General features: G+C 41.1%; 1 protein-coding gene across 1 annotated transcript; it reads right to left on the bottom strand.

The window, feature by feature from the left end:
- Positions 1-22440: 22440 nt before the first annotated feature.
- On the bottom strand, positions 22441-55408 carry LOC149462984 (uncharacterized). Its single transcript, XM_089676046.1, has 5 exons — positions 55311-55408; positions 45837-45962; positions 41084-41230; positions 26839-26988; positions 22441-22764 (listed from the first exon to the last, which is right to left on the bottom strand). The coding sequence occupies exons 1-5, from the start codon at positions 55363-55365 to the stop codon at positions 22619-22621; spliced, it is 624 nt and encodes a 207-aa protein (XP_089532172.1). The 5' UTR covers positions 55366-55408; the 3' UTR covers positions 22441-22618.
- Between the last annotated feature and the right edge of the window lie 16643 nt (positions 55409-72051).

Here is a 72051-nt window from a genome sequence, read left to right as displayed (position 1 = left end):
GGTGCTCCTGGTGACTGCCACTTCAGTGAAGTTGGAGGGAAAGTCCACCTGGATACACGCCTCACATTGCAAGAAGGTTCCAGCTCCAGAGGACGAAGCCCTGTCCGTGTCACCCACACCACAATGATTGTGTTGCATATCCTTTTTTGGTGGAAATGGGAGAGGGCCAACAGGTGGCCATCACTCACAAGGGTGACTCCACCCAGGTTTGGTATAATTCATCCAACACACAAGTAGCAACATTTTTCTTCAATCATAGCCTGTGCAAGAACACACCTGTCCCCACTGCCTCCACAATATATATATGTGTTACAGATAATTCTTGGGGAGCAGATTGTGGCTACTGGGGATCAGTGGGATGGAACACGGGACCGGTTTGGGGGTATAAGCCACAAAGTGCAGTAGAGCGGAAAGACTGGTATGGAAAATCTCTAATTTCCCGAATGACACTCACTTACCGCCCCTAAGGTAGATAGGTGATCCACAAAAATGAACAAGCAATTCACTGTAGCCATCCCCCTTACTCTGACCATAGAGAGTCCGGGAGATCAGGGAACTTACCTTCTAGGGGTGTTATACCCCAGAGGTGGCACAATCCACCATTGTGAGTTCCAACTGAAAGATATATACCTTTCAAAAGAGTGGTTGGCCCCCATTAATCATTCTCTCCCTTCTCCCAATCCCCACGCCTCCATGCCATAATGCCTTTGCACATCCTCTCAGATCCATTACTTAAGGTGCCTCCCAAAACCCCCCATGCAACCAAGCACAAACGAAGTGCCCCGCAAGGGAGTTTTGACCCCCATGTCTATATAGATACGATAGGAGTCCCAAGGGGGGTACCCGATGAATTCAAGGCCAGAGACCAGGTGGCCGCGGGATTTGAATCCCTATTCCTCTTCATCACTGAGAACAAGAATGTAGATTGGATAAACTACATCTACTATAATCAACAACGATTTGTAAACTACACACGAGATGCCTTAAAGGGGATAGCAGAGCAGTTGGAGGCTACTTCTAACATGGTCTTTCAAAATCGTATGACACTCGATATGTTATTAGCTGAAAAAGGGGGGGTCTGTAAAATGATACCAAAGACCATGACCTGCTGTACGTATATCCCAGATAACACAGGCCCAAATGGGAAGGTGACACTGGCCATCAAGAGGTTGGAGGACCCGTCAAATGAGCTTAAGGAAAACTCAGGTATTACACATCCCTGGGATCAGTGGTTTGGATGGCTGAGTGGCTGGCAGAAAGCCCTCGGCCAAGCAGGGGTGGTTATCCTGGGTATTATCATTCTAATGGCAATAGTCGCCTGCTGTGTGATCCCTTGCATTAAGAGGCTAATAGGGAAAGCTGTGAACGAGATCTCCCCTACATTCCTGAACTATAACAATGTTGAATTCCCCCGTGAAGAAAGGGAATCCTATACTCCCTTACAGACTATGGCCCCTGATCATCATATTTCAGACTTATAAAAAAAAAAAAAAGGGGAATGCTACAAATTTTCCCCCCCTAACAGACAACTATAAGCAGGGAAAGACAGTGCCTGACTGTGGCCTTCTCAGGACGTATCGAGACTCTAGGAATGGATTAGCCACTCAGGGGCTCTATATGCGTCTTAAAAGAGTTCCAGAGGGAGGGCCACCAGGCAGTTAGGACATCAGAAGACATAGGGACAGTCAGGAATAAAATAGCCATTTTAAGGGGGGATTGTAGTGGATTGTGATTGACAGTCCACGTTTTATTAGATGATCAGTAAAATGACAATTTTATAGTCTTGCTACTGTCTGTATCTTGCTCTTTAAATTCCTTACTCTCTTAAGTAAACAATCAGATATAGGTTGACAGAACAATGATGATAATTAAGATGGCGCCTTCATCCGGAGTCTCGCCCTTGGTGACTCATTAGGAGAAAAGTATCTTTTAATGTAAACAACCCCCATAAAAGGGAATGAGTCGTTTTGGGGACAATGATTGGAAGATATCAACACGGATGGACGAACACGCAGAAACCAGTGGACTTTTCACCCAATCAATGTATATGCTTCGCCTGCATCATATGCCCTATAAATGATACTGTTAGTTCCTCAATAAAACAGAATTTTAGGAAGTTGGCAAACTGCGAAGTGTCAGTGTCTTACTTCCACGTGCACGTATTCTCATATTAATTTGGCTCACTGGTAGATCACGATAAATGGTCTGTAAGTGACCTAGTCCAAGACAGTGGTAATATATAAAGGGAGGATTTTTCAAAGAAAAGATTACTACATTACTCCCATTAGGAGGGGAGATGCCCTATTGACCTGTTTCTCATACGGGTCCATATATGAAGGTGAGGGTCTATCCTTACCATATGCTCACCGTGGCGGTGTATTCCTCTTAAAGATTTACAGCACCGGGATTGCAGGCTCACTCTCCAGTAGATATATTGTCCTTTCCACCAAGATTCTCTGAAGAGTTGCTTATTTTTATTCTTTTGGACTTTCGCGTTTAATTCATACAGGAGTTTTTGGACTTTGTGTTTTTTATTTGTGTTATTTGAGCAGCGCAACACTATACACATATTTATAATTTTTTTATGATGAGCACACATTTCACATGTTTGCAGGAGCTTATTTATATCTGAGTTAGTTTATTGTAACATTTTTGGCAGCGCACAATTGTTATATATTCCCTTTTTTGTAACATGTTATGAATAGACTGTCTCCCGCTCCCCTGCTTTGACAGCTAGTAGAGGATCTTCTTCTCCCTCTAGATGTCAAACTTTTTAGCCGTAGCAGTTGTTGGCTTGTAGTTCTCAATGAACTACCAAAGATCTGTGGAGCGCTGTGGTAGTTAATTGGTTCTTCCTGTCAGTATATCTGCTTGCTCATACATCCCATATGGGCAAGCACATATACTGACAGGCAGGGGCATATCTACCGGAAGGCAAGCATGGCATTTGCCTAGGGTGGCACTGGAGGGGGAAGCAGGGATGTAAAAGGGTATATAAAAGTGTAAGTAGTGGGGGTGCAAGATGTCTGTGAATGATATACAAAGTGAGTGTAGGCACTGGGAGGATGGGGGGGTGTACAAGGTGCATGTGAGTGTGAACACCTTAGGGTCAGGGGGTTAAAAGGCGCATTTGACCATGGGGACACTGGGGAGGTCAATGTACAAGATGCATGTGAGTGTGGTCATGGGGGAGGGAGCCGCAAAATATACAAGGTGTATGTGAATGTGGGCATAGTTGTACAAGTTAAATGTGAGTATGGGAACTAGGGGCATGCACAGGGTGTGTGGGAGGCAGAGGATGTGCTATGGCATGTTACAAGTCTTGCGACAAATTTAGATGGTGGGGGGGGGCGATTATTAGTCTTGCCTAGGGCATCACAAAACCAAAATACACCACTACTGACGGGTATGCAGGAGACCTGCATAGTACCAGTGATCTACTGATTGCTGGTGCAATGGTTTATAGGCTCCTACAAAAAAAAATAAATGCACATTTTTTTTACCTGCAAAAAATGTGCATTTGTTATTTTTTTAGCAAAAGGTGAACTGTAATATCTGTAATATCTCAAAGTATTCTTTATTAGCACTGTCTCCAAGGCCCCAGGATCATCTAGAACTGTTTATGCATCAGGCCCACTCCCCGTGAACACTATTTATAAGTTGCAGCACAATGGACACTATATCCGTCTCCGTAATTGTGTGCAGATAAAACTGTTCTATAAAAAAACAGACCTATTCAAGAGTATGTCTTATGTAGTCCTAATGAGAAGCACCAGCACTCCACCAAATGACTGCATGGCCTTGCAATAATGCTTTAAGGCCACAAAAGACAAGCAGTATCCCATTTTGGGTCCAAGCTCAAATTAAAATCACCACCTAATACCTATTACTAATACCTAATATCTATTAATAATAAAGAATCCATCAGTTTGTTCAAGATCCCATCAATAAATGAAATTAAACAAGTATTGCGCATACAAACAGATGCAAAAGTATACATTTGTCCCTGAAGGTGACCTTTGACAAAAACATAATAGGCCTTAGTGTCTGCTTGAGACTCCAACACCAGAAAAGGGCAATATTTATGAATCCCCATAGCTACCCCATGGGACTCGGAGACCTGTGATGTACTAATATACCATTGATTATATGTATGTATAGGGAGTTCAGGCGTTGATTTAGGTGTAACGTGGGTCTCTTGTAACATAGCAATCTGTGGATTTAATCATTTTAATTCCCATCAAATTGTATTACTCTTATTTGTAGAGAGCATACCCCTTATGTTACAGGACACCACTTTTATGCTTCTCATGCAACAACCAAGAATAATATGTATACATCTTTTATCTTTAGTTCCTCTTGAGCTCTAACTCTCTCAAAACACAAATATATACACAAACCCAAGAAAATATATTTATATGATGAAAGATAATAAAATACTCTCCTACAATCTCATGCAAAGTCAGGTATGAGAGACCTGCTATCCAGCCTCCTGGCCTTCCATGAGAGTCCACCCTAGACAATACTTTATTAACTGGAGCCAACCCTGTTGGGGGTACGAGTATGACTATAAAGGGAGAGTACTCCTCCCTCTACCCAACCCAGTACTTTCCTGAGGAGGTCAGTCTCCCCTTCTCCCACCCAACTTAGAAGAACAAACTCTCCATAGATTAAGAGTGGAGTAATCATAACAGGGTCCAAAGCCAAGTCCTCTGGTAGTTTCACCTCTGGCAGGTCTAAGGCCTCTAAAAATCCTGAAAGTCCTTGTGTTCTCTATAAACAAATGTAATAACTTCCTTCCATGGAAACAGACCAAACGGAAAAAAGGTATTTATAATGTTTTTATATGTATTGTTCAGTTCAACATTGTACAAATGTTTTGCCCTTCATTTCTACACTGCTCAAAAATTAAAGGAACACTTTTTAATCACAGTATAGCATCAAGTCAATTAAACTGCTGGGATATTGATCTGGTCAGTTAATTAGCAGAGGGGGTTGTTAATCAGTTTCAGCTGCTTTTAATGAAATGAACAATGTGTGCACTATATGGGCAACAATGAGACAACCCCCAAAATAGGAATGGTTTTACAGGTGGAGGCCACTGAAATGTTTTTCCCTACTCATCTTTTCTGACTGTTTTTCACTCGTTTTGAATTTGGCTAGGGTCAGTGTCACTACTGGTAGCATGAGGTGATACCTGAACCCTACAGAGGTTGCACAGGCAGTCCAACTCTTCCAGGATGGCACATAGCACATTCTCAATAGCATGGAAGAGATTCCAGGAGACAGGCAGTTACTCTAGGAGAGCTGGACAGGGCCATAAAAGATCCTTAACCCATCAGCAGGACCGGTATCTGTTCCTTTGTGCAAGGAGGAACAGGATGAGCACTGCCAGTGCCCTACAAAATGACTTCCAGCAGGCCACTGGTGTGAATGTCTCTGACCAAACAATCAGAAACAGACTTCATGAGGGCCCAATGTCCTCTAATGGGCCCTGTGCTCACTGCACCATAGAGCTTGATTGGTATATACCATTGAACACCAGAATTGACAGGTCCGCCGTTGGTGCCTTGTGCATTTCACAGATGAGAGCAGCTTCACCCTGAGCACATGTGACAGACCTGAAAGGGTCTGGAGAAGCCACGTTCAGCATGATCATTTTGGTGGTGGATCAGTCGAGGAGCTTGGCACTTCCATGAGGATCATTTAACAAAGCAGAAAATAATTTCACAATATACCATACAGAAAGGGGAGGGACCTTTTGATGCATCTTTGAGACAACATGGAAAAAAAAACACTAGCTGTCCAAGCAATTTCTGACATTTCTCACATACATGTAAAAATCAGCATTTGTTTGCCAGAAAATTATGTAGAACCCCCAACCATTATTTATTTTTATAAGCAGAGGCCCTGGAGAATAAAATGGTGGTGTTGCAATTTCTTATGTTGTATAATATTTGTGAAGTGGGTTTTCAAATAAAAATGTTTTAGGAAAATACACTTTAATTAATTTTAATGCACAAAAACATAATCTAAGACCCATTTGTTTGGTAAAATATAAGAAATGATGTTACTCAGAATAAATTGCATATGCCCGTGGAATAGGGACAAACTACGGTACTTAAAAATCCCCATAGGAGACACCTTAAAGGTCTTTACAGGTTACCAATCTAGAGTTACACATAAGATGTCATGCTAGAATTGTTGCGCTCACTATGACGTTCACGATGACATCTTACATGTGTGATATGAACACCTTTTACATATGAGTGCGGAACCTATGTAGGTGTTTGTCTTTGCACATGAAATTATTTTCTATTTTAACATTTATTTTATATAAACCTTTTTTACACTGTCTCTTTATTTTTTTCTCACTTCTATTACTATCACTAGGGATGAACAACATCCCTTGTGATAGCATGGGCAATGACTTGTTCTCTTTACTGAGAGATCTGGGACCCCAATTTACTCCTTTGCCCTTAAAAGTAGCTGATCAAACCAAGATTGGGCTGACCAGATGCTGTTACAATCTGGTAATGGTTTGTATGCAACAAACTGAATCCAGAAGTGATAAACTCCTCATTGCTTAGACCATAGAGATGATCAAGGAAGTTCTGTTCCTCCTTCAACTCTATAGTCAGCCAACAGAACCATTGGCTTCAGTTCTCATCTCCCCGATGGAAAGGGAAAGCCAAGAAGGCAGCGGAAGGTGGCAGAAGGGGGACCACTTTCCACCACATGAAAAAGCAGTCAAGTGGCTATTTAGCCACTCAGATCACTTTTCCATTATTCAGCATTGCTGGCTGAAAAAAAGAATATTGGGGTCATGACTGCAGTTGCAGTCATGAGCCTGGTATAACCACTTCAACCTGAAGACATACGGGTACGCTTGCTACAAGCCGGTAATGGCTTGTAAACAACATACTAAATCCAAAAGTGATAAACTTCTCATTGCTTCCAGTTTAATAGACCATAGAGATGATCAAGGAAGTTCTGTTCCTCCTTCAGCTCTATGGTCAGCTAACAGAACCATTGGCTTCAGTCCTGGTCTCCCCAATGGAAAGGGAAAGTCAGGAAGGCCATGGAAGGAGGCAGAAGGGGGGCCACTTTCCACCACATGAAAAAGTGGTCCAAGGCTATTTAGCCACTCAGATCACTTTTCCATTATTCAGCATTGCTGAAAGAAAAAATATTGGTGCCATGACTGCAGTTGCAGTCATGAGCCTGGTATAACCACTTCAACCTGAGGAAGTACAGGTACATCCTAAGGGCAGCAAGTGGATAAAGTACATGCTTTGGAGATGAGGATGTACATAATGTTGCAAACAGTACAATTTTCAAAGGCGGTATTAGCAGCATCATATTCAGGCATCATATATTTTGCATGTGCATGGACTTTTTAACTTTTACATTTAGCTGTGTTTTAACACAGAAGCAGCACCCCAATTTGAATAATTTCAACTTGACAAAAAGGCTTTATAGGTAATTTTAGCTCCAACACCTGATATTACAGTAATACCTCTGTTTAAAAACGCCTCGGTTAACGTAATTTTCGGTTTACAAATGAAAATTCATTGAAAATAATGCCTCGGTTTACAAATTTTTTACACATTTTTTCACAATACGAAGTGTATGTCACATGGGGCGGGGCAGGCAGACTACTGGCAGCCATTGTCGGGAGCTGAGTCTTTTTCTTTTAATTCTTTGTACAGGGCAGCAGCGGCAGCGGTAGTGATGGCGGGCATCATGATTGACATGGGATCCTGCCCGACAGCACCCCCCCATGTTGAGGGAATGTGGCCTGGTATGGTTCAGGAGGGGGGGCTCGCTCATCCCCCCCTTTCCTGACCTGCATGCTCGGATACGAGTCTGGTATGGATTTTGGCGGGACCCCCACAACATTTTTTTTTAAATTTTGGCATGGGAGTTCCCCTCAAAATCCATCCAAAAAAGACCACAAGAGATTGGTAAGGATGGGAGGGGGACCCCATGCTGTTTTTTAAATTATCTTTTTAATTGTCCGCCATTCTTTTACATTCAGCTGTCAGTGGGGAACCCCGCTGACAGCTGAAACATTAACACATGGTTGTCACTACAACTAGCACATGACTTAATAAAATAACTCATGCAGTATTTTAGTAGCGTTTACTTTTTTCTGACCTCCGGAACGGATTAATTGGTTTTCAATGCATTCCTATGGAAAATGGCGTTTCGGTTTATGAATATTTTCCTATACGAAAAGTCCTGCAGAACTAATTAAATTCGTAAACCGAGGTATTACTGTACTAATAAATCAATAATAGGTCTGAATTGACCAGTGGAAGTAGCAAGGGTTCTAAAAGCTGGACTTGGAAAATGAATTAAGCTTAATGTAAATTGGTCAGTGGCACAACTGTTTTATTAGTTTAGTTTGTGAGGTTTTTTTTTTTCTTGCAGTGAAACACTGCATTGGCTAATAAAAAAGTGTAATAAAGTGTAAAAGCAGAGTGCACAAACACACTTGAAAACCACAAACTCACATTCCAATATTTAAAATACTGAAAAAACATAGACTTCAGGTATGTGTTTGGTAAAAATTTACTACCTTTAGGACAGTATAAAAGAATGAATAGGTAGCAAATAGAAATAGAGAAGGCAGGTGCTATCTTGAAATCAATATTAGAGTATATTGACTGAGAGACAATAGCCACAGATATTTTTGAGTGCAAGAGCATTGGAAAAGGCCATTAACATTTTGATAGAAAGCAGGATTTACCCCGTAGAAGTGGTCACACTTTTACAGTACCTGGGTGTCGCAATCGTACACCCAGAGATGGACGCGGTTCAACCATTTTGGCTTCAAACTCCATCTTGGCAAAGGGGTTAACATATTTCTCCCTCATTCTCCCCCTTTCCTCTCTGTTAAGTCTCAGGGACATATGTGTGTTGGAAGTGTCACAGGAGGCCAGAGCCCAGCAAGGGGCTATGAGCTATAAGACCCCCAAGGGAGCTGGGGCCTAGCTGTCCAAAGAACCTGTGCAACCTAGCACCTCGTAAAAAGATAACGCAAGCCTTCCCAGGAGTTCAAGGCATTCCAGAGAAGCAGGAAACCAGATAACACTTTTAAAATCCATTTTTCCCCTATGTCTCATATCTTGGAATATGAGAGACTTACATAAAAACCAGGCATATCATCCAATTGGCCAAGAGGAGACAAACAATTTGATAGGTCACTCTCCTTGGTTGGAATACATAGGAAAGCAGAAAAGTAGATCTCGTGAACCATTCATTGTAGAATTTCATATGTCATGTCTAATCAATCCTCAGACATGTCTGCATAATAATCTACCCTCGGGTGGAGTGTCACTTGTGCAGATGGAAAGTTATGAGCCAAAATATGAACTAAAAGAGATTTTGGCTCTAGTTTAGGTCTACGCCCAGACCTTCATGCCCTAAACGGGGTATTGGTCCTTGACTTCAGAAACATCCCCTGCTGGGGAACTACAAATTGGGTTGTCAGGCCTAAGAAAAGTTAAGTTGAAGAATTCTCCCATCTAACATCAGGACCACCTGAGGAGACCCGTACCCTTTTGCTCTGAAACTTGATCTGCTAGCCCAGGACTTTGGCAAGTACCTTAACCCTTTAACCTCCTTTCTGTTACCTCTTTGCTGTGCTGTTGTTCTCTGTATATATATATATATATATATATATATATATATATATATATTGGTTAAATCTTTTTTCTGTAAATATTTTTATTGCACCCTTTTCATTGCCACCTCCCCCTCTCTCCCCCTCTCTGTCGGAATCTCCCAGGGCTCTGTCCTCAGACCCCTCCTCTTCTCCATCTATACCTCCTCCCTTGACAAACTAATACACTCCCACGGCTTCAATTACCACCTCTATGCCGACGACACAAATTTACCTCTCCACCCCTCACTCTCCGCCCGCATCGCCCACCTCCTGAACGACATATCAGACTGGATGTCGCTCCATTTCCTCAAATTAAACCTGTCCAAAACTGAGCTCCTGGTCTTCCCCCTAGCCCGCGCCCCCCCCCCATCCTCTCCATCACTACTAACAACGCCACCATCACTCCCACCCCACATGCCAAAGTCCTGGGTGTCACCCTGGACTCAAACCTTTCCTTTCAACCTCACGTCCAATTACTATCAAGGTCATGGAGGCTCCACCTCCGCAACATCTCCAAGATACGTACATTCTTCTCCCCAGACACTACTAAACAACTCGTACACGCCCTCATTATCTCACGCCTGGACTACTGCAACTCCCTTCTCACTGGCCTACCCAAACAAACGCTATCCCCACTCCAGTTGATCCTGAACTCAGCGGCGAGACTCATCCACCTCACCAACCACTCCACATCTGCCACCCCCCTCTGCCAATCCCTTCACTGGCTCCCGATTGCCCAGCGCATCAAATTCAATCTGCTAACTCTGACCTACAAAGCCATTCACAATGCTGCCCCAAACTACCTAACTGACCTGATACCCAAATACCACCCTACCCATGCCCTTCACTCCTCACAGGACCTCCTACTCTCTAACTCCCTGGTCTCCTCCTCCCACACTCGATTGCAGGACTTCTCCAGGACTTCCCCCATCCACTGGAACTCCTTACCCCAATCCAGCAGACTGTCACCTACCCTCCTCACCTTCAGGCGCACCCTGAAAACCCACCTCTTCAGGGAAGCCTGCCCCACCCTCACCTAACAACTGACCTCCTCCACTCCTCCCACCACTCCATCCCCCACAGCCATTTCCTCCTGTACCACTTTCCCCTGCCTCCTAGATTGTAAGCTTGAAAGAGCAGGGCCCTCGAACCCCTTGTGTATTGTATTGTTACTGTCTTGTCTCATGTTCTGTCCCCCTTGCTATTGTACAGCGCTGAGTAAACCCTTTGGCGCTATATAAATACTGTATAATAATAATAATAATAATGGGCAGACCTCCTCTTGGGGTTACTGTATTAGTTTTACATCATTCCACCTTTTCCTTGGGCCACCAAGAAAATAGTGTCTTTCCCACCAATTAGATGTCTATTAAGTCATACTGGGGACCCTCCAGGCAGCCCTTTGCATGTATCCCCTCCCTTCCTGGATGGATCCTGCAGGAGAGTTTGACAGTGTGTGGTTTTAATAAACAGTAAATGGCCGACTGAGTTTGCAATATGTATTCCTCATATATCCACTCTATCTCCTTGAAAAGCTTGTCAAAATGCATTGGGTCATCCACACGATTAACAACATATACATTGCAAGATCTGCTGGCATTCATGATGTTTTGTGGAATAGAGTGTGGAAATATGTATCTACTATGAGGAGCAAGCACCTTTTTGTCAGTCTTTATTATTCTTCTTTATGTGTCTTTTTATGAATTCATTGTATAATAACAGCTGGCTAATTATATATACATATACATTTTGTCACATTAGTCTGTATATGGTTGTACTTTAAAAATGCCTCCAAACATAGAATAATTTTGTTAGTTATTAAACTATCTTGGATGTTGGCGCATCCCTCCCTAGTTATGATGTTTGAATTTCACATCAAAGGGTGGTGAGTGACAGATACTTTGCTAAAAGTAACAAGTAGCCAGGACCCAGTCAAGTGTGCCAGGGTTTTGCTTCCTGTCCTATAGAGTGGTCATTGTTTTGTCGTAGTCAGTTTCTAGAATATCTCTTCTATTGCAATGTATTGCAGTTATTAGACTTTTGCTAACACGCTTTGCACAGGTACCAGAACATTTTCCAAATCTCCTAATTTGTCTTCAAGAGTTGTGCTCCTCTCCCTTATTGTTTAAAAGTCAAGGTACATTATTATTATTATACATGATTTATATAGTGCCAACAGCGCTTTACAAAATGAAGGCAGACATTACAGTTGTAAGCCGTGTACCGGGGTGGACTCCCCAGGATACAGTGAAGTCACGAACGAGGAAAGCAACCCCATCATCAGCTTTTGCCACAACAGAATTTTACTTAGATGTGGCAAATAAACACGACCACAAATGCTGGAAACATACAATAAATTTACATACACTCAGCCAAAAAGCTGAGACCCTTGTGCTGCACAGCACGGTGCCTTCTGATGGATGAAGGTAGAAAGTGTAGTAATTTACCTACTGGCGGGCACAACTAAGCTGCCACACCTTACCCGTTATTACCCTAAAAGAGCAGGAATCAGTATATGGGTGTATGGTATGGGCTAGCCGGCGGTGCAGCACGACAGCTTACAATCTTACACAAATCTATAGTATTACCCCTCCCATAACTGGTCCTGTAGCATGTGCCTGAGTATTCCTTCTGAGCAAAACACCAGTCTGTCTGAGTTTGTAGGATTTTATCAGCTCTCCATTGTGAAATGTCACTTTAAGTTGTGGACTCCTTCCAATAATCAGTAACAACACTTGTGGCCTGACACAAACAGAGACCCTAACTAACTAACTATAGGCCTGGACTAAGTCTCAAGGCGCCAACACTGAAATGAGGTGTGTGCACGATTTTACCGACCCGGGTCTGCTTTTCATCCGCTGGTGACTCTGGACAGAACACATGTCTCTCCAACAAGCATGCGGTCTCGCCGTATATGTTGCTTAGTTCCTCTGCTCTCATCAGCATTCCTGGCAGCAATCTCATCAGCTTCTTGCTAGCAATCTCATCAGCATTCCTGGCAGCAATCTCTGGTTACTGAGGGATGCTTTCACACCTGGATGTCATCAGATTTTCAGCTCACATGGCCCCTTATTCACCATGCTCCAAAACATGGCTTCTCACTCTCCTTCCTGTTCTCTCCAACTCTGTGTGAAAACTCCACCTCTTCATGAATATACAAATATCTATGCAGTCTGAGGCTGTGTTAGAAAAACAGTGACATCTTGTGGCTAAACTGTAGAATGTCAGTCAAAACATTTAATTTACCCCACACAAACAGTGTTCAAACAATGAGAGCTGTTTCCCCATCTCACACAGTTACAATACAATTTGGTACAAGAGGAAACAGAGGGCCCTGCTCATTAGAGCTTACAATCTAGGAGATTAGGAACATACCCTTCTTTATGCCATGATTTGCACCTTTAAGAGAAAAATGGATCTTTCCCCCTTATTTACCACAGCCAGTACATCAGTCTAGGTTGTTCTTGTGTCCCCATTTTGCCAAAAAGACGTACTGGCCTGTGCAGTGGTCTTTTTGGAACATGGGGTTTGGGTGGGTGTGTCCAGGTTTTCCCATTCATACACGGAGGATAAAAGTGTCATCTTGGGCCTTGCGACTGGACTTAGCAAGAGATGTGGTAATATGCAAGGTCCTGAATCCAAGCAGTACTGATGATCCCAAAAACTTGTCCTCAAAATTTTAATTTCAGTGAAAATAAAAAAGTATCACAGACTAGACATGTTCATGCTGGAAAATTTTGTTTAGTTTTCAGATCCATTCAGTAATTGAAGAATTCATTTTTGGATGCATTAGTTAATGGACCTATTCGTTTTCAGAATTTTTTAGTATCTTCGGCATTAATTTTATTTGGAACAGCCCACTTGCCTACCGGACACTTATACCCCCTTCCTGCCCAGACCAATTTTCAGCTTTCAGCGCTGTCGCACTGTGAATGACAATTGCGCGGTCATGCAACACTGTACCCATATGAAATTTGTATCATTTTTTTCACACAAATAGAGCTTTCTTTTGGTAGTATTTAATCGCCGCTGGGTGTTTTATATTTTTGCGCTATAAACAACAAAACAGCAAAAAATTGGGGGGAAAAACGTTTTTCTTTTTCTTCTGTTGTTAAAGCGGGCCAAGGATCCTTTCCCCACACCCACTGTCAAACTTTAAAAAAAAAAAATGGCCGTGCGGGGCTTCGCCACCCAGTCATGTCATTCATTCACAGAATGACAGAACTGCAACTACCGTCATCCATTGCGGTTCAATGAACTACCAGGGTGCTGAGTTCTCTAGCTAGTTCATTGATGCTCCTTGTCATTCAGTAACTGCCTGCCCATATCAGGTATGGGAAAATATCTACACTGACAGTATACAGGAGCCTAAAATTGCACCTGTGATCAGCAAGCTCCTAATAAAAAAAAATATAAATGCACATTGTTTTACCTGCAAAAAGATATGCATTTTTTTTTTCTTAAAGTAGAACCTTTAAAGCCAAGCTGAATGTAAAAGGTAAAAAGTCAATTACACATACAAAATATGTGATGCCTGAACACGGTGTCGCTGATGCTGTTCTTGAAACCTGTACTGTTCTTGTAACACCACCTATAGCTCAAGGCATAAGCTTTCCATGTTTTTCCATGTTGTATTGTAGATGCATTAAAAGGACCCTTTCTCTGCTGTATGGCATATTTTCAAATTATTTTTGCTTTAAGTGTTCCTCATGGAAGTGCCCAGGTCCCCAATGCTCTTTTTGACAATAGGTTGTCTATTAGCCTTGAAAATGGCAAACATTTTGTATCAAGGTTCACCTTATAGATTTCAGTGGGGTTCAAAGCTTAGTTTAGATTTTGTACATTTTAAACATGATTTGTAAAACTCAGGTAGATTTGCTCCTCCCTACTCTACACTTGTTATAATTTATAACTACTGTATTGTCATATAATATATACACTATATTGACAAAGGTATTGGGATACCCCTCAAAATCATTGGATTCAGGTGTTCCAATCACCTCCATGGCCACAGGCATATAAAATCAAGCACCTAGGCAAGCAGACTGCTTCTGCAAACATATATGAAAGAATGGGTCACTTTCAGGAGCTCAGTGAATTCAAGCATGGTACTGTGATAGGTTGCCATCTGTGCATTAAGTGCATCAGTGACTTTTCCTTGCTACTAAATATTCCACGGTCAACTGTTAGTGGTATTATAACAAAGTGGAAGCAGCTGAGCACAGCAGCAACTCAGTCACGAAGTGGTAGGCCACGTAAAATGACAGAGCAGGGTCAGTGCATGCTGAAGGGCACAGTGTGTAGAAGTCGCCAACTGTCTGCAGAGTCAATACCTAAAGACCTCCAAACATGGTGTAACCTTCAGGTTAGCACAACAGTGTGTAGAGAGTTTTATCCAGCTGTATCCAAGCTTTACATCACCAAGTGCAATGTAAAGGAAACGTGTTCTCTGGAGTGACGAATCACGCTTCTCTGTCTGGCAATCCAATGGACGTGTCTCAGTTTGGTGCCTGCCAGGAGAACGGTACTTACCTGACTGCACTGTGCCAAGTATAAAGTTTGGTGAAGGGGGAATTATGGTGTGGAGTTGTTTTTCAGGGGTTGGGCTCGGCACTAGAGATGAGCGAATCGAACTTGGCGAAGTGGAATTCGTTTCGAATATCAGGAAAAATTCGATTTGCGTCGAATCCGAATATTAGCAAACTTCGGATGCACGAATCGAATTTTCCCCGATCAGCCGGCAAAAAGTGTCCCTGCAGAGAGCTCCGCTATTTCTGACAGTTCTCTGACAGTTCCTTCACATTTACAGCGGTTGAAACATTGTATCTATTTGTTTCCATTTAGGATACAGATGTTTTTATTCGGAAACAAATAGATACAATGTTTCATCCGCTGTAAATGTGAAGGAACTGTCAGAGAACTGTCAGAAATAGAGGAGCTCTCTGCAGATACACTTTTTGCTGTACTGGAATTCTTCTTCTTTTCATTCTTCTTCTTCTTTTCATTCTTCTTCTTCTTTTCATTCTTTTCATTCTTCTTCTTCTTCTTTTCATTCTTCTTCTTCTTCTTTTCATTCTTCTTTTCATTCTTCTCATTCTTCTTTTCATTCTTCTTTTCATTCTTCTTCTCATTCTTCTTTTCATTCTTCTTCTTCATCTTTTCATTCTTCTTCTTCTTCTTTTCATTCTTCTTTTCATTCTTCTTCTTCTTCTTTTCATTCTTCTTCTTCTTCTTTTCATTCTTCTTTTCATTCTTCGCATTCTTCTTTTCATTCTTCTTTTCATTCTTCTTTTCATTCTTCTTCTCATTCTTCTTTTCATTCTTCTTCTTCTTTTCATTCTTCTTTTCATTCTTCTTCTTTTCATTCTTCTTCTTCTTTTCATTCTTCTTTTCATTCTTCTTCTTCTTCTTTTCATTCTTCTTTTCATTCTTCTTCTTCTTTTCATTCTTCTTCTTCTTCTTCTTCTTTTCATTCTTCTTCTTCTTCTTCTTCTTCTTCTTCGTCGTGCCCCGTGACTGCCCAAATGAGTGAAGTGTGCGGTGATTCTAAGATCGACGGCACTCATCTGCATGTCATACTGACTGACAGTATTATTTCTCTTCCCCAGCAGACTCCAAGGGCATTTAAATTAAAGGTACAGTGTTCTGCACTAATATAAAGGCTCTCTGAAGCCTAGAAACACCCTTTTATAAGTTAAATTCGCAGCGAATAAATTTGCATCGAATCGAATTTCTTCCGCAAATTCGGCGAATCAGCCGAATCGAATTTTTGAATAATTCGCTCATCTCTACTCGGCACCTTAGTTCAAGTGAAGGGAACTCTTAAGGCATCAGTATACCAAGACATTTTGGACAATTTCATGCTCCCAACTTTGTGTGGACAGTTTGGGGATGGCCCCTTCCTACTCCAGTACACAAAGCAAGGCCCATAAAGACATGGATGAGTGAGTTTGGGGTGGAGGAACTTGATCGGCCTGCACTGAGTCCTGACCTCAACCCGATAGAACATCTTTTGGATAAATTAGAGTGGAGACTGCAAACTTTGCCATGTCAGTTTCAATCAATGTGTCCATCTCGACATAGGTTTCATGGCATAGCTGCTCTCTCCCATGGTGGCCCTCACAGGACTCATTTACCCTGACCAGGCAGGTGAAAAGGAGGTGAAGTTGGAATTCTTCATGCCCCACAAAGCACTTTTTGCAAGTTGTTCTTATATTTCACTCTCTTTCCCTCTCCTCCTTTGAGGCTCACTGTATTTTTACACAGTCACTCTCTGGATTGCAGTGTAATGGGTATTTGGCGCACTCCGAAAGGGTTAAAAATGGTGTGTGCGGAATAGGCTAGGTGAAACACAATAATGTCCTTATAATAGGTAGTTCTTATGTTAGTCCTTGTAAACAGCTGAACTAGAAGGCAGCCAGCCAGTGAAGAGCTAGAGAGAGTCCTGTGGAAAATTAAAAAAGAACAAAGGTGGTGCCCTCTAAGTGCAGCAATAAAACTCTTTAATATAACTTAAAAATGTAATACAGGCCACTCACAAAGGCATAGAATAGTGCTTGTAATCTGAAATAATAGGCATCTACTGTGTGAAGGGACGTGAGCATCTATGCTTGCAGAAGGGTCTGGTGTTGGGCGGTCACATGTGCCAGCACCAAAGAAAGAAACATCATCCAGATCCCACTTGCATGCACTCTTCCTCCAGGAATTAGGTCACAATGATTCAGGAACACATTTCGAGGAGGACCTCCCCTTCATCAACCAACCTATAGCTCGTATATATTCCTTCAGCTCCTCGTAATGCCCCCCACTGATAGAGCCATGAGTGATTCATATCCTCATAACAAAGAGTGGCTTGAGTTGGTCAGAACATAGAATGGCTGTGCGTACCGCGAGCAGCTCCCTGCACAGCTGGAGGAAACAAAGACTAATGGAATCCTGATGGGCGGCTCACTTCCTCCATACTCCAGGATTTACAAGCAATTATTTCCACTGTCTGATCTCATGCTATGGGGAAGATCTGATTAATAGTGTGGTTTGCACTCTGCCTATTTTTTCCAGATTACAAGCGCTATTCTATCATGTCTTTGTAAGTGGCCCGTATTACATTTTTAAGTTATATTAAAGAGTTTTATTGCTGCACTTAGAGGGCGCCACCTTTCTTCTTTTTTGACTCTATGAATTGCTGTGATTTATTGGCCTCTTAACTCATGCCATGCTTCTTTTAATGACTTTGCTGCCTGCCTAAGCAAAGTTTTCTCATCTGACATACTCACCATCGTAATTGGTGAATTTAACATCCCTGATAATTTTAACACCCCTGCTACTTCTCAACTTCCCAGCCTGTACAACTGTATAAATCTACCCTCCTAAAACATAAACCTTCCCTCTATGTTACCAAACAGACTTGTTTTGCCACTCTCATTAACACCCTCACATCTAATTATCATAAGTTCTTTTATACCGTTAACAATCTATTTCTTGCCCCACTACTACTGTGACAGACCCGACCGGGACAGCGACGTTTGGAGGGGGCTGCAGGCTAGCCTCTTGCCTATTGACCATGGGCCCTGGCATATGAGTGGGCTCTATTATTTTGGGAGGTGTGTGCTTGGGGCGAGCTTTGGAGTAGTTTTACTTCGGATTCAAGTCCATGTCTTCCAGAAACACAGAATCTGAGAACTGGAGGACTCGGATACAGTTTTGGGGCCTCTGTGTGCAAACCAGCTTTAACCCCCCTCATAGACTCAGAGCAGATATTAATGTACTCAACTCAAAACAGCCTGATGATGAGGTCTCTTGCTGTAATCTGTTATCAAGGTGTCATGTGTAAATCTACCCTCCTAAAACATAAACCTTCCCATTATGTTACCACAACTAGGCAAAGCTGACACCAGACTACTCCCATCATGTAGGATCTTCCAGGAGGACTAGGCAAAAGACAGAAACAATAGGTGACTAAATTACCTCAATTAACAATGGGACAAAGACACATTGTTAATTGAGGTAATTTAGTCACCTATTGTTTCTGTCTTTTGCCTAGTCCTCCTGGAAGTTCCTACATGATGGGAGTTGTCTGGTGTCAGCTTTACCTAGTTATCTAAACAGTGTGGGACATTTATCCCAATGTGTAATATTTTATTTTATTCTTCAGGTCTCCCCGAAACACACAGAATCTGAGAACTGGAGGAGCCAGATAAAGTTTTGGGGCCTCTGTGCGCAAACCAGCATTGACTGTTATCTGTTATCAAGGTGTCATGTGTTTACAGTTGTGTCTTTGTCCCATTGTTAATTGAGTTAATTTAGTCACCTATTGTTTGTTTGTTGCCTAGTCCTCCTGGAAGTTCCTACATGATGGGAGTAGTCTGGAGTCAGCTTTACCTTGTTATCTAATTAGTGTGGGATGTTTATCCCAATGTGTAATATTTGTTTTTATTGTTCATGTGGGGGCTGCTCCTATTTCTGAAGTGTATAAAAGCCTATATTTCTGTTCAATAAAGTAGTTCATATTGCTCCTACGCTAATGTCATCTAGGTCTTGGGTGCCATGAACAGCTATAATAAATTGGTCCTGTGTCCCAGCGGCGAGGAAGCAGTTCTTTGACGGAAGCACCACGACGGGGTGCCAAGTGGTCTGTCACAACTACCACCCACTAACTCATTCACTGCTTAGGACATGCCAATCATTTAAAAAACAAAAAAGATACAATTCATAATGAGATCTCTGCTGTCCATTTATCTCTCCAAATTAACATATTGGGGGAAATTTACTAAAATTGGAGCACTCAAAATCTGGTGCAGCTGTGCATGGTAGCCAATCAGCTTCTAAGTTCAGCTTGTTCAATTAATCTATGACAATAAAACCTGGAAGCTGATGGTGAGATGATGAAAAGATGGTTTCTATGCACAGGTGCACCAGATTTTGCACCATGCAGTTTTAGTGAATAACCCCTATTATGTCTAACAACACTTTTAAACTTTCCTCTCTTTTATTTGTTGTGTTCCCATACTGTAGCTCAGAGCTTAGGTGCCTTTTTTAAATTCTAAGTGCTGGTATTTTGATATTATGTCTATAGTTTAGAAATGTGGGTACAGTACAGCAATGAAAGTGATTGCAAATCCTGACAATGAACATCTCTTATTTGCCCCTTTTTGGTCTTTTTTAATGGATAAAACATGAGGAAACGTGCATGTACTGCAGAGATGCACTGAAAGATTTTTTTTCCCTGACACACTGTACATTTTAGGGTTAAGGTGTTACATGTTTACATATACAAATTTCCAATTTTTTGGTGTGCTTTTGCGTGTTATGTTGTGTATTAGGGCAGTCTATAGGAAATAATGGGCTGCTAATGCACCAAAATGGCCCAAAAATCAGATGTCACAAAACCTTTATTACAACGTACCACAATGCAGAACAGTACAAAAACGACATACTATAACTCATGTGCCTTACTTGTGGTAAATGCATTGCTGCCTTATGATGTCATCAATTGTGAATGGTACCACAATGCAGTTGTACATTTCATGCAATTCAAAGATATAAATGGACCCTGAATGTCACCAAGTTCAATACTAATACCTCCAGGTGTAGCTAACAAAATATCCAGAAACAGGTAATTGCACCAGTTGCATTTGAAGAGCCCAAAGGTTGAGACTGTGTGTGATTACACATAGAGGCAAACAAACTGCTTATACTCTGCTATTGCATAGGGGAGCCATATTTAAAACATTATCAAAAACCATAAGCATTGCATTTCTGCCTGTTCTGTCCACACTCTTACAAAAGAAAACCACAACATTTTTGCCATAAACCATATTTATTGCATGTCATCTACTAAGCTTATATCTCAAATATCATCATTAGTTTGGATAGGAACAAAGCAAGCATTTAACAATGTGCAATGTAGTAATGGTAATGCCATGTAGTACAATAGTATGATACCAAAATGATTCTCTTTCCAGTAATTTTTATTTTTCAATTTTCTTTTCTTTGCCTATTTGTAAATACTTTTTTCATATCTGTGCATTGCATATTCAGGATGAGCTTGTTGTGTTGTAATTTTGCTGCATCTCCTATTCCAGGTCAAGTGAGTGGACAGAGCACTATCAATGGCTTCTGGAACATGCCATCTAATATAGCAATCGTTCAGCAAGAAAGCCAATCACACTACTTGATACAGATATATCCACCTCAATCCACATCTTATGTATATTGGTTTCTTCTCCAAAGGAGCTTACACTTTAATTTTTCTATAATAGTCATCAAGGCACAGTGTACACATTATGAACACTTCATCATTCAGTAATTATATTTGTAGGGGGAGAACAACACTCCCAGAGGGATCTCACACAAACACAGGGAAAACACAAAACTCAGTACATATATACTATATGGCAAAGGTTTTGTGATCACCTGGCTTTATCACCTATATAGTCTTGTTGGCCATCCCATTCCAAATGTATGGGTATTAATATGGAGTTGGCCAACTCTTTGCATCTATAACAGTCTCTACTCTTCTCAGGAGTCTGTCAGCAAGGTTTCGAAATGTGTCTGTGAGAATTTGTACCCGTTCAGCATTAATGAGGTCAGGTACTGATGTTGGATAAGAGGACCTGGCTGGCCAATTCATCCTAAAGGTGTTCAGTAGGGTTGGGTCAAGGCTCTGTGCAGGCGGCTCAAGTTCCTCCACACCAAAATCATCAAAGTATGGTGGTTATTTACTAAAACTGGAACAGTTCGAATCTGGTGCAGCTGTGCATGGTGGCCAATCAGCCTTTAACTTCAGCTTGCTCAATTAAGCTTTGGCTATAAAACCTTAAAGTTGATTGGTTTCTATGCAGAGCTGCACCAGATTTTGCACCATGTGGTTTTAGTAAATAGCCCCCCATGTCTTTATGGAGCTGACTTTGTACACAGGGGATCAGTCCTGCTGGACCAGAAAAGAACATTCCCCACACTGTTACCACAAGGCTGTCATGGTTGTCTAAAATGTCTCTGCATGCTGTGCCATTAACAGTACATGTCACTGGAAACATCCGAACTTAATCATTAAATTTCATATATGTTTGAACATATAGTGTAGGTGGGATGGTCAGGTGTTTAAACATTTTTTGTATACAATGTTGCAAGTTTGGTGGGAAATTAATGAAGCAACACAGTGCTACATGGCAAATATGTGAACTATTTTAGAACCACAATTTATTTTTATGTCTATCAAACAGCTAAGCATACAATTTTAATATTATTTAAGCACAGCATTATATCTATTACTTATAACTTAATTGATATTAAAATCTGTATTTAAGTGCCACAACCCGAATATTGTGAATATATACAAAAAAAGAGAGCTGGAAATTGGGACTTTTGAGACACAACATAATCATAAAAACATGCTTTATTTTGTATCAAAATTCAATATGTAAAATAACATTCTATTTCACAACAACAGTACTAAAATGTGTAGAAAATGAAAGGTTTACAATATTAAGGAGCCTATTATGCCAGAATGGAAAACTATGTTTTTGTGATTTTTTGATTGTTTGTATTTGTTCTTATATGAGTTGTCAAATTTCTATATGGTGATGACTCCTGAAGAAGTGGATTAAGTACATGAAATGCGTTGAGCCCAAGCAGATAAGAATGAACCCAAAGTTTACAAAGAATTCGGATCACATGGAAAGAGATTTGCTGCTCCTTGATATTGTAAAGTTTTCATTTTTTACACATTTTAGCACTGTTGTTGTAAAATAGAATGTTATTTTACATAGTGAATTTTGATACAAAATAAATCATGTTTTTATGATTCTTTTGTGCCTTTAAAAGTACCCATTTTTAGGTCTCCTTTTTTTGGTAAATATTACTTATAACTAATGCACTGCCATTACTACTTTTCATGCAAATTTGATATGGATTTCTTGAACCGGGACAGCTCAGATTTTTGGAAGTTTAATATTTTGGAAGAGGAGATGTAGGTACATAACACTTGTTTTCTAGTTGATTTTCTATTTGCAGACCAATGAACTCACTGTGGCCGTATTTGCAAAACAACTTAGAACCGCATCCTTGTGCTGAGAAGTCAACCGTGCCTCCACCTGTGAAAAGAAAATCATCCACACATATATAATTATATACATATAGACAGAGAAAATCTAAGTGCATTCTACTGCTTCAGGGATCACTCAATTGTTGCCCCTCACTCCGTTAGGGTAACCAATAATCTCATATATACAGAGCACTGTTATATAGTTGTGCTTGTGTATGTGATATAAAATGTATCTGTTTCTTGTATGTATTTCCACTGCATAAAAGGGTATGTAAACTTCACTCTTTCAGTCAACACTGACTATTTTTAATCCTTATGTTGCTAGCAGTATTAAATAGATAGGAAAGTATTTCATATTTACTTGTTTGAAACCTTTTTTTGCATTTTCTTAACCCCCCTAGCGGTCTGATTATGTCAGTATTTCTATGCTCAAAGTGCCACATTTTTTTTGCATGGAAATATGTTGTTTTTTTATTGTAGGCCTGTAATTCTCAGGAATAACTCACTGAAATCTGTCCGAACAAGAGTCTAGTAAACATCCCGCGTATGAGAAAATTCGAAACACGAAATCATAAATTATAATATAATAAATAATCATAAAAAAATAATAATATAATAAAAAATTGAATTCAATAATGTAATCAAACCAAAAATACTGAAATTTGAAATAGAGTGCCAAGTTCGCAGATCACTGAGCTCAGTTGCAAAATCGTTTTCAGTGTCTGATGACGAATTTCCCTATGAATCATTATCACTCAATTCTGCAAGTGGTTCTAATTTACTTTAGCTGTTTTCTAGCCGGTCTAAAACCGCTTTTGACCCAAAGGGATGCTTTTTGGACACAATGGACATTTCTCAGTTTCCAGGCACAAAGAACAGTAGAAATGCAGGCAGGGCACAGGACAAAGCACTCGGGATAAAATGTATGTGAAATGGTTTGATACAGTAATGTAATACTATCAGATTTTAGTGCATTGAGTGAACGTCACAGTTTTACATTTTTTAATTTCCGCCGGTTCCATCCCCCGTCCCATACATCCCGAAGCTCGCAGGGAACGGAACCCGAAAGACGGATGCCGGCATTGGCCAGAGGACATGGCCGCGAACGCTGCAGGGGGGACATTGCGGGAGCGCAGGACAAGGTAAGTGCTGGAGGGATCCCAGAGCAACACTGCAGGGTAATCCCGAGTGTATCCCCCCGCCAGGGGGGATAAAGTGATGCTAAAGTCTTGTTTTTTTTTCTCTATAAACAACAAACATGTCATACTTACCTGCTGTCTGCAGTGGTTTTGCACAGAGCAGCCTGGATCCTCCTCTTCTCTGGTCCCCCGCTGGCACTCCTGGACCCTCCATCCTGTTGGGTACCCTCACAGCAAGCATCTTGCTATGGGGACACCCAAGCAGGTGTGCTCCAAAGTTGCGGTTCTTCGTATCCTTTCACACACAGAGCCACGGCTCACCCCCTCCCTCTCCTGATTGGCTCATTGGCTGTGATTGATGACAGTGGAAGCCAACGTCTCAGCCAATCAGGAGTGAGAGTCACTGGAGAACCGAGACTCTCGTGGACATTGCTGGATCAGGATGGGGCTCAGGTAAGTGTAAGGGGGGCTGGGGGGGGGGGCTGGTACACACCGAAGGTTTTTTTTACATAAGGTAAAAAACCTGGAACCTTTAGAACTTTAAGTTACTTCCTGGTCTCTATGCCTAGGCAAATGATCTCATACATCCCTGAACTCTTCAGGAGGGTAGTAGGGGTTTCTTAGCCAAGCACACCCTCCTGCCTGCATGTCTGAGCTAAGGGCAGATGGATTTCAGGAAGTAAATGCTACATGAATCATCTGCCCTTATTCAAGATGGCCACAGCCAGAACTGATAAGAAGTTGTTTGATTTTGCAGCAAAATAAAGCATGGAGACATGAATGGCGAGTTTGCTTCAAGTATTATACATTAATTAAATGGTGTTTTTGGTTTGTGGTGCTCAGATGCAGTATAGTTCTGCTTTAAATGTACTATTGAAAGTGTTTTATAAAATCTTTTTTAAAAGAGTGAAAAATGTGGGTTAACCTGCAAGAACTGGGTTCAGCCTGAATCTATGGGAAATTCCTATGCACCATAGCTGCCCGTAACAAAGGGACGTTGATGCTGTTGACGTGATTGACCTGATATGGTCTCTTGGCCATATCTGGACAATGGTATTGTTCAAATGCCACCACTTAGATGGTGTACATTTGGTGAATGCTTAGCAAATCACATTTGTTAATGAATGTACTCATGTGTGCTGTCACTCTTGTGTGTCTCCATGATTATCTGGCACTGGGGTTGAGCTAAATGTTCGAGTCAAACATAAGTTCTATTCAAACATTGGCTGTTTATGTGATCGGCGAACACATGAACGGTAACGGCATTTGGTGGGCTGTTCGCCTGTTGTGCCCCACAATGCACTGCGCCCTGACAGTGCATTGTGATTGGCCAAAGCATCGCACCACAGGTCAGGTGCAATGCTTTGGTCAATCACAGCGCATGATGACATCACAAGGGAGAATTGTCATCCCGGCGAAACTGTCAGATGGCAGGAGCCAGCGTCGAGAGCGGAGCATTTTTTTTTTCTGAGTTGGCGGTGGTGGTGGGCATCGTGGTTGATGCTGGATCTACTTCGTGACAGTTTTTTTATTTTAATTTTTAATAAAGGACTTGTCTTGTCTACTGTCCTTTTTTACACTACACTTTTTTCTTTTGTGAATGAGTAGCGATACCATGTACTCCACACTTATTCACATAGGGGGGGCTGGGATCTGGGGGCTTCCAGATTCTGATAAGCCCCCCACCCGCAGACCCCCACAACCGCCAACCACAATTGTTAGGAAGAGGCCCTTTCTTCCATCAACATGGGGGCAAGGTGCTTTGAGGGTGAGTCTACCTGCCCAAAGCACCCCCGCATGTTGACGGCATGTGGCCTGGTATGGTTCAGACTTATCGGGCTGCATGCTCGGATAAGGGTCTGGTATGGATTTTCGGGGGGACCCCCACGCCATTTTTTTAAAAAGATTTTAAAAAGGTTGCCAGTTTAATCTATACTAGACCCAAAGTGCTTGATATGGATGGGGGAGACTCCCACACCAAAATGTTTTAAAAAAACAAATTTTAATTGCCGGGCTATGCTTCTTGCGTACTCAAATGCAGTGAGACAATGCTTAGTGAATTGCCCCCTCTGTTCAAAGTTTGTGGCAGAACTTTCCTTAGGTTCGAATGTTCGACAACGAACTGATCAGGGGGGTGTTCGACTCATCACTGTCTGGCACACATAGTACATATTGTTAGCATATAATGGAGTGGTCCTGTCTGCTCAGTGGGAATGTCGATGCAACAGCATATGTACATATTTTTTAGTAAATTAGAATCAGTGAAAACAAAAATGAAAAGAATGTTATAATCAACATACAAATCATCTGATGTAAAAAGTAGTGATGAGCAAACTAGGTCCTCTAAGGAAGACATATAGCTTGGGTGACCAGTAGGGGAGAGCAGGGGTGTGTTCTCCCCTCCTGAACCATACCAGGCCACATGCATTCGACATTAGTAGGATATCTTGCGAGGCGAGGTACAAGCATCCCTCTTTGCAAGACACCTATCTAAACCCAGCACATGAAATCTTAAATATTGCCCCTTATCAGTCCTTGGATGTGGTGGTTGTATTATTATTATTATTTTTTTTATTTATCTGCCAGAAGCACATTTGCTTTTCTGATGTGACAACACCAACTCATCATTTTATATTATATCTGTGGGGAAGCAGTCTTCAAGTCAACCCAGTAAAGTGTGTTAATAACTACAGAACATCCAACCTCCTCATCTCCATAACATAAGGCAGAGGTGTTCTTTGGTTCACAGGGTTAACCAAGAACAATTTCAGTGATAAAACTGCAGCAAAAACAGAGAGCAGAGGAAGCTACAGGCCCACTGGATTTCTGGCTGGGCCAACAGATAATTTTTGAACTTATTGAACAGACATAACAAAAGTATTATATATAACAGATCAGAAGTGAATACATTCATTGTTATGCAATAACATTTAACAACTAACATAATTTAAAAATAAAGAAATAATAATAATAAAAAAACTTACAAGGTAGCTTCATAGTTCCTCTGAACCGTATACACTGATCGTCTTCTCCAAAACAAATTGTTGAACCTACTGCAGTACAGCCATCTGTGGTATTAAATTTATAGCAAAATGGGCATGCAATGCCTTTGGCTTGAGTAGGAAAGCTTGGCACTAAAAAAAGAGGAAAAGAATGTCTTTATAAACGGATACGAGGAACAAAGTATCCAAACAAATTATGAAAGTAAACCTTAAATGTGGATTTGCAGGCCATGAAAAAAGTCATCTGATCCAATTACAGCAGAATTTTTTTTTTTTTGCTTTTTGCTGTCATTAATTACATTTTACCTTTAGGCCCTTTACACACTGATGGTCCAAATGGGTCTGCTTGTCATTTTTTCAGGTGGATCCAATTAAACCATCCAACTACCTCTATAGACCAGCGGGTGTCAGTGGACAAGTGTATATTATGATATGCTTCTTTCATAATAAATATTCAATTCATTAGTACACTATGGGCACCCTTCTTTCTGGCTCTGCACCAAGCTATTACTATTCCAGGATCCTGGGTGACATCTGGCCTTAATCATCCCAGAATCCAGAGGAGGGATATCCATACCAGGCTGCACATTCATCCCACCTTAAAGGGGACCTCTGGCTGATTCCAACATATTGTTATACTGCACAATTAAAATACGCATCTGGTGAGTGTGCATTTTTATCACCTTCCGCACGTGACCGGATTATCTTTATATGAATTACTGGAATATTTTACTCTTCACTTCGGGATCAGATTATATATCACAAAAAGACAATTTATACATCCTTTTTTGGGAAAATTATTTATTACTTTATTTATTCATTTATTTATTAATATTATTGATTCACCTGTACCAGTATAATCACCCTGGATTATTTATTTATCACATTTCATATTCATTTCTTAGAATATTGATATATCTAGCACTTTATATTTATTTCATCAGTTGTGAATTTCATGTTGATATCATAGCGCTGCACTTTTATAATTTTATAGACCTGTCATCTGCCTGCTCAGTGGGGTTCAGAAGAGAGATCCCTCGCAGCGCAGGTGTATCCACTGACGGGTCCGCCCTATCTGAAAGGGGCCTTAGGGGAAACAAAATGATAACCAATGTCCTTCTGAAGTAATACAAAATTCCTACAACTACCACTTTCTAATGTCACGTTGAAGCTTTAGGGAGACATCTTATAAATTAATGTGGAAGAAAATGCTAATTCTTACTATTCTTAAAAATGTGTATCCCTCTATCCTGCCTATCCCATAAAAAAAAAATAATCTGTGTACTTACCTATTTTAACCCAGTCTGGTCACATTATCCTGAAACTTCCCTGTGCAAGGCAGCACTCAACAATAGTTGTGAAACAGTTGTAATGTCACATAGGCTCCCATGGCCCAGCAATTTTTTGGCCTCCCTCCTCTTCCCTGCAGCAGCTGTACACTGACACAAAAAAGCTGTAGGATTATGTTACCAGACCAGTTTAAAAATATCTAACATACAGTATACAGTATATACAGTGAAGGAAATAAGTATTTGATCCCCTGCTGATTTTGAATGTTTGCCCACTCACAAAGAAATGATTAGTCTAAAAATCGAATGGTAGGTTTATTGTAACACTGAGAGACAGAATAGCAACAAAAAATTCAAAAGAAATGCATGTCTAACAAATTATACACTGATTTGCATGTTCATAAGGGAAATAATTATTTGATCCCCTATTATTCAGCAGGATTTCTGGCTACCAGGTGTCTTTCATACAGGTAACAAGCTGAGATTAGAAGCAGTCTCTTAAAGGGAGTGCTGCTAATCTCATTTTGCTACCTGTATAAAAGACACCTGTCCACAGGAGCAATCAATCAGATTCCAAACTCTCCACCATGGCAAAGACCAAAGAGCTGTCCAAGGATGTCAGGGACAAGATTGTAGACCTACAATCTTGGACTGGGCTACCAAACTATCGCCAAGCAGCTTGGTGAGAAGGTGACAAAAGTTAGTGCAAGCATTCACAAATAGAAGAAACACAAAACAATTGTCAGTCTCCCTAGGTCTGGTGCACCATGCAAGATATCACCTCGTGGAGTGTCAATGATCATGATGAAAACAGTGAGGAATCATCCCAGATGTAGCTCCTGTAGCTGGCCAGCTAAGACCGGTCCTAGGTTGCTAATATGGTTCACATATATGTGTATACCAAACCTGCCAATAACCTCAGTACAGTGTATATGTGCATATGTGAAAGCCAAAAGCAGAATCATTGCTGTAATTTATGTCTCTGAATGTTATGACATTTATATATTCATTGTGTTAGCAGAAGCAGAAAAGGAAAATATGCCTTTAAGAGTCAGTACATAGGTGAGCCAATCACAGCCATCCTCACACTGTACAGAGCCTTAACCAATCCCAGACAGTTTCACATTTGTGCCTGTGTAAAACGCCCTGCTACATTTTTCTAGAGTCACTTGCTCACCAGACAGAAGGGGAAACAGACAAAGTTCCAGTCAGAGAAGCTCTATGGAAGCAGAGAAGGCCAAATAGATATTTAATGCACTTATATGTTCCTCTATTTTTTAACAGTGCAAGTAGATCTGTATGTAAAATCTGTTATATGTGTTTACTTATAGTTCCACCAAATTAAGCCACTGTAATACAAAAGAAATAAGCCACTGTAAGATAAACAAAACAAGCCATTGTAAGCAGTGTTATATGAAGAAGATTGAAGTTATTAAAGAAGTTAACTAAAGTATTCAGTGTGCTCTTTAATCCTACTGCATCCACAGAACGGCATTAGAGGAATTACAGAGTAAAGTCAGTCTCATCAAACAAAGGAAACAGCAACTGCACAATTTTTCTAATGCCACAGCGCACAAGGCACTACATAGTGCTGCGCCTGCACAGTGGAACAATTACCCTCAGAGGTCAAGCAACAGCGCTCCTCAACTTGCACAGTAAAGAGTACACTAGAGAAACAGAGTGCCAGCATATACCGCCACGCGGAGACACCTTAGCGGAACGGCAGTACAGGCCATAGCACGTGCGCATTAGTCAGACTGCAGCCGACTCTTAAAGTGGCATACCAGCAAAGGCAAGACAGTCAGAGCGCCAAACCTCCTGCACCCCTAGAGAGAGAAAGAGATGCATGGGGGGGGCAGAGTCCAGAGCTAGAGTGCCCGCACCGCCATCCATCAAGAAACCACGTGATGCATCCAGAGAGTTCACGATACTAGTTGCAAAGCACCGCAGAGCATCGCAAGTCACCGCTTAGCATCGCAAAGTCACCGTAGAGCATCGCAAGTCACCGCAGAACATCGCAAGTCACCACAGAGCATCGCAAGTCACCGCATCAAGAAAAGAAAAGTCTCCTTTAAGACTGATGTTTGTTTCTGCAACCTTCATATCACGGTATCCTGCTTTTCATTTATGGTCAGAGCTTTCCTTTATTACTCACTTATGCACATAGGTTTCTGCAAGAGACATTTTTGTGCTCAAGAGAATACAGACTTTTAAAAAAAAAAAAAAAAGGAAAGGAGAGAGAGACAGTTATAGTATATGACTCTGAAGTAATTAAAGTGAAAGCCATTTATTGCCTGCGTTTGGTGCTATTACATGTAAAGTGAAAGTCATTTATTCTTGCATTTGGTAGTATTTCATTTAAAGTGACAGGTCCTTATTATTCATATTAATTGTTATAGCACTCAGAAATGGCTGAGCCTAGCATTGCCACCCCACTGTTAGCGGATGCAATGTTAGATATAGTAGAAGGTGAAGAGCAAGAGAACCCAGTCTGAGTCTGAAAGGTGCAACGTAACGGTAGTCTCGCCCCAAACAAATATAGCTCAAACAGGTGAACTATGACGTTCATCATGGGACAGAAAACCGACCCAAAAGGTGCTAGAAAATTTGGAGCAAGAGGCAGCACTGAAAGAAAAAAAGTTTGCCTGAATGTATGAGAGGTTGAAAGTATACACCATAGACAATCGCAGAAAGCTAAAACAAGAAAGCATAAAGGAGAATTTGAGTGAAATGATAGGGACAGTAGAAGATTCTGAGTCAGAGCTTATGACAGCATATGTCAACTTGCGGTCATCCTTGACAACCTCCCAGGATATTGTAAGATACATGGATACATGTACCGCAGTCACTAGGGATTTAGTGAAGCTTATGAGAGAACTATCCTCTGCAGCAAATTATGATGAAGTCAAGGCACGAAAGGGAATGAATGAGCTGTTCATGAAAGACTATGCTAGGTCCTTAGGAGGAACCACAATCTCAAGTGTGACTTCCATCACTAGCAGAAGTGTCAGCCACATAACAGAGTTCTCAAGTACATCTGCCAAAAGAAAGGAATTAGCTGAACAACTCGCTGCCAAAAGAGCAGAAGTTGAGATGGAATCTGCCATTGAGGCTCAGCGTCTACGGATGGAGGCTCAGTGCCATAAAATGGAAGCCAAAATTAAAAGTCTGGAAAGGCAGAAGGAAGTTAAGATTATAGAAGCTAGACTCAGAGTGCACGAAGAGGATACGAATCAGGGTAGTCATAGACCCAAATCAGTACTAAGTGGAGAAGCTGACTCCTACGTTCTTCCTTACGCCCAGGAAAATGGAAGGAAATCTCCAGCATGTAGTGAAGAAATAAGTCATAGTCCATCCATCCCTGCTCAGAGAGAAAAGAAGAGAGACTCACCTGATTCAAAACAAAGTGGAAAAAGAGAACCAGATAATTCAACTCCCATATGTCATGGCAGTGGTCATGAGGATGTTGCAACTGTTGACCCGGCGAAACCTCAGAGAAGATTTCTCAGTAGACTTCCTATTCCAGAACCTACTGTATTCTCCGGAGACGTACTGAAGGTTATAGAGTGGAAGGCAAGTTTTGAAATGATCATTGAACATCATTGCTCCCGTCCAGTGGACAAGTTATTCTACCTCCAGCGGTATACTGGCGGAGAAGCAAAAAGGGTTCTTGAAGGTAACTTCTAAAGGAAAAATGAAGAAGCCTACAAGCAAGCTTGGGAAAAATTGAATGCAAGATATGGTCATCCCTTCTTAGTGCAAAGAGCTTTCAGAGAGAAGTTGATAAACTGGCCTAAAATAGGTTCTAAAGAACACTTCAAGCTCCAAGAGTATGGCGACTTCCTGCAAGCATGCAGCAATGCTATCCCACATGTTCAAGGACTAGAACTATTGACCGACTATCTAGAAAACCACAGGATGCTAGCCAAGCTACCAGAACAAGTGGCTTCTAGATGGAATCGCTATGTGACTAAACAGATCAAGGCAAAAACTTCCCAAGTTTCAAAGAGTTCTCTGAATTTGTCAATGAGGAAGCACGAATAGCGTGTAATCCAGTAACAACATCTTATGTCTTAAAACCCTTAGAAGAAAGGCCTACAAGAGAGATAAGACGCGCAAGAGTAACTAGCTTTGCAACCAACACAGCTACTAAAGGTCCAGATGCCCATGAGAGCAAGTTCAACGTCACTACTGGGAACAGTAAAGAGTCAGAACCGACAAGTCTTCAGACTACCTTCAAGTGTATGTTCTGTGAACAGAATCACTCCATACATAAGTGCCAACAATTGAAGGAAAGGTCTCCAGATGAAAAGAAGAAGTTTGTGCTTGATAATCAGCAGTGTTTTGGATGTTTAAGAAAAGGCCATATTACTAAAGAATGCAAGAAAAAGGCCACTTGCAGCATTTGTAAAGGACATCATCCTACACCACTACATGAAGAACATCCAAAGAAAGAGAAATCCTTAATGCCCAAGGACATTGAGGAAGAAAATAAAGCGACAGTATTCTCTTGCAGAGTGAGAGAAAGAGAAATTAATGGCACGTCAATGGTTGTACCAGTGTGTATTTCAAATCCTAAAAGGAAGAACAAGAAGGTATACGCCTATGCGCTACTGGATGCCCAGAGTGATGTCACCTTCATTGATCAAGAAATCTGCAAGAAATTACAAGTGGCCACAGAACCAGTGAAACTCAAACTCACCACAATGACGGGAAGATACACATTGGTGAACAGTCAAAGAGTCAAAGGACTGAGAGTTAGAGGACTCTACTCAAACTGCATATTAGATCTACCTCCAGCTTATACAAAAGACGACATACCTCTGGATCGAGATCGCATACCTACCTGTGAAACCGCCAACAAATGGGAACACCTATCTGTCATATCTCATGAAATGTCCCTGCTGAAGGAATTTGGTGTTGGACTGTTGATAGGCTACGACTGTCCCGAGGCCTTGGTGCCATGAAAGATAATTGCAGGAGGAAAGGGTGAACCCTACGCAGTCCAAACTGATCTAGGATGGGGTGTTGGAGGAAAACGACAGATTGCAGATTCAGGACAGGTGACAGGATTGTGTAATAGAATATCTGTCCAAGAGTTACCAACTGTAAGTGCAGCGAAAGTACTCAAAATCCTAGAATCCGACTTTGCAGATGTATGTTCTAATGAAAAGAGCGTATCCCAAGAGAACATAAAGTTTGTACAAGTTCTAGAAGATAATATTCAGCAACATCAACAAGGTCATCTTGAAATGCCCCTACCTTTTAGAGAACGACCTCATCTGCCAAATAACAGAGATCTTGCCCTGGCAAGATTGAAAAGCTTAAAGAAAATGATGGGAAGAGATCCCAAACTCAAAGACGATTATTTGAAATTCATGAAAGAAATCCTCAAAGAAGGGCATGCAGAGAAAGTTGATGGTCAGCCTAAAAATGGAGAAGTGTGGTACATCCCACATCAAGGTGTCTATCACTCAAAGAAACCAGATAAGATCAGAGTAGTTTTTGATTGCTCAGCAGGGTACAATGATGTTGCATTGAACAATCATCTACTAAAGGGACCAGATCTTACAAATACTTTACCTGGAGTACTCTGTAGATTCAGAAAGTATCCCATAGCAGTCATGTGCGACGTTGAAAAGATGTTCCACCAATTTCATGTGAAGGAAAAAGATAGAGACTTCCTGAGGTTCCTATGGTGGGAAGATACAGAGCCAGCGGAATACAGGATGAAAGTACACTTGTTTGGAGCAGCATCATCCCCAGGTTGTGCTAATTATGGTATGAAGTATCTGGCCAATCAGAATGAAAAGGATTGTCCATCAGCAGCAAATTTTTTGAAGGAAAACATTTATGTTGATGATGGTCTTATAAACCTAGAATCCTCAGAATCGGCAATTCAATTGGTGAGAGAGAGCCAAGAGTTATGCGCAAAGGGAAACCTGCGTCTTCGCAAATTCATCTCAAACGGCAGAGAGGTACTAGAATCCATCAGTGACTCCGAACGTGCATCAACAATGAAGAATGTGGATCTTAACTATGATCCTCTTCCAGTTCAGAATGTACTCGGATTGGGATGGAATGTAGAAAACGACAATTTTTTCTTTGAAATATCTATGGAAGAGAAAGTTCCAACTAGACGTACCATTCTTTCCGCAGTAGCCTCAATATATGATCCTTTGGGATTCTTGGCACCAGTAATCCTCAGAGCATAAGAAATACTGCAAGAATTATGCAGACAGAAGTTGGGATGAGACGAACCCATACCTGCAGGCTTGAGGCCAAGGTGGGAGAGTTGGATAAGAGACTTGCAAAATTTGAAAGAAATTCGGATACCCAGATGTTTTGTACCTCCTGATTTCGGAAAGTACAAGAAAATAGAACTTCATCACTTTTCAGATGCCAGTAGTCATGGTTATGGTCAGTGCTCCTACATCAGAGCAATAGGAGAAGGAAAGATACACTGTACCCTGGTTATGGGAAAGGCCAGAGCCGCACCCAACAATATTCAGACAATACCAAGACTCGAACTAACGGCAGCTGTCGTTTCAGCATCAGTAAGTCTGTTTCTGAAAGAAGAATTGGAATTGAAAATAGATGAAGAGCATTTTTGGACAGACTCACAAGTTGTCCTAGGTTACATAAACAATGAAGCTCGAAGATTCCACATCTTTGTCGCTAACAGAGTTAAAAAAATTCAGAAAACAACGAATCCAGAACATTGGCACTATGTTGACACAAAGCACAACCTAGCCGATCATGCTTCAAGAGGCTGAAATGTAACAGAATTGGAGAATTCAAATTGGTTCACCGGTCCAGAGTTCCTTTGGGAAAGGGACATCATACCCAGTGAAGGTTATGCAGAACTATGGGTGATCCAGAAGTAAAGGTAGTTCAAACATTGAGTACTGCCGCCAAGTGTCAAGATGATATACTTGAACGACTAGCCAGATGTTCAAAGTGGAATACAGTCATAAACATAGTAGCTCGAATTCAACGCTTAGCAAAAGGACTCAGAAAGAAAGAATCTTTGAATGTAGAGGAAAGAGTGAAAGCTGACGAAATGGTTATAAGACTCATTCATCAAAGATTCTACAGTGAAGAATTGAAGAGACTTAGTCAAGAACCTAAGAGACTTCCAAACAACCACCCATTGTACAAGCTTAATATTATTCTGCAGGATGGTATGAAGGTGGGAGGGAGGCTGGAAAATGTGTCGCTACCTAACAGAGTTAAGCATCCAGCAATTCTATCCAAAAATTCTACCTTCACAAGATTGATTATCAATCACTACCACAACAAATCCTTGCATCAAGGAAGAAGCTTTACTCAAAGCTGTTTGAGAGAAGGTGGTTACTGGATAGTGAAAGGAAGCAAAGTTATAGTGAAGTACATAAGTAAATGTGTAATCTGTAGAAAGACACATACAGTTGCAAGAAAAAGTATGTGAACCCCTTGGGATTACGTGGAGTTTTGCATGAATTGGGCATAAAATGTGCTCTGAACATCATCTAAGTCACAACAATAGAAGAACACAGTCTGCTGAACATAATACTGCACAAACATTAGATGTTGCCATGGTTTAATTGCACATAACATGTAAACATTCACAGTGCAGGGAAGAAAAAGTATGTGAACCTTTGAACTTAATAACTGGTTGACCCTCCTTTGGCAGCAATAACCTCAACCAAACGTTTCCTGTAGTTGCAGATCAGACCTGCACAACGATCTGGAGTAATTTTGGACCACTCCTCTTCACATAACTGTTTCAGTGTAGCAATATTCTTGGGATGTCTGGTGTGAATCGCTCTCTTAAGGTCATGCCACAGCATTTCAATCAGGTTGAGGTCAGGACTCTGACTGGGCCACTCCAGAAGGCGTATTCTGTGCTTTTGCAGCCATTGTTTTGTTGAATTACTTGTATGTTTTGGGTCATTGTCCTGTTGCATCACCCATCCTCTGCGGAGCTTCAGTTGGCGGACAGATGGTCGTACGTTTTCCTGCAAAATGTCTTGATAAACTCTGGAATTCATTTTCCCATCAATGACAACAATCCGTCCAGGCCCTGAGGCAGCAAAGCAGCCCCAAACCATGATGCTCCCTCCGCCATGTTTCACAGTGGGGATGAGGTTTTGATGTTGGTGTGCTGTGCCTTTTTTTCTCCACACATAGTGTTGTGTGTTCTTACCAAACAACTCAATCTTGGTTTCATCTGTCCACAGTATATTTTGCCAGTAGTGCTGTGGAACATCCAGGTGCTCTTTTGCAAACTTCAAACGTGCTGCAATCTTCTTTTTGGACAGCAATGGCTTCCTCCGTGGTGTCCTCCCATGTACTCCATTCTTGTTTAATGTTTTCCTTATTGTAGATGTGTCAACAAAAATGTTAGCATGTGCCAGAGATTTCTGTAGGTCTTTAGCTGACACTCTGGGATTCTTCTTTACCTCATGCAGCATTCTGCGCTGTGCTCTTGCAGTCATTTTTACAGGACGACCACGCCTAGGGAGAGTAGCAACAGTACTAAACTTTCTCCATTTGTAGACAGTCTGTCTTACCGTGGACACATGAACATCAAGGCTTTTGGAGATACTTTTGTAACCCTTTCCAGCTTCATGCAAGTCAACAATTCTTGATCGTAGGTCTTCTGAGAGCTCTTTTCTGCGAGGCAAGGTTCACATCAGACAGTGCTTCTTGAAACCAGTAAACCCAAAAACGGTGTGTGTTTTTTAAGGGCAGGACAGTTGTCAGCAACACATCCAATATTATCACACTGATTGGAGTCAAGGTTGGCTCACTCCTAGCTCCAATTAGCTCTGGGAGAAGTCATTAAGTTAGGGCCTCACATACTTTTTCCTCCCTGCACTGTGAATGTTTACATGTTATGTGCAATTAAACCATGGCAACATCTAATGTTTGTGTAGTATTATGTTCAGCAGACTGTGTTCTTCTATTGTTGTGACTTAGATGACGTTCAGAGCACATTTTATGCCCAATTCATGGAAAACTCCACGTAATCCCAAGGGGTTCACATACTTTTTCTTGCAACTGTAGACCTACAGAAGAACAAAGAATGGCTGATCTACCAGCTGATCGTGTAAACCCATCACCACCATTTCTTTAGAGCAGAATGGATTGCTTCAGCCCACTTATCACCAAACAAAACCGCAAGGAGTACAAGAGATATGGACTGATATTTACGTGTCTAAGCTCCAGAGCAATTCACCTGGAAATGTTGGAAGATATGTCCAACGACGCGTTTATCAACGCCTTAAGATGTTTCATAGCTATTAGAGGTACTGTCAGAGAACTTAGATCTGACCAAGGATCTAATTTTGTTGGAGCAAAGAACGAATTGAACAAGGCTCTAAAAGAGATTGATAAAGAAAAAGTAACTGAGTACTTGTTAGAGAAACAGTGTGATTTTCACATGAATGCTCCAAATGCAAGCCATACAGGTGGAGTCTGGGAGAGGCAAATCAGAACTGTAAGAAACGTACTAAGTTCAGTGTTGAAAAAGAACGCCGGAAGATTAGATGATGCTTCACTTAGGACACTATTCTTTCAAGTAATGTCTATTGTTAACAGTCGTCCACTTACAGCCAACATCAAGGAGCCAACAAGCTTGGAACCTCTAACTCCCAACCATCTACTTCACCTTAAGGCTGATTACATACAGCCACTGCCTGGCAACTTCACCAAAGAGGATTTATACGCAAGGAAAAGATGGTGAAGAGTTCAATATCTATCAGAGCAGTTTTGGAATAGATAAAGCAAGGAGTACGTAGCTCATCTCATACTAAGAAGTAAATGGCAAACGCGTAGAAGAAATGTTCATGTTAATGACATAGTGTTAGTAAAGGAAGACGACTTACCTAGAAGTCAATGGAAATTGGCCAAAGTCCTAGAAGCTCAAAAGGAGGAAGAAGGACTAGTAAGAAGAGTATTGTTACAAATGGGAGACTCAAAACTGGACAAAAAGGGAAAACGTCTCACAACTCCACTCAAGTTGGAACGTCCAATACAAAAGTTAGTTGTTCTGCTTGAGAGTAACAAAGACACTTGAGAGTTGAGAAACTGATGGAAAATTCCTCCAAATTCATGTTTGAATCCTATTACTGAGAACATAGAATTATAGGTAATTTTGGTGGGAGTGTAGCTGGCCAGCTAAGACCAGTCCTAGGTTGCTAATATGGTTCACATATATGTGTATACCAAACCTGCCAATAATCTCAGTACAGTGTATATGTGCATATGTGAAAGCCAAAAGCAGAATCATTGCTATAATTTATGTCTTTGAATGTTATATGACATTTATATATTCATTGTGTTAGCAGAAGCAGAAAAGGAAAATATGCCTTTAAGAGTCAGTACATAGGTGAGCCAATCACAGCCATCCTCACACTGTACAGAGCCTTAACCAATCCCAGACAGTTTCACATTTGTGCCTGTGTAAAACTCCCTGCTAGATTTTTCTAGAGTCACTTGCTCACCAGACAGAAGAGGAAACAGACAAAGTTCCAGTCAGAGAAGCTCTATGGAAGCAGAGAAGGCCAAATAGGTATTTAACGCACTTATATGTTCCTCTATTGTTTAACAGTGCAAGTAGATCTGTATGTAAAATCTGTTATATGTGTTTACTTATAGTTCCACCAAATTAAGCCACTGTAATACGAAAGAAATAAACCACTGTAATACGAAAGAAATAAGCCACTGTAAGATAAACGAAACAAGCCATTGTAAGCAGTGTTATATAAAGAAGATTGAAGTTATTAAAGAAGTTAACTAAAGTATTCGGTGTGCTCTTTAAACCTACTGCATCCATAGAATGGCATTAGAGGAATTACAGAGTAAAGTCAGTCTAATCAAACAAAAGAAACAGCAATTGCATAATTTTTCTAATGCCACAGCGCACAGGGCACTACATAGTGCTGCGCCTGCCACAACTACATGTGAGGGTCTTGTCAATGATCTCCAGGTAGCTGGGACCACAGTCACCAAGAAAACAATTGGTAACACACTACGCCTACAGGGATTGAAATCTTGCAATGCCCGTAAGGTCCCTCTGCTCAAGAAAGCACATGTCCAGGGCAGTATGAAGTTTGCCACTGAACATCTGAATGATGCAGAGGAGGACTGGTTGAAAGTGTTGTAGTCAGATGAGTCCAAAATCAAGCTCTTTGGCATCAACTCGACTCGCCGTGTTTGGAGGAGGAGGAATGCTGCCTATGACCCCAAGAACACCATCCTAACTGTCAAACATGGTGGTGGAAACATTCTGCTTTGGGGGTGTTTTTCTGTTAAGGGGACAGGACAACTGCACTGCATCAAAGGGAAGATGGACGGGGCAATGTACTGTCAAATCTTGGGTGAGATCCTTCTTCCCTCAGCTAGGGCATTGAAAATGGGTCGTGGATGGGTGCTTCAGCATGACAATGACCCAAAAGACACGGCCAAGGCAACAAAGGAGTGGCTCAAGAAGAAGCACATTAATGTCCTGGAGTGGCCTAGCCAGTATCCAGACCTTAATCCGATTGAAAATCTGTGGAGGGAGCTGAAAGTTCGAGTTGCCTAACATCAACCACCAAACCTTAAAGACTTGGAGAGGATCTGCCAAGAGGAGTGGGCCAAAATACCTCCTGGGATGTGTGCAAACCTGGTGGCCAACTACAGGAAACATCTGACCTCTGTGATTGCCAACAAGGGATTTGCCACCAAGTACTAAGTCATGTTTTGTGAAGGGGATCACATACTTATTTCCGTCATGAACATGCAAATCAGTACATAATTTGTTAGACATGCATTTCTTTTGAATTTTTTGTTGCTATTCTGTTTCTCAGTGTTACAATACACCTACCATTCGATTTGTAGACTGATCATTTCTTTGTGAGTGGGCAAAATCAGCAGGGGATCAAATACTTATTTCCTTCACTGTATAACACAGATTTTTATACAGGGTATGAAGGATAGCTAAGGGTAGAGGGAGAGAACATTTTTTTAAGAATTATTAGAGTTAGGCTTTATTTCTACAATAAAGCTCAACTAATCTGTTCAGTCTTACAGATTGAATGACACCATCCATTACTCAATTTGAAAGACGGAAGACTGTACTGTGAATGCAGGGCACTATGAGATGCTATGCTTAGGGGACACCAACATAGCACCTTTCATTCATAGTGTACTGGTGCAAAGAATGGTTTTTGGAGTACTCACATCAGAGCTATTTTTTGCATTGATAAGAACTACCTAGCCTGTAGAAGAGGCAAAGAGGAAGCGGAACCTCTGGTGTCACATAATTATCCCCAAGACTTCAGAAACTGTAAATATAAAAGAAAAGCAAAAAAAGCAGCTAGTGGATCCTTCGGGGGATAGGGGGAGTCCAGGGAGCGCAGTGTGAACCTCAAGGTTTGGCTATAAATACCATAGATCTCATTCTTTGTCACTGCAGCCTCTGCAAGAACCCCTATGTGACTTCCTTCAGCCTGATAGCATCATGTACTTAACCCTTTTACTGCCAGGGCTGCTTTTTGCTTTTTTTTTGCTTTCTATGTTTTCAACAGCAAGATTCTCTCTATGTATCCCAACTTTCATTGTCACCAGAACTGAAAGTAAGGGGGTTATCCTAAATTTTAAAGCTGTTTCCAGAATAGGAAATGAAGGAAAGTGTTACGAGGGGGGGACTCTTGTTTCAGTGACAGCTATAAGAGAATTTCTCTTCGGAGATATTTCCTCTTACTGTTTGTTGTATCTACGGGCCATCCCCCAATGGGATAAAAATGGCCAAAACAAAACAAAAAAATAGCTGGGGGTTTCCCTACTCTATCCAAAATATATACCGGTACTTTAATTTTAGACATAATGCGAAAGAAATGCAAACAAAAAATTATATACGTATATCTATCTATCTATCTATCTATCTATATATACGTTTGTGTACTTACCTTCAAATAAATCAGAGTTACACTGTGAACCTTTACAACATTTCATAGACACTTTTACGTAAACATCCAGACCTACGTTTCCCCAAAAAGTTTGATTGCAAGGCAAGTTCTGTGCACATCGCTTAGAGATTGAACGGCATTTTTTGCCTGTCCAAAAAAAAAAGCAACAAATAATTAGGGGCAAACAAAAAAATTTCCAAACTACTGACATTTTAAAGCCCAGTTGAACCATCTTAATGTCTTACTGTATACAGTCAGGCTTCATTATTATACTTTTTTCACTTTTTTATCTTTTAAAATCTGCAGTGAGGGTTACAGTATTCGGTGCTGGCAGCACTAGAAGAGTCGGATCGCTGCCGTATTACACAATGCAGCTCTCCTGTGATCTGACTCCCCCCCACCCTTAACACTGATCCAATTGACAAGGCTGCCCAGAGAGCCAGAACAGTGTTTATTAGAGCAATGTCCAGACTGGTGGTCAGACCTCTGGAGAGCCGGGCTGCTGTGTTGTGTGTGACAGCAGTGGTCCAACTCTCCTAGTGCTGCCAACACAGGGCATTTTAACCCTAGTAGCATTACTTAACTGACAAAAAGGGTAAAAATAAGGTACATTTATTACTGTATATTCACCCTGACTGCATTACACTGAGGCCTAGTTCACATGAATGGCCATAAAAATAGGTGGTTGACCTGCATTTTTATCATTCCTGACCATCCACTTAAAATGTGCACTGGCGGTTGGAGGGGGTTGTATAAATTGCTACAATGCTTTACTTTACAGAGCAGCAGGAATTATGCAGCATGTCACATTTGGTAGGCAGTACAACCGCCAAGAAGGACCCATGCAAGTGAATGTGGCTGAACTGCAACTGCGAGCCATGCTCTTGGCTTGTAGTTTCAGTGCTGCATTTAATTAAAAAAAAATTCCCTTTGGCTGAGAAAAAATGGCATTGGGGATGCAACAGTACTGCCTCCTGAATGCCTGGTATCTACTGCTCTAATGCCCTTTAAAATATGAAGATTGCATTAAGAAGGGGGGGGGTAGAGAGTTCCGCCCATGTGAACAAGGCCTAATGCAATAAGAGGGACCAATTGGGATATAAATTACACTGATACACATAATAGCTCTCTTTATTTTCTGTAAAGACTTGACGCCTGCCATTTATATTTTTATACTTTGCATTTTGAGAAAAGATCAGCATTAATTTGAACAGTTCCAACTTTCTGAGACAGGCACTTTTTTTAACTCTACCTTACCAGACAATATTCTACTTTATTCAAGTAGACCTAAAGCACTGTCTATCATAAACAATAGCCATGCTTTTGTAAAAATATTGTTTTTTTTTTTTTTTTGTCTTTTTGGTTACAATGCTGATCTGCATCAACCTCCTTCAGACACTTCCTGTGAACATGCACCTGTATAAAGTGAAACTTCACTCTCTCAATCAACATTGACTATTTTGAATCCTTAAGCTTTTAGCATTAGTGAATAGATAGGAAAGTATACTATATCATATTTACTTTTAGTTTGTTTTTGATTTTTTTTACATTTTTTTTAGTTTCTTCCTGGTTTCAATGTCTAGGTAAATGATGTCATATATCCCAGGAGTCTTCGGGAAGGGTGGAAGGGTTTTCTCAGCTGACTACACTCTCCTGTTTGTATGTCTGAGCTAAAAGCAGATGGACTCCAGAAAGTAATTGCTACATGTATCATCTAATTGGAGGTAATTGCGAGCGCACAGGAGATAAGCAGCCAGCATAAAAAAGGCAAACCTCTGCACCTCTAAAAGACAGTATATATAATAATATGCAGCGCTAAATAAAAAATAAAATACAAAAAGATAGTAATGCAAACTGGGCGCTGCTGAGGCGCATATATAGTGAAGTGGTAACTGCATCTTATGGTGATGCTTCAATATAGCAAAAGCAACAATATGAGTGACAATTGTGAATAGTTCATACAGTAAGTAACATAGGTCCAGATGATATAGTGATGTGTGGTCCGTGCTGGTGACTTCAAATGACGGGAAACCAGTGGTACTATGCACTTACCAGAAGCGCATAATGAGTGCGCAAAAAAGAGATACATCCATTACAGGGTCCTCTAGGTCTGGTCTAGAGCTGCGGGGTCATCAAGCTCAATGTGGACACATGGGATGATACTGCTCACACAGGGGGGTCACACTCTGCTCACATACCCATCATAAACAGCTCCAAGGTCACAGCAAACACGGTACTCCAGATACAGAAATGGCACCACCTTGTAAAGCTTGTAATAACAAAGCCAAAGAACAAATAGGTGCCAATAGTGTAGTATGTTTATTAAGTAGGTATAAAATACAGGTATAGGAAAAGAACTCACATGTGATACTTCAAAGTAGAACAAATATGAAGTTAAATCCGGTTAGTAGGTTCTGGCCATTTTTAGGCCTAATAGACAAATAATGCTCCAAAAAGGTAGAGGAAGCTGGGCACTGCCATATGGAAAGTTGGCCAATGGAAAAAAATGTACCCTACAGCGGTGGAAGGATCTTTTCATGCAGCTTTAGACCAGGTTCACATATATGTAGCTGTGCGGGATGCGATTTGCATGGACGCGAGAGCCCTATCATTTGAATAAACTCCAGTGCCCAGGGACACACGAGGAAGAAGTCCCTGACAGGGGTGGACCGACAACTCATGGGGCCCCCGGGCAATAGGGGATCATGGGGCCCCTGTGTCCTTGCCCAAACTCAAAAAAGCCTATCAAAAAGGTACCCGGGGCATCTCATGTGGCCCTCTACTGACCCCGGGCCCTTGGGCAGTGCCTGAGTTTCCAAATGGTCAGTCTGCCCCTGGTCCTTGAACTTCTTTGAAAATCGCAGCCCGCACGGGAACTGAGGTTTCCAGTACGGTTGCGATTTCCAGTGTGGTTGTGTGCCATTAGAATTAATGGCACCCACCCATGGGTCCCGCATTTCTATATGTGGGTGGTGCCGCTGCAGGTATTTGTGCAGTGGCACCACCCGCACAGATGTGAACCAAGCCTTAAAGACAACATTAATAAATCCTCAAATACTACTTTAGTTCTCACAATTGTAAACCCCCTAAGGCAAGAGCAATTTTCAATTAACATTTCTGTTCATTGGTTTAGGAATAACTTTTTCATTACTTAAGATAACAAAATCATATATCATTATTTTCAAACAAACAAGGATTTATTTCTGTGATATAATCAATCATGCAAAAATGATTTTATTTTTTTAAGCTGCCCATGAACTGAAGATGTGACAAAACTAATACAAAAACTTTTTCTCTACTTTGATTAGTGTTATTTGTAAAAAAGTAGTACTGTAGATACAAAGTATACATTGTTTCTATTATTTGTCCAATGTAAAATGACTCTAAAATTATGATTCTGGTAAAAATATTGCAAAAATATTCACAAATGAATCCTTACTCAATTTTGCACTTTTTTTTTAATATGACACTAAAAAAACAAACAAAAACTAAATGTAAAAAATAAAAAAAAATATTACTTACAAAAATAGAAATAATGGCAAGCAGGAGAGTAAGCCTTAATGTACACTGGCAGCTCCTAAACTTGAGTTTAGACGTTTTTGGCATTTTTTTGCCAAAGCTCCACAAAAGCCTATGGGGTTTTATTTGTTATAGCCGGAGAGTGCAAAATCAGGCTAGTTTTTGCATGAAAATCAAGCAGCTTCTAACTTCAGCTTGTTCAATTAGGCTTTGGCAATAAAACCCAGAAGCTGATTGATTTCTATGCAGAAGTGAGCCGCATTTTGTCCATGTACACATAGGCTTTTAGCAGGGTTTAGGAGTTGCCGCAAGGTTAAACCTCCTTCTCCTGAATGCGGAATAATTGCATTTAAGATAGGAACATTTTGACTGCCAGCACCGAGAAAATGCAAAATCTAACAAAAAAGTGGAAAAACTCATGTTAACAAGATTACAGCAGGCTGCCAAAATCTTTGAAATACTGACATACCTGGCAGCTGAACTCATTAGGAGGGGTACTTGCAGAGGCATCCCTATGGTTGGTGTCACCCGGTGTGGTAACACTTGGTGACACCCCCCTCTGACGATCCCTACAGAATGGATCGGATCTGCGGATTGGGCATAATGGATCGGACTCCGATCCATTATGCTCAATCTGCAGATCCGATCCATCCTGCGGGGATCATCGGCTTTCTTTACAACTTACCTTTTCTTGGAGCGGGTCCGGGACAACTGTGCATGTCCCGGTTTCAGGCACGATCAATCGATGATAGCAGTAGTTCTCTCATCGACTGATCATGCCTGAAACTGGGACATGTGCAGTTTCTTCAGGTGGACATATCTACATGGGAGACACATCTTGCCAATATACCGGTGTCACCCAGCAGGATCATCCGCATGCAACCTATACGGGGTGACACCGGACCCGCTCCAAGAAAAGGTAAGTTGTAAAGAAAGCCAACGATCCCCACAGGATGGATCATATCCATCCTGCGGGGATCGTAGGCTTGCTTTACAACTTACCTTTTTGTGGAGCGTGTCCGGTGTCACCACGTGCGGTCAGTGTCACCCGGTGCAGACCGCACCCCCTGCACCTGCCTCGGGATGCCACTGGGTACTTGCCTTTAGAGCTATTTGTGTCCAGGGACCTATGTCCTGAACACAGGAATTATGCTGCTGGTGCACAATATGATCAATGTTTGTAGGCTGAAAAAATTGGGTAAAGTATGAAAGAAAATGTATATTTAAAACTCACCAAGGCTTACAAAGTCTTCGATGATTGTTATGCAGTCGCTACCTTCAGGGCATTGCTCTTCTTTATGTACACAGGTCTCAGAATTGACAGCATTACAAGTAAAGCAAATGTTCTTATCAGCTAGAACTGCATCAAATATATAGAAGGTTGAAATATTGTTAAGAATACTGAATATTGTTAAGAATATTGCTAACAAATGAAAGTAAATAAACAAAATACAGGCATTCAAGAAGTGGAAGTGCCGCCTCCTGAATGCCTGTCAGCCACTACTATACCACTATCTGAAAAGCCATTCAGTGTAGATCACTTTTCAGATTGCGGTAAGCTTAACACATGCATCAATGGAGCCTCAGGCAATAGAACTATACTTTTGTGCCTATCTTAAGCTTGGAACTGGGTTAAAGTTGATTTTTTTTTCGCAGTTATTAGGCTATTTCGAGGTCTGTAATTGCTCACAGGAATAACTTGAAGTAAATTGTGTTGCTTTATATGTAAGTCCTTCCTGAGCGAGGTGCTGAGGAGGAATATAGGTGGTGAGAATTAATGGCAACAACAAAAAAGGTTTATGTTGTTTGAATAACCTTGTCACAAGCTTGTTAATTAACAACATATGAATCATTATTATTATACAGGATTTATATAGCGCCAACAGTTTGACCAGTGCTTTACAATATAAGGGAGACAGTACAATTACAATACATTTCAGTACAGAAGGAATGTGAGGGCCCTGTTCGTGTAGCTTACAATCTAAAGGAAGGGGGAGGTGATACAAAAGGTGATAGCTGCGGGGATGATCTGGCGCAGGTGATTTAAGTACAGTTCTTTTGTGGAGGTGGGGTAGGCTTCCCTGAAGAAGTGTGTTTTCAAAGATCGCCTAAAGGCAGACAGGGTGGGGGCTGACCGGGCATGCTGTGGTAGGGAGTTCCAGAGGATGGGAGAGGCTCTGGAGAAGTCCTGGAGGTGAGCGTGGGAGGAGGTGATGAGGGAGCTAGAGAGGAAGATATCATGGGAGGAGCGGAGTGGGCGATTTGGGCGGTATCTGTGGATGAGGTTAGCGATGTAGCTAGGGGCAGTGTGTGGATGGCTTTGTAAGCTGTGGTTAGTATTTTGAATTTTATACGTTGGGTTAGTGGAAGCCAGTGAAGGGATTGGCAGAGAGGGGCAGCAGTCGCTGATCGGTTGGTAAGGTGTATGAGTCTAGCAACAGCATTCATAATAGACTGAAGGGGGGATAGCCTGTGTAACGGTAGACCAGTGAGGAGGGAGTTGCAGTAATCGTGGCGGGATATAACCAAGGTGTGGAGAAGTTGTTTTGTGGTGTCATTGGTCAGAAAGGGGCAGATTTTGGAAATGTTCCGGAGGTTGAGGCGGCAGGAATTAGCCAGTGAGTGGATTGGGGCCCAAAGGAGAGGTCAGAGTCTAGGATTACGCCTAGCACCCTGGCATGAGGGGAAGGACCAATGGTTGTGCTGTTGATCATAATGGTAAAGTCATGAGTGGGGGATCGGGGAGTAGGAAATATTACAAGCTCAGTTTTTAAAGATTGAGCTTGATGTAGTGATGTGACATCCATGCTGATATGTCGCTTAGTAGATTTGTGATACGTGAGGAGATTGAGGGGGTGAGCTGGGGAGCAGAGCATACTGTAGATCTGGGTGTCATCAGCATAGAGGTGGTATTGGAAGCCATGGGAGGTTATCAGTTGGCCCAAGGAGGAGGTCTAGAGAGAGAAAAGGAGGGGCCCAAGAACAGAACCTTGGGGTACCCCAACAGAAAGGGGAAGAGGAGCGGAGGAGGAGGAGTTGTATGTGACACTGAAAGTGCGCTTCACGGTTGTGAACAAGGAAATCGAGAAGCTTGGAGGCAAACAGGAGCAGGGAGATGGGTCTTATGTTATTCAAACAGGTGGGGTCCAGCAAGGTTTGTTTGAGAATGGGGGTAACCAGTGCATGTTTGAGTGGGGAAAGGTGTCCATAGAGAGTGAGAGGTTGAAGATGTGGGTTAGAGATTTTACGATAGAGCAGGAAGGAGGCTGCAACAGTCGTGAGGGGACAGGATTGTCAAGGTCCTACCTTTCCTCAGGGCTTGTGCTGTTCCATGTGCTCGCATCCATCTTAGGTGTCTGCAAAGCATTGTGGAATCCTTTATGCTTTCAGGCCTCTGTGGCTCCTCCTCCAGGAGGTGGTGGCTTATCTCATTTAAGCCTGCTGTCTGCAGCTGCTCATTGCATTCGTGTCCTGTCTGTTGCATTGCAACAAGCTCCTGTTAGTTTCTCATTGCTCTCCTGGATACCGACTCGGTTTTGGCAAGACTCCTTCCTGGCTTCTGACCCCGGCTCTGGCGATCATCCTTCCTGGCTTCTGACCCCGGCTCTGGCGATCATCCTTCCTGGCTTCTGACCCTGGCTCTGGCGACCATTCGTCCTGGCTACTGTCCTACCCAGTCATCCGCTGTTGCTGTTGGACTTGCATAGACTCTCTCTTGTTTTTGTACAATAAACCTACCTTTAATTGTACCTCCTTGTGTGCCTGGCTCCTCGCCCCCTGACAAGGATCCAGGGGACAGGTGGTGAAGTGGGCCTTGGAAAGGAGTTCGGTAACTTCCTTGGTGGTAACAGGGTTGAAGGAGGAGAGTGTTGAGTTTGGTGTTGGGCCTGGTAATTGTGTTGATCTTCTTGAAGTGACTGGCGAACTCCTGTGCAGTAAGTAAGTTGGTGGGTGGAGGCAGTGGGGGATGGAGTAAGAAATTAAGGGTAGAGAAGAGTTGACGAGGATCGGATGAGAGGGTTTTGATGAGAGTGTTATAGTAGGTTTGCTTAGCAGCGTGGAGGCTGGAGTTGTATTTAAGAAGAGCGGATTTGTAGAGGGTAAAGTCTTTCAGGGATTTAGTTTTACACCATGCTCACTCAAGAGTGTGGCTGCGTCTCTTGAGACTTCTGGTGTCATCTGTTTGCCTGGGTTGTGACAGGCGAGGCCTGGTTCTGCGTGTAGAAAGAGGAGCAAGAGCGTCCAGAGAAGATGATAGCTAGTTGTTGTAGGCAGATGTGGCCAGCTCTGGGCAGGACAGGGGTGCAATTTCATCATAGAGGCGCTCAGTAGCGGAGTGAAGAAGATCAGGGCTGAGGTGATGGAGGTTTCTACAGGTAACAGTTTGCTGGTTGGAGGCATGGGAGGTAGGAGGCAGGGAGATTGTGAAGCTGATAAAGTTGTGATCAGAGTGAGGAAAAGGGATGTTAAAGAGATTACAAGGAGTGCATAGGTGGGTGAATACAAGGTCAAGGGTGTTCCCATTGGAGTGGGTGGTGGATTGTGACCATTGCGTTAGGTTAAAAGAGGAAGTTAGGTTGAGTAGTTGAGAGGTGGCAGGGGTGTGAGCATTGACTGGGATGTTAAAGTCACTGAGGATGATGGCAGGCACCTCAGAGGAGAGAAAGTACAGTAGCCATGCTGAAAAGTCATCAAGAAAGTGTGAAACTGGGCCCGGGGGCCGGTAGATGACTGCGATCCTCAGACAAACAGGAGGAAAGAGATGAATACAGTGCACTTCGAAAGAGCGGAGAGACAGAAACCGGGAGGCAGGAAGAACCTGGAACGTGCTTTGTGGGGAAAGAAGTCCGCCCCCTTTTCGTCCACTGGGTCTGGGTGAGTGAGTCCAGAGGAGGCCGCAATGGGAGAGTGCAGCTGAGGAGACAGAGTCAGAATCCTGGAGCCAGGTTTCAGTAATAGCAAGAAGGTTGAGGGAGTGGGAGAGGAAGAGGTCATTGATAGTAGAGAGTTTGTTAGAGGCTGAGCGGGCATTCCAGAGGGCACATAGGAGGGAGGGGTTGGCACGTGGAAGCAGGGCAATTGAGATGAGAGAGTTAGAGTTGTGGCTGCGGCCAGAAAGGGGAGGCAGCTGCTTATGTGGGTTGGAGTTTGATGGTGGAGGGCCAGGGTTTGGGGCAATGTCTCCAGAAGTTAGTAGTGGTAGTAGGAGGATGAGGGAGGTGAGGTGGGAGCGAGATTTATATGAGGGCAAGTGCCACAGTGCTTTTGAAGCGTTGACATTATGTGGACCAAGAGAGAGCAGGAGATAAGTGCAGTGATATTGAGAGGGCAGGAGTGAGGGTGATATGTGCAGGTTGTGTGGTGGGGAGGAGGGGTAAACAAGAGAGTTTGAGAAGAGAGGGCATTATAGCAACAAAAAGGGTTAGCAAAGCATGCTGGAGAGAGGAGAGATAACAAAGGAAGGCTGACAAAAAGAGGCAAGAGAATGAAGAGCACATGCAATCTACTTGAGGTGGAGCACTAATGTTTGTACTTGCCTTAGTCAAAGTGTCGTGTTTAAAGTGCCATGTACTTAGCGCCGTAATGCGTACTTTGCGCAAGGAGTGCCAGCCTGTCCCCTCGCCAGCCGTCCCCTGTACTCAATTTATACTTGGATGGACAGGAGGGGAGGTTAGGCAATCATTCAATTAGGAGCTAATAAATGACACATGGGGGATGTGTTCTGCCCTTAACAAGGTGTTTGATCTCAGCACTATGAGGCTAAGGTCACTTCATACAGGCAAGTATACACAATAGTTACAAAGAAAACAGAAAAAAATCTAACAATGCAGATAATTTCAGGCATGCAAAGTAGCTTAACGATTGAGAGAGTAGTGGAAGCAGTGGTTGTCAGTTGCAGGAAGAGCAGGAAGTTTCAGAGGGCAATGGAAGCATTGGTTACCAGGGGCAACAGGAGGTAGTTGTCAGTTGCAGGAAGAACAGGAAGTTTCAGAGGGCAATGGAAGCAGTGGTTACCAGGGGCAACAGGAGGCAGTTGTCAGTTGCAGGAAGAGCAGGAAGTTTCAGAGGGCAATGGAAGCATTGGTTACCAGGGGCAACAGGAGGTAGTTGTCAGTTGCAGGAAGAACAGGAAGTTTCAGAGGACAATGGAAGCAGTGGTTACCAGGGGCAACAGGAGGCAGTTGTCAGTTGCAGGAAGAGCAGGAAGTTTCAGAGGGCAATGGAAGCAGTGGTTACCTGGAGAGCAGAGGAGAAATGATGAATGGATGTTGAGATGTTCCCTTATTGCCGTGTTTAAAGTGCCATGTACTTCGCGCCGTAATGTGTACTTTGTGCAAGGAGTACCAGGAGTGATAGTTTGGAAATATAATATTGTTTAGCCACTTGCTGCCCCTCCACAGTACATTTACTGTGGCAGGGCGACACATTCAGGCTCAGTCACTTGCAGCGCTATAAAAAGTATAAAGTAACATATACAGTAATATGTGATGGACTACTAGTGCTTAGTAATGATTTATAGGTGTCCACATAGTATAATGCAATAGTCCCAATAAACTGTGCAGGACGTGATGAACTCCGTGCTGTGAAGTGTTTAATACTATGCACTCACCAGAAAGCGCATAATATGCGCATTTGAGTTGTCAGACCACTCCTGGTCCCAGAAAAGTTGAACCTGTATGGATCATCTGGCAAGCTGTCACTCTGTCACTCCTTGGCCAGCAGGGGGATTCCCGACATCCAGAAACCCTTATAGGGCTAATCCAGGTTCCTTAACCAGGGCACTCATATGACTACAAGAAGGTTACGGGACAGACTGCGTGAGCACCTTGTCCCTGCGATCCCCCGATGTCCTCAGGTTGATGTCTTCCCACTGTGTCCTCTGGCCGATGCTGGCATTCGTTTTCGGGGTTCCCTTCCCTGCCGGGGAAGGGAACCCCGAAAACGAATGCCAGCATCGGCATTCGGGAAAGGGTTTAAAAAATAGTTTAAAAATGTAAAAATATATTCAAAAAATTAAATAAAAATGTATTTATTTTTATATACTGTCACCAGTCAGTATCCCTGATCACCATCACTCCAGTCGTATGATGGTACTATACTGCACTGGTGATGGTATGTGAAAAAAAAAGAAAAAAAAAACAATTTTATTTAATTTCTTTATCTTCCAAAATATTGTGACAAAAAATACAACTTCAGAAAACTTTCCATACATCTTACTAAATACCTTGGACTGTCTACTTTTCAAATAGGGGTCCTTTGGGGGATATTTGTGCTGGCTTGGAATTTTTGGGCCTCAAGAAGTGAGATAGGTTATCAGTACATCAGGATTGATCAATTTTCAAATATCTATACCATAGTTTGTAAATGCTATAATTTTTACATAAACCAATAAATACCTGTTGGGATGTTTTTGTTTACCAAAAACAGAAGCAGAATACATTTTGGCCTGAATTAATGACAATATTTATTGAATATGTTTCATAACAAAAAGTAGAAAATACCTTTTTTTTATTTCTGTCTTTTTTCATTTATATAATAAAAAATAAAAAAATCCGGTGGTGATCAATTACCACCAAAAGAAATCTCAATTCATGTGAAAAAAATTATATACATTTCATTTTCGTACAGTGCTCTATGATTGTGCAATCGCCAGTTAAATGAGTGCAGTGCTGAATAGAATTAATGGCCTGGTCATGAAGGGGGTAAAACCTTTCAGAGCTCAGCTAAAAACAAACTGTATTTATCCCAAAAAGTTGGGTTGTGGGCCATTAGGCTGATCCAGTGAAACTGAATCTTCTGAGTCACTATCTTGAAACCCTAAGTAGGAGTTCTGATTTCACTTGCTACATTCTAGTTGTGGGTCAAAAATATAAAAATATTTGAGCTCAAGTGATTTTTTGTGTAAATATATACAGTATATATATATATATATATATGCACTATATTGCCAAAAGTATTGGGACACCCCTCTAAATCATTGGATTCAGGTGTTCCAATCACCTCCATGGTCACAGGTATATACAATTAAGCCCCTAGGCATGCAGACTGTTTCTACAAACATGTGAAAGAATAAGTCGCTCTCTGGAGCTCAGTGTATTCCAGCGTGGTACCATGATAGGATGACACCTGTGCAGTAAGTCCATCCGTAAAATTTCCTTGCTACTAAATATTCCATGGTCAACTGTTAGTGATATTATAACAAAGTGCAAGCAACTGGTAACAGCAGCAACTAAGTGGTAGGCCACATAAAATGACAGAGTGGGGTCAGCGCATGCTGAAGGGCACAATGTGCAGAAGTCACCAACTGTCTCTTTGGAATTGGTTTCCATGGCCGTACAGCTGCATCCAAGCCTTACATTATCAAGTGCAATGCAAAGCGTCAGATGCCGTGGTGTAAAGCTCGCCGCCACTGGACTTTAGAGCAGTGGAGGCGTGATCTCTGGAGTGACCAAACATGCTTCTCTGTCTGGCAATACGATGGATGTGTCTGGGTTTGGCAGGTGGCCAGGAGAACAGTACTTGCTTGACTGCATTGTGCAAAGTGTAAAGTTTGGTGGAGGGGGGATTGTGGTGTGGGGTCATTTTTCTGGGTTTGGGTTGGCCCCTTATTTCCAGTAAAGGGCATTCTTAACCACTTCCATACAGGGCACTTTTACCCCCCCCCCCCCCTTCCTGCCTAGGCCATTTTTCAGGTTTCAGCGCTCTCACACTTTGAATGACAATTGCACGGTCATACAACACTGTACCCAAACTAAAATTTTATAATTTTCTTCACACAACTAGAGCTTTCTTTTGGTGGTCACCGCTGGGGTTTTTATTTTTTGCTAAATTAACAAAAAAAGACCCAAAATTTTGAAAAAAAAACATGTTTTTCTTTGTTTCTGTTATAAAAGTTTGCAAATAAATAATTGTTCTTCCTAAATGTAGGCCAAAATGTATTCTGCTACATGTCTTTGGTGAAAATAACCCAAATTAGGATGTATTATTTAGTCTGTAGGAAAGTTATAGAGTTCACAAACTATGGCATAGATCTGAATATTGATCAATCCTGAAGTACTGACAGGCAATCTAATTTCTTGAGGTTCAAGAATGTCAGAACAGTACAGATACCCCCCAAATGACCCCTTTTTGCAAAGTAGACAGTCCGACGTACTTCATGAGAGGCATGGCGAGTTTTTTGAAGTTGTATTTTTTTTGTCATAATTTTTCGGAAAATTAAAAAATTTAAAAAATTATTTTCATTATTTTTTTTATACATACTGTCACCAGTGCAGTACAGCATCATCCTAAAAAATTAATTTTTTTTATTATTTTAAATTTTTTTTACTTTTTTTTCTTTTTTTTAAGATTTTTGTTTCATATTTCACAATGACCAAAGTAGTACAATGTTACCATAGTAACATTGTACTACTTTGGGGAAGTGATCAGTATTTTTGTTTTTTTTTACAGTTTGCTTATAGCAAAGAATAACTTTGCTATAAGCAAGCATTTACCTGAATGACATCGATTCATTCAGGGTTTTTTTTTTCCGTGCTTAGCTGTGATTTGGCCCCAGCTAATCACATGACACAGCTGGGCTGTGATTGGCCCAGCTTGTGCATGTGATCGCTGTGACCATTCACAGCTAGACACACTTATATACAATGGATGGCATGAATGAAGCCATCCATTGTATACAACTGTCATGTGACCTGCTGTGATTGGTCACAGCAGGTCACATGGTACCGGTAACGGGGCCGGTACTCAGATCTGTCATCGGCCATGTCCGAGGTACATGGCCGGTGACAGATTGCACGGCTCTGCGGGCATTCAAACTGGCGTCCACCCGGACAAGGGGTTTTGCAGGCCGCCATCTGGCTATAGGCCGGCTGGGAACCTGTTAAGGTGTCAGCATACCAAGACATTTTGGACAATTTCATCCTCCCAACTTTCTGGGAACAGTTTAGAGATGTCCTCTTCCTGTTCCAACATGACTGCACACCAGTGCACAAAGCAAGGTCCATAAAGACATGGATGAGCGAGTTTGGGGTGGAGGAACTTGACTGGCCTGACCTCAACCCAAGAGAACACCTTTGGGATGAATTAGAGTGGAGACTGCAAGCCAGGCCTTCTCTGACACCAGTGCCTGACCTCACAAATGTCCTCCTAGAAGAATGGTCAAACATTCCCATAGACATACTCCTAAACTATGTGGACAGCTTTCCCAGAAGAGTTGAAGCTGTAATAGCTGCAAAGGGTGGGCCAACTCAATATTGAACCCTACGGCCAATATAGTGTATATATATATATATATATATATATATATATATACACAGTGCCTTGAAAATGTATTCATACCCCTTGAGATTAAATCACACACAGGTGGACTCTATTTACTAATTAGGTGACTTCTGAAGGCAGTTGGTTCCACTATATTTTAGTTAGGGTTACCAGAGTTAAAGAGATTGAATACAAATGCATGCCACTTTCTTTAGATATTTAGTTGTAAAAAAATTTGAAAACCATTTATCATTTTCCTTCCACTTCACAATTATGTGCCACTTTGTGTTGGTCTATCAAATAAAATCCCAATAAAATACATTTACGTTTTTGGTTGTAAAATGACAAAATGTGGAAAATTTCAAGGGGTATGAATACTTTTTCAAGGCACTGTATATGCTAGATATATAAGTACTAAAAATACATGCTTTTAAAAGAGAATACTTACCTACTGGCAGCATGAATAATGAAAGAAAGAAGATGCTGAAAATAACAGACTTCATATTTCGTTGGTTTTCAGTTTTCTCAGTGGTGTTGCTCTGTGGATGCTTCTCAGATTGTTGAAGTCCCCCCTTACCTTCTGGTATTTATACATTGCTGTATGGCTTTGGGATATAGTCACAGCACAGTAAACAATTTTCATACACAATACTCTGTGCACGTACAAACATTTGCCATTAGCCAGTTTCCTGTACAATACCTCAATGCAAAGTTTATACTGACAATAAATGTGTACCTAGTTCAACAGTGATACTTCCAGATTTAGCAAGCAAAATATTTAGTTGAAAAACAATTGCCCTAGATTTATTTGATAACCCCTAAAGCTGTAAGGTGTTTTTTTCTATATGGACAAGTAGTCACGTAGCCTGTGTAGAAAATACAATCAGAATCCAAAACATATTCTAGTGCCACAAATGGTGTCCCATCATACAGTGAAGCATTTATTATTTATTTGAAGGATTATTTATCATTCTATAGACCAAGAGAAATTCATTTAAATGATGCACAAACACATGAGTTCATTCCCTTCCATAGATTAAAAGCTCAGGTAATATTTAAAGCAGTGCGTTGGTCATACTATACCAGGTTCCTCATGCAGCCTTTTAGAGTGTGGCTTTACAATATTGGCTTTAACAACAACAATCAAGCAGAAAGAAGAACTACATATTCAAAAATGCTTATTAAACCCCCAGGGATTTATGCTTCTTGCACTTGATCCTTCTCTGATCTGCGGCCCCTTTGGTGGGCTAGTGTGGTCAACAGTTCCCCCACCACCACCACTAGTGTCTGTCCATACTAATAAGAGGATGAATAACCATATGGAAGAAAAATATATTTGAAATATAGTTTAAAAATTATCTTCCTAAAAATATTGACATATATTTGAAATGCTACAATTTTGGCCATATTCAATACATATATATATATATATATATATATATATATATACACACACACACATATACATACACACACATACACACACACACTGTATGTTGAAATGCATTTTTATGACAAGATATGAGAAATATTTTTAAAAATACATTTCAAATATACTGTGTGTCTTTAAAAATACAAATCTACATTTTTGGAATGCATTTGCAAATATATGTTCAAATGACTTTTGTATATGTTAAAAAAATCTGAAGAATATATTTAATAAATAGTTTTTAAAATACATTTCAAATATATTTTTCTTCCATGTGGGTAATTAATGCAAGCTGATTTACAATGATTGTCTCTGGCAGCAGGGGCACACTGGAGACGAGTGCCATCATTCAGCACAGCAGGGAGGAAGGTCCGCTTCATTTATTTCACAAGCACTAGTAAAAGATCATTCAGCACTGTTGAGGCTTTGTGATCTATCTGCTGGTGTTGTGTATGCTAACAAGCAGCTGGCAGATAGATCACACAGCCTCGACAGCACTGCCTGTTCAATCACAAAAGTAAAAGGTCATTCAGTGCTGCCAAGCTGTGTGAAGGACCATGAAAGTGCTTATATGCACAGCATGACCAGGAGCCTTGGCTTTTTACTGCAGAGTGCATGTCCAGAGTAGTCCCGCAAGTGGTGAGTGTGCTGAAGCTGCTGAAGAGCTTCAAGAAAGGACCAGCACTTGCCGACAAGTCACAAAGCCCTGCAGTGCTGAAGGATCTTTACTTTTGAACTGCCCGCCCTAATGGGGCTGTGTGATCTATCTGCTGACAGATGCACTCACAATATCCTGTAACCACTTGTAGTGCCACTCAAGGTGCTCTGCTGGTAAAACGATCTGATGTCTCACAGCAATGTAAGGGTGCAGGTGGTCTTTTGCTTGACCCGGAAAGCAGTGAAGCATAAGGAGATGAGAGACACTGACACCACTAACTCAACAGGTGGGGAGGAACATGAACGACTTCAGCCTTGAGCTACTCCTACGCCAATCCCCTGATGCATTAGTCATAGACTAGGCCATGGTGAGTGGGAAAAAATAATTTGGGGCGTGGCTTAGGAGTAGTTCAAGGCTGAGGCCGTTCACATTTCTCCCCACCTGTTGAGCTTGTGGTGTGTGGTGACTCTCATCCCCTCATGCTGGCAGATCTACACACAACCTCGCCAGTCTACTCATTTTAAAAAGTAAAATATCATTCAGTGCTGTTGTCCAGGCTGTGTGATCTATCTGCAGTTCATTGTTAATATATACAGCACCAGCAGATAGATTACTCAGCCTGACAGTGCTTGCTTTGCAAATGATGTCAGCACTGGCAGAGTAAGCTGGCACACTGCACTAAATCTATTTTTACAGAGAGAATTGGAGGTAGTGATAATGCTGGCTGTGCCTTCCCACACACAAATTGTCTCAGAGAGGGAAATGGAGAAGCAGCACAATGAGCCAGTCAGGCATGTTGCATTACAAGTGGAAAACGGATAGAAGAAGAGAGCAGAGTGACAAGATTAGCTCAACAGGAAAGGTACAGAGTGATGTGTCCCTTATGCTTTCTCGAACTAAGTAGAACTGTTCCATCCTTGGATGCCCCCACCCTCACCCCCACTGGTGTAATCTTCGAATGCAGTGGAGGTTAATACAACTCAGGAGCTGTCACAGGCTCTTATCAAGAGTGCCCTACTATGCCTGCCCTTTCTGCCCAGCTACCTCATTTATAGAAGCCATTACTACAGCTTCTTAGTTACATAGTTAGTCCGGCTGAAAAAAGACAAAAGTCCATCCAGTTCAACCATTAAAACAAAAAAAACAAAAAAAACGCAAAAAACAAGTTATAATCTAATAAGCACAGATAATCCAGGGGAAGGCAAGAAAAGCAGCAAAGCATGATCTGATTTGTTCCTGCAGGGGAAAAAATTCCTTCTTGATCCCTTGAGAGTCAATCGAAAATTCCCTGAATCCACTTTACCTATAAATGTTAGTATCCAGTTATATTCTGTGTATCCAAGAAAGAATCCAGGCCTTTTTTAAAGCAATCTACTGAGCTGGCCAGAACCAACTCTTGAGGGAGTTTATTCCACATTTTCACAGCTCTTACTGTGAAGAAACCTTTCCGTGTTTGGAGATTACATTTCTTTTCCTCCAGACATAAAGAGTGCCCCCTTGTCCTCTGTGATGACCTCAGGGTGAATAACTCTACACCGAGTTCACTATATGAACCACTGATGTATTTATACATGGAGATCATATCCCTCCTTAATCTATTCCATTAATGAAACTCACTCTAGAAATGGAGGGAGCAGATCTATCAATGATACACCCATACTCCATTCAGAGATCATGTTTCATTCATAGGAGCTGTAGGAATGGCTTTTACAAATGGAATATCTGGGTGGGGAGGGTGGGCAAAGGTGGGCACTCTTGATGTGTTCTTGTAACAGCCCTTAAATTCTATTAACCCCTGCTACACTGGAAGAATAATGCAATGGGGGGTGGGGGGCATTGGAGAACAGAAGATTTCTAAAAGACAGAAGCACAAGGGACACTACACTTAAGGTAAGTATTGTCTCTTGTCCTTAATTAGTTGTTTTGGTTTTTTTTTTAAACTTAGGCTTTAATAATGTATTTACATTTATTTAAAATACACACAAAAAATGATAAAACACAAATACAAAGAACACTATATGAAATAAACTAAGCTAGCCTAAACACAAAGTTATGGGAATTTTTTTCAAGCAAATTCTGCCCTCTTATGAGGGAAATTGTGTTTCCACGTAAGCTAAAATTTGTCAGTGGTGAAATTGGTAATTTTACAACAAAATCAGTTTTTACTAAATCAGTCTGCTCATCCTCAATGACATCCCTTTATAAATATATATTTATAATTCTGATTTTATAAAATGTATGATATCCAAGATTATATATGTTATTTCAACTGTGCAAATGATTTTTGGATAAAGCCACCGTTTAAGATCTTGAATTCAATTTATATGGAAAAGGTAATATGCAGCATATTTAAAAAAAATTCACGTTTTATGCTCTTACCAATCTGCATACATAAGGGCAGTATTACTATTTTAGCATTTAGTTTATTTTTCATTAATTATTTCTTATTAGGACATTTACAAATCTAGTATTACTGACTACTTACTAACATGTATCTTATGTTCACACACAGACTTGTTACTTAATTGTTTCTATTACAAGCAATATTTTTGGATCATTGATTTTTTTTTTTAGCTCTTTTTGAGGATGCCTAGAAAACTGCATGTTATGCTAGCATCTTATCATTTACCAATTCCCAACATGTTGTATCCCTGATTAAGGGGTATCTCATAAATGTGTTGGCTTTTGACTTAATCTGGCCATGCATGGATCTCTTTTTTTTTATTCAACCAGCGCGAAGAAAAACAACTGACCTCATTTCCCCATGAACACATTTGATGTGGTCCCTGCTGAACCAGATGAATTTCAATCCATGTATGGCCAGCTTCACTAGTTTTAATCCACGAAAAAATTGCCTGATTTCTATAACTGAAGTTCCTGCTGGTATCTTTTGAAGTGCTCTTCATATTCAGTTTTTCCAATAAGATTTATTAGGGTGTTTCAGAATAGGCACCTACCGTATTCAAAACATCTTTATCCATTCCAAAATACTGTCCAATTAGTATTATGGATTATAATGAATAGGTTTTTGAGAAGGCAAGGTGACCGGGGAGGTTGTTTAAAATATTAAAACGTGTATTCATGGATGGCAGTGATAGCATCTTCTGATGAGTGGATTAAATGTTTGGTAGAACACAAAGTGATGTATGTTCTTGGTGCATAGCCATATTATTTTTCTCTGGCTAGCAAACTATGTTCCAAGGATGGTTTGCGCACTCCCAAGGTATCCTACCATCACCACATTCTGTGTTTCCCAAGAAAATGTTGTTATCACCTTTCAGAAGAAGCAAAAAACTCTAATTTCTTTGCATGATTTTTTCTTTGGTATACTGTTTTATCTGTAGATTATAGTGATATTTCCATCTTTCATTCACTGTCACAAATTGTTACAGAAATATTTCTGGGTTTGATTTAAACAGTGAAACATGTCCTTTCATATGTCCTGTCTCTTCAACTTTTGCTCAGGTGTCAAGAATTTTGGGACACATCTGTTATTACCAACTTTTATGCTATTATGTAAAGGGACCTTGTCCCCTAGCATTGTCACAATGTCTTAATGGAGCTTTTTTTTCATCCTTAGCTCAGCCAGTCACCTTTTTGGATTGTTCTTTTTTTTTCATCTTCTCTGTCAACACACATATAATCATAGCACCAAGATTGGAATTTCACAGAATATAATATGATACTTTTTGTTGTACCTGAACCAGTAACGAATTTCATTAAGATACTAAGCACTGTAGCTATTCTATTAGCTGCCAGTATTAAAAACAGGTATATTGAATTATTGTAGATTGGACTGTACACACATGTATTGCATGGAAATCAATGGATTAGTTTTGTAATGGATAGCATTTATATTGGATATACAGTTATGAAATATGTGGCAGTTATGGAAGCTTGTCATTACCTTCCAACCTCAATATTCTGTCACCAGTAATGTTAATCATTTCCCAGTTTAGACCAACAAAGTACCGAACTAGAATGTTAAATGTTTTTCATCTGGCACAGTCTTGGTTTTTATCGATTCACACAATATTTTTTTAGAGACTTTCTGCTCATAAAGTAGAAATAATGTCAACTAAGAATGGCAGATAGCTGTGATTGAAAGCTTTAAGAATTGCCACAAGTTTGCCAAGGATATGACCAACATTATAGTGGCCACACACAAAACTATTTTAATTCAATTGCTACCACTTTTGACCATTTCTAGTCTCTCTTCCTTACTTCCTGTTGGCAGTTAAAAGTCAACACAACTACAAGAAAATTAAACATTAGCACTTGTTAGCATAGGGAGTCAACTCCCTGGGCTATTTATGCCACAAGACATTGCATACCCATAAAAACATATTTAGCACACAAGACTGCACAGCAAAATTTCCAACAGCATTCTAAGAAATCAACCCAGTGGGCTATTTGTGCATTCAGATCCTGTAGTCTTACAACAAATGAAATGTGTAAATCTCCGCACTTAGGTATATGAGAGAAGAAGCTCCTAGCACCAAGGATTGTAATAAAAAAACCAAGTATACTCTATAACAAAAAGCACAGCACTGAAATACACTAAAATAAATAAATTATATGTAATATATTGTGATTACAAGAAAGAAATATTGTGAAACAGCATAATTTTTCAATAAATTTGCCAAAAAATTCAAAATGTAAAGTCCAACACCAAATGTCCGTGAACCAAATTATAATAAATGATAAATTAGGAAATGAAGACCTTCACAAGTAATCTTCCACTGAAGGGGAGAAGCAGCCACCAAACACCATAGTGCATGCATACAATGTACCTTGCCAGCTAGTCTGACCACCTTTTCAGGAATGGTCACATGCACTGTTTATAAATCCAACACTGGGATGATGCTGGACTTTATTTACATCTTTCCGTCCATTCAATCCATAAAAGTATTCGTAAAATCATAGGGAAAAAGGAGACTCTCATAGTGTAGTAAACAAAAGTAGTTCAAATTTAATAAAAGTAAAGTACTCACATATCAATAAAATTCACAGGCAATGCTGTATATATCAACGTGTCCGAGCATCCAAATGTGGTAAGCAATAACCTATTTCTGTGTTCAAAACAGACTGATTGCGGGATTGCATCACTTCATCCGGCCCCACCCGATGCATTTCGTCACCACAGACGCCATCAGGGGGGTGGCCAGAAGATGACATCATGCACACCGCTTAAATGATAACCGAAATAGAAAGGTCAAGTGCGCATGCGTGCCAAAAGGGACACGTAGCAACGTCCTATGTCATAAAAGATCTATAACCACGCAAGAACATAAACAGCGCAACTATCAATTAAATTAAACACTGCCATCTGTTGGAAAAAATACAAATCAAAAATAAAAACATAAAAAATTGCATAGAACCGAAATAGTCCTACAACCCAGAGGAGGCTGATGCTCAAACTTACAAAAACACAGTAAAGAGTAAAATTATAGTTAAAATTGGAATTCAACTATTATTTATGAAACAGTTACCATCCCAATTCACGTTGAGGCTGTAATGTCTATAGGTTCTCAGGTTGTATATCCACCATGTTTCTAACTTTGATATCTCCCTTTAACTAAACTTCCCCTCTTTTCAGCATGGCTACTGTACTTTCTCTCCCTTGAGGTGCCTGCCATCATCTTCGGTGACTTTAACATCCTAATTAGAGATGAGCGAATTATTCAAAAATTCGATTCGGCTGATTCGCCGAATTTGCTGAAGAAATTCGATTCGATGCGAATTTATTCGCTGCGAATTTAACTTATTAAAAGGCTTTCTAGGCTTCAGAGAGCCTTTATATTAGTGCAGAACACTGTACCTTTAATTTAAATGCCCTTGGAGTCTGCTGGGGAAGAGAAATAATACTGTCAGTCAGTAGGACATGCAGATGAGTGTCGTCGATCTTAGAATCACCGCACACTTCACTCATTTGGGCAGTCATGGGGCACGACGAAGAAGAAGAAGAAGAAGAAGAAGAATGAAAAGAAGAAGAATGAAAAGAAGAATGAAAAGAAGAATGAAAAGAAGAAGAAGAAGAATGAAAAGAAGAAGAAGAAGAATGAAAAGAAGAATGAAAAGAAGAAGAAGAAGAATGAAAAGAAGAATGAAAAGAAGAATGAAAAGAAGAAGAAGAAGAATGAAAAGAAGAATGAAAAGAAGAAGAAGAAGAATGAAAAGAAGAATGAAAAGAAGAAGAAGAAGAATGAAAAGAAGAAGAAGAAGAATGAAAAGAAGAATGAAAAGAAGAAGAAGAAGAATGAAAAGAAGAAGAATGAAAAGAAGAATGAAAAGAAGAAGAAGAAGAATGAAAAGAAGAAGAAGAATGAAAAGAAGAATGAGAAGAAGAATGAAAAGAAGAATGAAAAGAAGAATGAGAAGAATGAAAAGAAGAATGAAAAGAAGAAGAAGAAGAATGAAAAGAAGAAGAATGAAAAGAAGAAGAAGAAGAATGAAAAGAAGAAGAAGAAGAATGAAAAGAAGAATGAAAAGAAGAAGAAGAATGAAAAGAAGAAGAATGAAAAGAAGAAGAAGAATGAAAAGAAGAAGAAGAAGAATGAAAAGAAGAAGAAGAATGAAAAGAAGAAGAAGAAGAATGAAAAGAAGAAGTAGGATGAAAATGAGAAGAATTCCATTCCAGCAAAAAGTGTCCCTGCAGAGAGCTCCGCTATTTCTGACAGTTCTCTGACAGTTCCTTCACATTTACAGCGGTTGAAACATTGTATCTATTTGTTTCCGAATAAAAACATCTGTATCCTAAATGGAAACAAATAGATACAATGTTTCAACCGCTGTAAATGTGAAGGAACTGTCAGAGAACTGTCAGAAATAGCGGAGCTCTCTGCAGGGACACTTTTTGCCGGCTGATCGGGGAAAATTCGATTCGTGCATCCGAAGTTTGCTAATATTCGGATTCGACGCGAATCGAATTTTTCCTAATATTCGAAACGAATTCCACTTCGCCAAGTTCGATTCGCTCATCTCTAATCCTAATCAATGTTCACACCCCTGCCACCTCTCAACTACTCAACCTAACTTCCTCTTTTAACCTAACACAATGGTCACAATCCACCACCCACTCCAATGGCAACACCCTTGACCTTGTATTCACCCACCTATGCACTCCCTGTAACCTCTCTAACACCCATTTTCCTCTCTCTGATCACAACTTTATCAGCTTCACACTCTCCCTGCCTCCTACCTCCCATGCCTCCAACCAGCAAACCGTTACTTTTAGAAACCTCCATCACCTCAGCCCTGACCTTCTCCACTCCGCTACTGAGCGCCTCTATGATGAAATTACACCCCTGTCCTGCCCAGAGATGGCCACATCTGCCTTTAACAACAATTTATCATCCTCCCTGGACGCTCTTGCTCCTCTTTCTACATGCAGAACCAGGCCTCGGTTGTCACAACCCTGGTAAACAGATGACACCAGAAGTCTCGAGAGACACAGCCACAGAAGGAGGAGCCTGAACATGGCGGCGAGTGAGAGTGCAGAGTAAGCACTCTCTGACAGCCAGCCTCCTACCCTGTTGTCAGTGCCCTCACAAAGCCATCAAGGATGCCCGCTAGAAACCTACCAGTGAGGGAGGGGTCTCGGAGGAGGAGTAGTAGCCCGAGCGGGGTGAAGAGGAGGTGAAGCTTCCGGGGGTTGAGACAGCAGCGAGACGGCAGTGGTCCCTGGATGGAGTGCCGGGTTGCCTGGAGTCAGAGGGACGCAGTGACGGCCACGTGACCAGCCGCAAAGGAACACTGAGAGGAGGAGAAGCCGGCCGGCATCTCACAGGGAGAGAGAGACGCCGGTCAAATCCCTGTGAGTATGGGTGTGCGGGACACAGAAGGAGACCCTGAGTGAGGAATCCCCTCAAAGAGTGGACACAGCACAGGGAAGCAAAGTCCCTGAAGGAAAAGCCTGAATCTGCCTCACAGAAGAGAGGAGACGAGGGAAAGGTGAGTGAGAGCGACTGGGCTTGATGTACCCTGATGTTGTTCAAAGCAGAAAGTGAATTAAAGGGGGAGATTCCCAGGGGGTCTGAAGAAGGAGAAGATAAAGTGTGGGGTCACAGGTCCCAGAAGAGATAAAATTTTTGCAAAAGGGGGAATTAAAAAGGCTAACATGTTGCATTACACATGATAAATGCGGCAAAGCAGTGTATTCCTGTTCATTGGCGATCAGATTATATTCCCACCATGCGAGAGTGGATTCTTAGGATCAATAGGATCGCGGAAATGGAGGAGCTGATCTCAGTGGCAAAAGAACACCCCGAGCGATTCAGGAAGACATGGGCATGTTGGACTCACTTCCAATCTACTGATACTTATCATGGCTTAATGAAGGAATGAGCGAGAAAGATTTGGAGACATGGAAAGCCTCTAGAACTTTCACCTCAGGAATAATTCCATTACTGGACTTTAACTGGATTATACCCCTAATTAAAGATAGAATCTGTTACAGCCAGGCCAATGCTAATTGATGTGATTGGTTTGGTTATGCCTATTTAATTCTAAACCTCATCCTCCCCCCCCCCCCCCTCGTTTTTTTTTTTTTCCCCATCCTCCCTATCTATTTGTCCTCCATGTTCCACCCCACCTCATTCTGATACTACATCTCATATTCTTCCTCCATTCCCACACGCGTCTCTTTCTTTTCTTTTCTTTCTCTCTTTTGCAACCCTTTTCCTCATATTCAAACTAGCTATATTTTTCATAAGGTACGGAACACTCATAGATGTACAAATGTAACAATAATCTATAAAACTAACCCACGTTTTTCGGATATGGAAACATAAGACATATATGCCTTGAGATAATACTTTTGTCTTGCACTTCATGGTCTTGTTACTTGAGCTCTCTCTACATAGAGACTAATGTATACCACATTTATCTAAAATTACATACTGTTATTAATATTACTACGGTTATATTTTTTGCATATGCCTTACTGTGGGACTTAGTTTCATGTTGATCTACAATTTATTCTAATGTCCTATTCCCGTTTGCGATACGGGAGAACGTGTATGAAGATGTGCACGGACTGCGATCTGTATCTGTCTATGATCTGTTTTGTCTTTCTTACTTCAATAAAACTTTTTTGGTAAAAAAAAAAAGGCTAACATGACAATAAAATAATTAAACTCTTCCCAGCACTTGGATGAGGGATTTAAGTTGTACTGACGGCATGAAAAATAAAACTGTTAAAGGAAGCGGGCCCAAGGGTTCCCAAACAGGTACGATTAAAAAATATACCTCACATGGGAATGTGACCCCAGAAAGATCTCAAGGAGTAGGTGAAAGGCGTGAGATGGAAACCAGCATGGAAAACAGCCCTAAACTATCCCTGGGAATGGTTAACAGCAGTCAGCAAATGATAGAAAGAACGGAGGCGGGAGAAAAAGAAAAGGAACTACAAATGCCAAATAAAAAAGAAATAGGAGAAATGTTTACAAATCTGGAAAAATCAATAAAACAAGAGATGGCGATAATACAGAAAGGTTTGGGGCAAATGTTATCTAGAGTGGAAGAGACAGAGGAAAAAGTAAAACAAATGCCCAAATTATCTTGAAATTAGAACAACGGACAATAGAAATGAGAAAAGAACAAAGAAGGCTGATTTACAAGATGGGGGAGTACCAGAGACTTCACAAGGGGAAGACCTAAGGGGCATAGCATGTAAAATGTTGAACATTATAATGGACAGATCTGCATCAGAGACTCTTAAGTTAAATGGTGTTTATAGAATAGGAAAGTTCCAACAAGAAAGGGGTAAAGAAAAACGAGCGATGTAATTGTGCAATTCCATAATTATGGGGTAAAGAACAGATATGGAAGAAGATCAAAGGAAGAACAAGTATTAAATATGGAGAAATAAATATCCAAATGTTCACAGATTTAGTAGCTGGGACGCTGACAAGAAGGAGATCTCTGAAACCATTAATAGAGCAGATGAAGAAGCAAAACGTGCAATATAGATGGGGCTTCCCGGCGTGTCTAATCGAATGGAAAAATGGAGATACAGCAAGTTTGAGATTTCCTGAAGATATGAGAGACTTTTGTGAGAGACTTGAACTGCAGAGAATGGAGATACCTGGGTGGGAAGAAGAGAAAGGAGAGATATAGGTTACTGAAAAAGCGGAATGGCAGCTAGTCAGAAGAAGAAATAGAGAGTAGAGTGTGGAGAGTGGGAGGGAAGGTGCAGAGGGTTTTTTTCCCCTCTCCTCCCCAGCCTCCTACTAGGATGGTTTGTGGGCTGGTAAGTTGTACATGGGCGGAGCTTCATCTCAAGGTCTGAATCAAAGGTGAGATTAGGCCCACAAATGATTCATAGGCAAAATACCAGCCTAAAAGAGGGGAGGGTAGGTACTGGGGAGGGAATGGGGGAGGGGGGTGGGCAGAAGGGGTGAGAGGAGAGGAGGGGGGAGGGAAGAGGGGGGAGGGGGGGAAGGGTATGGGGAGAGAGTAGGTAGGTTAAGATTCTGTGATATGGTGGGAGACACATTAGTAAGAGAGGAGGAAAGAGGGGATGGAGGAGAGGCGAGGAGAAGAAGGAAAGAATGGAAGAGATACAGTTTGTAACTTACAATGTTAATGGATTAAATAGCCCCGGGAAGAGATTCAGGTTATTTAAGGAGCTTCAGCATAGATCATCGTCAGTGTTTTTTTTACAGGAGACACATTTGGGGAGAGAAACAAATGTGAAATTAAATTCTAGATACTATCCAGTGTGGTTCTATGCAGATTCCCCAATTAGAAGAGCAAAGATGGTGGCAATAGGATTCGCAAAAAATATAAGGTTTGAGTTAGAGGATAGAATGGTAGATCCTGAAGGGAGATTTATGATTTTAAAGGGTAAATTACAGAAAATAGATTGTACAGTAGCAAATATTTATTGCCCAAATAAGAAAACAGAGATATTCTTAAAAAATGTCTTGAAAAAACTTATGGATTTCAAAAAAGGTGGTGTCACGATTTATAGATCCACAGCTTGGGGTTCCCCAGGGCGTGGAATCTAAGTCCCAGTCTGCTTGTTCACCAGGGCCTCTGATGGTGGGGATGGACTTGGAGCAGGCCGGGACCAGGTCGTGGCCCCCAGGTACACCCAGCTGAGGTAGAGGAGACCGCCAGCAGAAACAGGGTGCAATGCAACTTTTACGTACCGGATTGGAGGAGCCTGAAGTGGAGAGAGAGAGTTCCCTTATAACTCCTGCTTGGAGCCCCTGAGGGTAATAGCCGGGACGCAGAGCCAGGAGGGGCCGGGATGCTGTGTGGGTCTTGCAGCCATCAGCAGGTAACTGGGAACCCAGGAGGTCCGGGCACAAGCTAGGTGCGGATGCAGGAGCGTAGGTGCGGCTGTGACGGGCTCTAGGAGCTGACAGGATGCCGGTCGGGTGCAGGCAGAGTAATATAGCGGAGTCAGGCAGGCCGGGTCGGTAACTAGCGGGCAGATCAGTACACAAGGAGCAGGCAGAAGAATGGTCAGGGATAGCCGGGGTCGGTGCAGGCAGAGTTCGTTCACAGGCAGGTATACAGAATGCAGGTATCAGGATCAGATCAGGAAATATGTGCAAGGATGTGTTTTAGACCAGAAGGCAATGATTACTATTCTCAGCGGGTTTAAATAGCCCGCCAGACATGACAGCTGCACTACTGCACATGTGCGAGCCTTCCGCGCTACAGCGCATGTGCGGCGGCACACTCCCACGCCTGCGCACTAGCACCGCCGCGGCTCACTGGGGTCTGTCGCCGTCGCACCGCTGCACGGCGACGAAGACCCAGACAGGTGGTTTGATAGTGGTGGGAGATTTTAATCTTTGCATGGATCCGCAGATAGACATGACCTCTCCTGTGCAGAGGGAGTAGAGTAGGTCTCTGAGATCCTTGAAGAGGATGATATTTCAATGTTAACTGGTGGATATATGGAGAATTAAACATATGAAGGATAGAGACTATACATTTTTCTCACATGCACATGAGATGTATTCGAGATTGGATTATATATTGTTGGAACATAAACTTATAGAGTCTTTGGTTAAAGTAAAAATAGAAGTAATGTCAATATCGGATCATGCTCCTGTTACAATGAAATTAATATGGGGAAAGGAGTTGAAAGGGGAAACAGTGTGAAGATTAAATGAGACACTTCTCCTGGATCAAGAGACCGATTAAAGAATTAAAAAAGAAATAGAGCAATTTTTGGAGGAAAATGATACATGATACATGTCTGTAGCAACAATATGGGAGGCTCACAAGGCTTATATTAGAGGAATCCTTATTGAGATTGGAGCAAAGAAGAAAAGGGTAAGAAAGAAAAAATTATTGGTCTCCTCAAGGAACTCTATGAACGTGAACAGATGCATAAAAGTAGAGTTACAAAAGAGATAATAAAGAGGTTAATAAATAAGAAAGAAGAACTAAATAATTTTCTGGAAGAAGAAAAGAGAAGAGTATTTAATAAAATGATAAGTGAGAGGTATAGATGGGGAGATAGGCCAGGAAAGTATTTAACCGTTAGCCGCCCGGCCAATGGCCATTTGGCGGCTTCAGAAGTGCTTCGGCATTCCGGGTGCACGCCATTTGGCATGCTCCCGCACATGCGCAGTTTGCGCTCCTGCAGAGCCACGCAGCGGCGCGATCTGTCACCGGCCAGTGACAGATCTGAGTACCGGCCCCCGTTGTTGGTACCATGTGACCTGCTGTGACCAATCACAGCAGGTCACATGACAGTTGTATACAATGGATGGCTTCATTCATGCCATCCATTGTATACTAGTGCCTAGCTGTGAATGGTCACAGCTAATCACATGCACATGTCATGTGATTAACTGTGACCAAATCACAGCTAAGCACAAAAAAAAAAAAAAGAAAACCTGAATGAATCGATTTCATTCAGGTAAACGCTTGCTTATAGCAAAGTAATTCTTTGCTATAAGCAAATTGTGTAAAAAAAAAAAATACTGATCACTTCCCCAAAGTAGTACAATGTTACTATGGTAACATTGTACTACTTTGGTCATAGTAAAATATGAAAAAAAATCTTAAAATATAAATATATATATATTTTTTTCATACTGTCACCAGTCAGTGTCCCTGTTCACCGCCATGCCAGTTATATGATGATGCTGTACTGCACTGGTGACAGTATGTAAAAAAAAAAATAGTGAAATTAATTTTTTTAATTTTTTAATTTTCCGAAAAATTATGACAAAAAAAATACAACTTCAAAAAACTCGCCATGCCTCTTATGAAGTACGTCGGCCTGTCTACTCTGCAAAAAGGGGTCATTTGGGGATATCTGTACTATTCTGACATTCTTGGACCTCAAGAAATTAGATTGGCTGTCAGTACTTCAGGATTGATCAATATTCAGATATATACCATAGTTTGTGAACTCTATAACTTTCCTACAAACTAAATAATACATCCTAATTTGGGTTATTTTTACCAAAGACATATAGCAGAATACATCTCGGCCTAAATTTATGAAGAACAATTATTTATTTGTAAACTTTTATAACAGAAACAAAGAAAAATGTGTTTTTTTTTCAAAATTTTTGGTCTTTTTTTGTTAATTTAGCAAAAAATAAAAACCCCGGCGATGATTAAATACCACCAAAAGAAAGCTCTAGTTGTGTGAAGAAAATGATAAAATTTTAGTTTGGGTACAATGTTGTATGACAACAATTGTCATTCAAAGTGTGAGAGCGCTGAAACGTGAAAAATGGCCTGGGCAGGAAGGTGTAAAATTGCACGGTATTGAAATGGTTAATGAGGGCTCAGAGGAAAAAAAAAATCTAGAAACTATATAGAAAAAATAAGAGAGATCCCAAAGGAGAATTAGTATATTCAACCAAAGACATCACTAGGGTTTTTAAAGAATATTATAGTAATTTTATATAATATTACCCCCCATAATACTACAAATAATGACGGAATAGGAAAAATTTAAAAAAGACGGACATATTTAAAAAATGCAGGATTAGTAAAATTAAGTGAGTTACAATTGAATTCCCTAGAATCAGAAATAATGCAGGCAGAAATACAAGTAGCATTAAAAAGCACCATGGTTGGGAAAAGCCTATGGCCAGATAGATATACAGTGAGGTATTATAAAAAAAATATAAAGAACTATTAGTACCTAAATTAAAGATATACGTAAACGCATTGGGGGGAGAGATGGAAATGAGGCGGGAATCCCTACAAGCACATGTAGTTCTCATTCATTAAGAAGGAAAGGATGTCACTCAATGTTAAAGCTATAGACCGATTTCTTTACTGAACACAGATACTAAATTATATGCAAAAGTGCTAGCAAATAGGTTTGAAAAACCTAATGTCTGAATGGATACATATAGATCAAGTGGGCTTTGTTCCAGGGAGAGAGGGTAGAGACAATGGTTTGAGATCTTTGTTCCTCATCCATAAAAGTAGAAAAGAGAAAACCCCTGTGGTGCTGCTCTCGATCGATTCCGAAAAGGCATTTGATAGGGTAGATTGGGGATACATGATGGACACACTGGAAGTATTGGGGTTGGGAGTCAGAATTAGAGAATGGATAAGGAAGTTATACTGTATAGCCTCTGCAGCAATCATAGTTAATGGGGATCTATCAGAGTATTTCGGGATTCTAAATGAAACAAGACAGGGATGCCCTCTGTCTCCACTATTACATGTTTTGTCATTAGAATCTCTATTGTCTACAATAAGGGAATACAGATTGGAGACACAGAGCATAAGGTGGCAGCTTATGCGGATGATATGTTGTTTTATGTGGGGAACCCTAGGATAACATTACCAAATTTAATGAAGTCACTGAAAGAGTATGGGGAGATATCAAACTTAAAACTCAATCAAACAAAAACTGAGACCTTTAATATAAACCTTCCAAATAGAGAGAAAAATAAGATATAAGAGGAATTCCCCTTTGTCTGGAGAGAAAAAGAATTAAAATATTTAGGAATAAAATTAACTGCCTCCTACAAGAACTTATATAAATTAAACTATATTCCATTATTAAATGAGATTAAGGAGGAAATAAGGAAATTAGGAGGGGGAACCCCGTCATGGATAGGTCATATAAATCTGATAAAAATGGTAATTGTTCCA

This window comes from Staurois parvus, unplaced genomic scaffold (genome assembly GCF_062004578.1).
Source record: "Staurois parvus isolate SC_StPar_1 unplaced genomic scaffold, SC_StPar_1.0 ptg000163l, whole genome shotgun sequence".
In the NCBI taxonomy this organism is placed as follows: Eukaryota; Metazoa; Chordata; class Amphibia; order Anura; family Ranidae; genus Staurois; species Staurois parvus.
This window is presented reverse-complemented; position numbering and strand designations above follow the sequence as displayed.

Coding starts and splice junctions, on each gene's coding strand:
- LOC149462984 (XM_089676046.1), bottom strand. CDS start 55,365: ATGAAGTCTGTTATTTTCAGCATCTTCTTTCTTTCATTATTCATGCTG. Junction 45,963..55,310: donor ATTATTCATGCTGCCAGTAG/GTAAGTATTCTC, acceptor TATTTGATGCAG/TTCTAGCTGATAAGAACATT. Junction 26,989..41,083: donor TAACTCTGATTTATTTGAAG/GTAAGTACACAA, acceptor CTCTTTTTTTAG/TGCCAAGCTTTCCTACTCAA.